The sequence below is a fragment of the Pleurodeles waltl genome, chromosome 12, assembly GCF_031143425.1.
Source record: "Pleurodeles waltl isolate 20211129_DDA chromosome 12, aPleWal1.hap1.20221129, whole genome shotgun sequence".
Taxonomy (NCBI): Eukaryota; Metazoa; Chordata; class Amphibia; order Caudata; family Salamandridae; genus Pleurodeles; species Pleurodeles waltl.
Genome location: NC_090451.1, coordinates 464,672,306 through 464,744,394, shown reverse-complemented (window position 1 = coordinate 464,744,394; position 72,089 = coordinate 464,672,306).

The following is a 72,089-nucleotide window of genomic DNA, read 5'->3' as shown; positions in this document are numbered from 1 at the left end:
AGAGACCTAGGGGAATCCAAGATGGGGTGACTTGTGGGGCTCTGACCAGGTTCTGTTACCCAGAATTCTTTGCAAACCTCAAAATTTGGCTAAAAAAACACATGTTCCTCACATTTCTGTGGCAGAAAGTTCTGGAATCTGAGAGGAGCCACAAATTTCCTTCCAAAAAGCGTTCCCCCAAGTCTCCCGAGAAAAATGATACCTCACTTGTGTGGGTAGGCCTAGCGCCCGCGACAGGAAATGCCCCAAAGCGCAACGTGGACACATCCAATTTTTTTAAAGAAAACAGCGGTGTTTTTTGCAAAGTGCCTACCTGTAGATTTTGGCCTCTAGCTCAGCCGGCACCTAGGTAAACCTACCAAACCTGTGCATTTGTGAAAACTAGAGACCTATTGGAATCCAAGATGGGGTGACTTGTGGGGCTCTGACCTGGTTCTGTTACACAGAATCCTTTGCAAACCTCAAAATTTGGCTAAAAAAACACATGTTCCTCACATTTCTGTGGCAGAAAGTTCTGGAATCTGAGCGGAGCCACAAATTTCCTTCCACCCAGCGTTCCCCCTTAGTCTCCCGATAAAAATGAAACCCCACTTGTGTGGGTAGGCATAGCGCCCGCGACAGGAAATGCCACAAAACTCAACGTGGACACATCCAATTTTTTGAAAGAAAACAGAGCTGTTTTTTGCAAAGTGCCTACCTGTAGATTTTGGCCTTTAGCTCAGCCGGCACCTAGGGAAACCTACCAAACTTGTGCATTTTTGAAAACTAGAGACCTAGGGGAATCCAAGATGGGGTGACTTGTGGGGCATTGACCAGGTTCTGTTACCCAGAATCCTTTGCAAACCTCAAAATTTGGCTAAATAAACACATGTTCCTCACATTTCTGTGGCAAAAAGTTCTGGAATCTGAGAGGAGACACAAATTTCCTTCCACCCAGCGTTCCCCCAAGTCTCCCGATAAAAGTGATACCTCACTTGCGTGGGTAGGCCTAGCGCCCGCGACCGGAAATACCACAAAGTGCAACGTGGACACATCCAATTTTTTGGAAGAAAACAGAGGTGTTTTTTGCAAAGTGCCTACCTGTAGATTTTGGCCTCTAGCTCAGCCGGCACCTAGGGAAACCTACCAAACCTGGGCATTTTTTAAAACTAGAGACCTAGGGGAATCCAAGATGGGGTGACTTGTGGGGCTCTGACCAGGTTCTGTTACCCAGAATCCTTTGCAAACCTCAAAATTTGGCTAAAAAAACACATGTTCCTCACATTTCTGTGGCAGAAAGTTCTGGAATCTGAGAGGAGCCACAAATTTCCTTCCACACAGCGTTCCCCCAAGTCTCCCGATAAAAATGAAACCTCACTTGTGTGGGTAGGCCTAGCGCCCGCAACAGGAAGTGCCCCAAAGTGCAACATGGACACATCCAATTTTTTTAAAGAAAACAGAGCTGTTTTTTGCAAAGTGCCTACCTGTAGATTTTGGCCTCTAGCTCAGCCGCCACCTAGGGAAACCTACCAAACTTGTGCATTTTTTAAACCTAGAGACCTAGGGAAATCCAAGATGGGGTGACTTGTGGGGCTCTGACCAGGTTCTGTTACCCAGAATCCTTTGCAAACCTCAAAATTTGGCTACAAAAAAACACATGTTCCTCACATTTCTGTGGCAGAAAGTTCTGGAATCTCAGAGGAGCCACTAATTTCCTTCCACACAGCGTTCCCCCAAGTCTCCCGATAAAAATGATACCTCACTTGTGTGGATAGGCCTAGCGCCCACGACAGGAAATGCCCCAAAGCGCAACGTGGACATATCCAATTTTTTGAAAGAAAACAGAGCTGTTTTTTGCAAAGTGCCTACCTCTAGATTTTGGCCTCTAGCTCAGCCGGCACCTAGGGAAAGCTACCAAACCTGTGCATTATTGAAAACTAGAGACCTAGGGGAATCCAAGATGGGGTGACTTGTGTGGCTCTGACCAGGTTCTGATACCCAGAATCCTTTGCAAACCTCAAAATTTGGCTAAAAAAACACATTTTCCTCACATTTCTGTTGGGCGAAAGTTCTGGAATCTGAGAGGAGCCACTAATTTCCTTCCACACAGCGTTCCCCCAAGTCTCCCGATAAAAATGATACCTCACTTGTGTGGGTAGGCCTAGCGCCCGCAACAGGAAATGCCCCAAAGCGCAACGTGGACACATCCAATTTTTTGAAAGAAAATAGAGCTGTTTTTTGCAAAGTGCCTACCTGTAGATTTTGGCCTCTAGCTCAGCCGACACGGAGGGAAACTTACCAAACTTGTGCATTTTGTAAATCTACAGACCTAGGGGAATCCAAGATGGGGTGACTTGTGGGGCTCTGACCAGGTTCTGTTACCCAGAATCCTTTGCAAACCTCAAAATTTGGCTAAAAAAACACATGTTCCTCACATTTCTGTGGCAGAAAGTTCTGGAATCTGAGAGGAGCCACAAATTACCTTCCACCCAGCGTTCCCCCAAGTCTCCAGATAAAAGTGATTCCTCACTTGTGTGGGTAGGCCTAGCGCCCGCGACAGGAAATACCACAAAGCGTAACGTGGACACATCCAATTTTTTGAAAGAAAACAGAGCTGTTTTTTGCAAAGTGCCTACCTGTAGATTTTGGCCTCTAGCTCAGCCAGCACCTAGGTAAACCTACCAAACCTGTGCATTTGTGAAAACTAGAGACCTATTGGAATCCAAGATGGGGTGACTTGTGGGGCTCTGACCTGGTTCTGTTACCCAGAATCCTTTGCAAACCTCAAAATTTGGCTAAAAAAACACATGTTCCTCACATTTCTGTGGCAGAAAGTTCTGGAATCTGAGAGGAGCCAAAAATTTCCTTTCACCCATCGTTCCCCCAAGTCTCCCGATAAAAATGAAACCTCACTTGTGTGGGTAGGCATAGCGCCCGCGACAGGAAATGCCACAAAGCTCAACGTGGACACATCCAATTTTTTGAAAGAAAACAGAGCTGTTTTTTGCAAAGTGCCTACCTGTAGATTTTGGCCTCTAGCTCAGCCGGCACCTAGGGAAAGCTACCAAACCTGTGCATTTTTTAAACCTAGAGACCTAGGGGAATCCAAGATGGGGTGACTTGTGGGGCTCTGACCAGGTTCTGTTACCCAGAATCCTTTGCAAACCTCAAAATTTGGCTAAAAAAACACATGTTCCTCACATTTCTGTGGCAGAAAGTTCTGGAATCTGAGAGAAGCCACAAATTTCCTTCCACACAGCGTTCCCGCAAGTCTCCCGATAAAAATGATACCTCACTTGTGTGGGTAGGCCTAGCGCCCGCGACAGGAAATACCACAAAGCGCAACGTGGACACATCCAATTTTTTGGAAGAAAACAGAGGTGTTTTTTGCAAAGTGCCTACCTGTAGATTTTGGCCTCTAGCTCAGCCGGCACCTAGGGAAAGCTACCAAACCTGTGCATTTTTTAAACGTAGAGACCTAGGGGAATCCAAGATGGGGTGACTTGTGGGGCTCTGACCAGGTTCTGTTACCCAGAATCCTTTGCAAACCTCAAAATTTGGCTAAAAAAACTCATTTTCCTCACATTTCTGTTGGGCGAAAGTTCTGGAATCTGAGAGGAGCCACTAATTTTCTTCCACACAGCGTTCCCCCAAGTCTCCCGATAAAAATGATACCTCACTTGTGTGGGTAGGCCTAGCGCCCGCGACAGGAAATGCCCCAAAGCGCAACGTGGACACATCCAATTTTTTGAAAGAAAATAGAGCTGTTTTTTGCAAAGTGCCTACCTGTAGATTTTGGCCTCTAGCTCAGCCGACACGGAGGGAAACTTACCAAACTTGTGCATTTTGTAAATCTACAGACCTAGGGGAATCCAAGATGGGGTGACTTGTGGGGCTCTGACCAGGTTCTGTTACCCAGAATCCTTTGCAAACCTCAAAATTTGGCTAAAAAAACACATGTTCCTCACATTTCTGTGGCAGAAAGTTCTGGAATCTGAGAGGAGCCACAAATTACCTTCCACCCAGCGTTCCCCCAAGTCTCCAGATAAAAGTGATACCTCACTTGTGTGGGTAGGCCTAGCGCCCGCGACAGGAAATACCACAAAGCGTAACGTGGACACATCCAATTTTTTTAAAGAAAACAGAGCTGTTTTTTGCAAAGTGCCTACCTGTAGATTTTGGCCTCTAGCTCAGCCGGCACCTAGGGAAAGCTACCAAACCTGTGCATTTTTTAAACCTAGAGACCTAGGGGAATCCAAGATGGGGTGACTTGTGGGGCTCTGACCAGGTTCTGTTACCCAGAATCCTTTGCAAACCTCAAAATTTGGCTAAAAAAACACATGTTCCTCACATTTCTGTGGCAGAAAGTTCTGGAATCTGAGAGAAGCCACAAATTTCCTTCCACACAGCGTTCCCGCAAGTCTCCCGATAAAAATGATACCTCACTTGTGTGGGTAGGCCTAGCGCCCGCGACAGGAAATACCACAAAGCGCAACGTGGACACATCCAATTTTTTGGAAGAAAACAGAGGTGTTTTTTGCAAAGTGCCTACCTGTAGATTTTGGCCTCTAGCTCAGCCGGCACCTAGGGAAACCTACCAAAGCTGTGCATTTTTGAAAACTAGAGACCTATTGGAATCCAAGATGGGGTGACTTGTGGGGCTCTGACCAGGTTCTGTTACCCAGAATCCTTTGCAAACCTCAAAATTTGGCTAAAAAAACACATGTTCCTCACATTTCTGTGGCAGAAAGTTCTAGAATCTGAGAGGAGCCACTAATTTTCTTCCACACAGCGTTCCCGCAAGTCTCCCGATAAAAATGATACCTCACTTGTGTGGGAGGCCTAGCGCCCGCGACAGGAAATACCACAAAGCGCAACGTGGACACATCCAATTTTTTGGAAGAAAACAGAGGTGTTTTTTGAAAAGTGCCTACCTGTAGGTTTTGGCCTCTAGCTCAGCCGGCACCTAGGGAAACCTACCAAACCTGTGCATTTTTGAAAACTAGAGACCTAGGGGAATCCAAGATGGGGTGACTTGTGGGGCTCTGACCAGGTTCTGTTACCCAGAATCCTTTGCAAACCTCAAAATTTGGCTAAAAAAACACATGTTCCTCACATTTCTGTGGCAGAAAGTTCTGGAATCTGAGAGGAGCCACTAATTTCCTTCCACACAGTGTTCCCCCAAGTCTCCCGATAAAAATGATACCTCACTTGTGTGGGTAGGCCTAGCGCCCGCGACAGGAAATACCACAAAGCGTAACGTGGACACATCCAATTTTTTGAAAGAAAACAGAGCTGTTTTTTGCAAAGTGCCTACCTGTAGATTTTGGCCTCTAGCTCAGCCAGCACCTAGGTAAACCTACCAAACCTGTGCATTTGTGAAAACTAGAGACCTATTGGAATCCAAGATGGGGTGACTTGTGGGGCTCTGACCTGGTTCTGTTACCCAGAATCCTTTGCAAACCTCAAAATTTGGCTAAAAAAACACATGTTCCTCACATTTCTGTGGCAGAAAGTTCTGGAATCTGAGAGGAGCCAAAAATTTCCTTTCACCCATCGTTCCCCCAAGTCTCCCGATAAAAATGAAACCTCACTTGTGTGGGTAGGCATAGCGCCCGCGACAGGAAATGCCACAAAGCTCAACGTGGACACATCCAATTTTTTGAAAGAAAACAGAGCTGTTTTTTGCAAAGTGCCTACCTGTAGATTTTGGCCTCTAGCTCAGCCGGCACCTAGGGAAAGCTACCAAACCTGTGCATTTTTTAAACCTAGAGACCTAGGGGAATCCAAGATGGGGTGACTTGTGGGGCTCTGACCAGGTTCTGTTACCCAGAATCCTTTGCAAACCTCAAAATTTGGCTAAAAAAACACATGCTCCTAACATTTCTGTGGCAGAAAGTTCTGGAATCTGAGAGAAGCCACAAATTTCCTTCCACACAGCGTTCCCGCAAGTCTCCCGATAAAAATGATACCTCACTTGTGTGGGTAGGCCTAGCGCCCGCGACAGGAAATACCACAAAGCGCAACGTGGACACATCCAATTTTTTGGAAGAAAACAGAGGTGTTTTTTGCAAAGTGCCTACCTGTAGATTTTGGCCTCTAGCTCAGCCGGCACCTAGGGAAACCTACCAAAGCTGTGCATTTTTGAAAACTAGAGACCTATTGGAATCCAAGATGGGGTGACTTGTGGGGCTCTGACCAGGTTCTGTTACCCAGAATCCTTTGCAAACCTCAAAATTTGGCTAAAAAAACACATGTTCCTCACATTTCTGTGGCAGAAAGTTCTAGAATCTGAGAGGAGCCACAAATTTCCTTCCAAACAGCGTTCCCCCAAGTCTCCCCATAAAAATGATACCTCACTTTTGTGGGTAGGCCTAGTGCCAGCGACAGGAAATGCCCCAAAGCGCAACGTGGACACATCCAATTTTTTGAAAGAAAACAGAGCTGTTTTTTGCAAAGTGCCTACCTGTAGATTTTGGCCTCTAGCTCAGCCGGCACCTAGGTAAACCTACCAAACCTGTGCATTTGTGAAAACTAGAGACCTATTGGAATCCAAGATGGGGTGACTTGTGGGGCTCTGACCTGGTTCTGTTACCCAGAATCCTTTGCAAACCTCAAAATTTGGCTAAAAAAACACATGTTCCTCACATTTCTGTGGCAGAAAGTTCTGGAATCTGAGAGGAGCCACAAATTTCCTTCCACACAGCGTTCCCGCAAGTCTCCCGATAAAAATGAAACCTCACTTGTGTGGGTAGGCATAGCGCCCGCGACAGGAAATGCCACAAAGCTCAACGTGGACACATCCAATTTTTTGAAAGAAAACAGAGGTGTTTTTTGCAAAGTGCCTACCTGTAGATTTTGGCCTCTTGCTCAGCCGGCACCTAGGTAAACCTACCAAACCTGGGCATTTTTGAAAACTAGAGACCTAGGGGAATCCAAGATGGGGTGACTTGTGGGGCTCTGACCAGGTTCTGTTACCCAGAATCCTTTGCAAACCTCAAAATTTGACTAAAAAAACACACGTTCCTCACATTTCTGTGGCAGAAAGTTCTGGAATCTCGGAGGAGCCACAAATTTCCTTCCACCCAGCGTTCCCCCAAGTCTCCCGATAAAAATGATATCTCACTTGTGTGGGTAGGCATAGCGCCCACGAGAGGAAATGCCCCAAAGCGCAACGTGGACACATCCAATTTTTTTAAAGAAAACAGAGCTGTTTTTTGCAAAGTGCCTACCTGTAGATTTTGGCCTCTAGCTCAGCCGGCACCTAGGGAAACCTACCAAACTTGTGCATTTTTGAAAACTAGAGACCTAGGGGAATCCAAGATGGGGTGACTTGTGGGGCTCTGACCAGGTTCTGTTACCCAGAATCCTTTGCAAACCTCAAAATTTGGCTAAATAAACACATGTTCCTCACATTTCTGTTGCAGAAAGTTTTGGAATCTGAGAGGAGCCACAAATTTCCTTCCACCCAGCGTTCCCCCAAGTCTCCCGATAAAAGTGATACCTCACTTGTGTGGGTAGGCCTAGCGCCCGCTTCAGGAAATACCACAAAGCGCAACGTGGACACATCCAATTTTCTGGAAGAAAACAGAGGTGTTTTTTGCAAAGTGCCTACCTGTAGATTTTGGCCTCTAGCTCAGCCAACACGTAGGGAAACTTACCAAACTTGTGCATTTTTGAAAACTACAGACCTAGGGGAATCCAAGATGGGATGACTTGTGGGGCTCTGACCAGATTCTGTTACCCAGAATCCTTTGCAAACCTCAACATTTGGCTAAAAAAACACATGTTCCTCACATTTCTGTGGCAGAAAGTTCTGGAATCAGAGGAGCCACACATTTCCTTCCACCCAGCGTTCCCCCAAGTCTCCCGATAAAAGTGATACCTCACTTGTGTGGGTAGGCCTAGCGCCCGCAACAGGAAATACCACAAAGCGTAACGTGGACACATCCAATTTTTTGAAAGAAAACAGAGCTGTTTTTTGCAAAGTGCCTACCTGTAGATTTTGGCCTCTAGCTCAGCCGGCACCTAGGGAAACCTACCAAACCTGTGCATTTTTGAAAACTAGAGACCTAGGGGAATCCAAGATGGGGTGACTTGTGGGGCTCTGACCAGGTTCTGTTACCCAGAATCCTTTGCAAACCTCAAAATTTGGCTAAAAAAACACATGTTCCTCACATTTCTGTGGCAGAATGTTCTGGAATCTGAGAGGAGCCACAAATTTCCTTCCACACAGCGTTCCCGCAAGTCTCCCGATAAAAATGATACCTCACTTGTGTGGGTAGGCCTAGCGCCCGCGACAGGAAATACCACAAAGCGCAACGTGGACACATCCAATTTTTTGGAAGAAAACAGAGGTGTTTTTTGCAAAGTGCCTACCTGTAGATTTTGGCCTCTAGCTCAGCCGGCACCTAGGGAAACCTACCAAACCTGTGCATTTTTGAAAACTAGAGACCTATTGGAATCCAAGATGGGGTGACTTGTGGGGCTCTGACCAGGTTCTGTTACCCAGAATCCTTTGCAAACCTCAAAATTTGGCTAAAAAAACACATGTTCCTCACATTTCTGTGGCAGAAAGTTCTAGAATCTGAGAGGAGCCACAAATTTCCTTCCAAACAGCGTTCCCCCAAGTCTCCCCATAAAAATGATACCTCACTTTTGTGGGTAGGCCTAGCGCCAGCGACAGGAAATGCCCCAAAGCGCAACGTGGACACATCCAATTTTTTGAAAGAAAACAGAGCTGTTTTTTGCAAAGTGCCTACCTGTAGATTTTGGCCTCTAGCTCAGCCGGCACCTAGGTAAACCTACCAAACCTGTGCATTTGTGAAAACTAGAGACCTATTGGAATCCAAGATGGGGTGACTTGTGGGGCTCTGACCTGGTTCTGTTACCCAGAATCCTTTGCAAACCTCAAAATTTGGCTAAAAAAACACATGTTCCTCACATTTCTGTGGCAGAAAGTTCTGGAATCTGAGAGGAGCCACAAATTTCCTTCCACACAGCGTTCCCGCAAGTCTCCCGATAAAAATGAAACCTCACTTGTGTGGGTAGGCATAGCGCCCGCGACAGGAAATGCCACAAAGCTCAACGTGGACACATCCAATTTTTTGAAAGAAAACAGAGGTGTTTTTTGCAAAGTGCCTACCTGTAGATTTTGGCCTCTTGCTCAGCCGGCACCTAGGGAAACCTACCAAACCTGGGCATTTTTGAAAACTAGAGACCTAGGGGAATCCAAGATGGGGTGACTTGTGGGGCTCTGACCAGGTTCTGTTACCCAGAATCCTTTGCAAACCTCAAAATTTGACTAAAAAAACACACGTTCCTCACATTTCTGTGGCAGAAAGTTCTGGAATCTCGGAGGAGCCACAAATTTCCTTCCACCCAGCGTTCCCCCAATTCTCCCGATAAAAATGATATCTCACTTGTGTGGGTAGGCATAGCGCCCACGAGAGGAAATGCCCCAAAGCGCAACGTGGACACATCCAATTTTTTTAAAGAAAACAGAGCTGTTTTTTGCAAAGTGCCTACCTGTAGATTTTGGCCTCTAGCTCAGCCGGCACCTAGGGAAACCTACCAAACTTGTGCATTTTTGAAAACTAGAGACCTAGGGGAATCCAAGATGGGGTGACTTGTGGGGCTCTGACCAGGTTCTGTTACCCAGAATCCTTTGCAAACCTCAAAATTTGGCTAAATAAACACATGTTCCTCACATTTCTGTTGCAGAAAGTTTTGGAATCTGAGAGGAGCCACAAATTTCCTTCCACCCAGCGTTCCCCCAAGTCTCCCGATAAAAGTGATACCTCACTTGTGTGGGTAGGCCTAGCGCCCGCTTCAGGAAATACCACAAAGCGCAACGTGGACACATCCAATTTTCTGGAAGAAAACAGAGGTGTTTTTTGCAAAGTGCCTACCTGTAGATTTTGGCCTCTAGCTCAGCCGACACGTAGGGAAACTTACCAAACTTGTGCATTTTTGAAAACTACAGACCTAGCGGAATCCAAGATGGGATGACTTGTGGGGCTCTGACCAGATTCTGTTACCCAGAATCCTTTGCAAACCTCAACATTTGGCTAAAAAAACACATGTTCCTCACATTTCTGTGGCAGAAAGTTCTGGAATCAGAGGAGCCACACATTTCCTTCCACCCAGCGTTCCCTCAAGTCTCCCGATAAAAGTGATACCTCACTTGTGTGGGTAGGCCTAGCGCCCGCAACAGGAAATACCACAAAGCGTAACGTGGACACATCCAATTTTTTGAAAGAAAACAGAGCTGTTTTTTGCAAAGTGCCTACCTGTAGATTTTGGCCTCTAGCTCAGCCGGCACCTAGGGAAACCTACCAAACCTGTGCATTTTTGAAAACTAGAGACCTAGGGGAATCCAAGATGGGGTGACTTGTGGGGCTCTGACCAGGTTCTGTTACCCAGAATCCTTTGCAAACCTCAAAATTTGGCTAAAAAAACACATGTTCCTCACATTTCTGTGGCAGAATGTTCTGGAATCTGAGAGGAGCCACAAATTTCCTTCCACACAGCGTTCCCGCAAGTCTCCCGATAAAAATGATACCTCACTTGTGTGGGTAGGCCTAGCGCCCGCGACAGGCAATACCACAAAGCGCAACGTGGACACATCCAATTTTTTGGAAGAAAACAGAGGTGTTTTTTGCAAAGTGCCTACCTGTAGATTTTGGCCTCTAGCTCAGCCGGCACCTAGGGAAACCTACCAAACCTGTGCATTTTTGAAAACTAGAGACCTATTGGAATCCAAGATGGGGTGACTTGTGGGGCTCTGACCAGGTTCTGTTACCCAGAATCCTTTGCAAACCTCAAAATTTGGCTAAAAAAACACATGTTCCTCACATTTCTGTGGCAGAAAGTTCTAGAATCTGAGAGGAGACACAAATTTCCTTCCAAACAGCGTTCCCCCAAGTCTCCCGATAAAAATGATACCTCACTTGTGTGGGTAGGCCTAGCGCCCGCGACAGGAAATGCCCCAAAGCGCAACGTGGACACATCCAATTTTTTGAAAGAAAACAGAGCTGTTTTTTGCAAAGTGCCTACCTGTAGATTTTGGCCTCTAGCTCAGCCGGCACCTAGGTAAACCTACCAAACCTGTGCATTTGTGAAAACTAGAGACCTATTGGAATCCAAGATGGGGTGACTTGTGGGGCTCTGACCTGGTTCTGTTACCCAGAATCCTTTGCAAACCTCATAATTTGGCTAAAAAAACACATGTTCCTCACATTTCTGTGGCAGAAAGTTCTGGAATCTGAGATGAGCCACAAATTTCCTTCCACCCAGCATTCCCCCAAGTCTCCCGATAAAAATGAAACCTCACTTGTGTGGGTAGGCATAGCGCCCGCGACAGGAAATACCACAAAGCGCAACGTGGACACATCCAATTTTTTGGAAGAAAACAGAGGTGTTTTTTGCAAAGTGCCTACCTGTAGATTTTGGCCTCTAGCTCAGCCGGCACCTATGGAAACCTACCAAACTTGTGCATTTTTGAAAACTAGAGACCTAGGGGAATCCAAGATGGGGTGACTTGTGGGGCTCTGAACAGATTCTGTTACCCAGAATCCTTTGCAAACCTCAAAATTTGGCTAAATAAACACATGTTCCTCACATTTCTGTGGCAGAAAGTTCTGGAATCTGAGAGGAGCCACAAATTTCCTTCCACCTAGCGTTCCCCCAAGTCTCCTGATAAAAGTGATACCTCACTTGTGTGGGTAGGCCTAGCGCCCGCGACAGGAAATACCACAAAGTGCAACCTGGACACATCCAATTTTTTGGAAGAAAACAGAGGTGTTTTTTGCAAAGTGCCTACCTGTAGATTTTGGCCTCTAGCTCAGCCGGCACCTAGGGAAACCTACCAAACCTGGGCATTTTTGAAAACTAGAGACCTAGGGGAATCCAAGATATGGTGACTTGTGGGGCTCTGACCAGGTTCTGTTACCCAGAATCCTTTGCAAACCTCAAAATTTGATTTAAAAAAACACATGTTCCTCACATTTCTGTGGCAGAATGTTCTGGAATCTGAGAGGAGCCACAAATTTCCTTCCACACAGCGTTCCCGCAAGTCTCCCGATAAAAATGATACCTCACTTGTGTGGGTAGGCCTAGCGCCCGCGACAGGAAATGCCCCAAAGCGCAACGTGGACACATCCAATTTTTTTAAAGAAAACAGCGGTGTTTTTTGCAAAGTGCCTACCTGTAGATTTTGGCCTCTAGCTCAGCCGGCACCTAGGTAAACCTACCAAACCTGTGCATTTGTGAAAACTAGAGACCTATTGGAATCCAAGATGGGGTGACTTGTGGGGCTCTGACCTGGTTCTGTTACACAGAATCCTTTGCAAACCTCAAAATTTGGCTAAAAAAACACATGTTCCACACATTTCTGTGGCAGAAAGTTCTGGAATCTGAGTGGAGCCACAAATTTCCTTCCACCCAGCGTTCCCCCTTAGTCTCCCGATAAAAATGAAACCCCACTTGTGTGGGTAGGCATAGCGCCCGCGACAGGAAATGCCACAAAACTCAACGTGGACACATCCAATTTTTTGAAAGAAAACAGAGCTGTTTTTTGCAAAGTGCCTACCTGTAGATTTTGGCCTTTAGCTCAGCCGGCACCTAGGGAAACCTACCAAACTTGTGCATTTTTGAAAACTAGAGACCTAGGGGAATCCACGATGGGGTGACTTGTGGGGCTCTGACCAGGTTCTGTTACCCAGAATCCTTTGCAAACCTCAAAATTTGGCTAAAAAAACACATATTCCTCACATTTCTGTGGCAGAAAGTTCTGGAATCTGAGAGGAGCCACAAATTTCCTTCCACACAGCGTTCCCCCAAGTCTCCCGATAAAAATGAAACCTCACTTGTGTGGGTAGGCCTAGCGTCCGCAACAGGAAGTGCCCCAAAGTGCAACGTGGACACATCCAATTTTTTTAAAGAAAACAGAGCTGTTTTTTGCAAAGTGCCTACCTGTAGATTTTGGCCTCTAGCTCAGCCGCCACCTAGGGAAACCTACCAAACTTGTGCATTTTTTAAACCTAGAGACCTAGGGGAATCCAAGATCGGGTGACTTGTGGGGCTCTGACCAGGTTCTGTTACCCAGAATCCTTTGCAAACCTCAAAATTTGGCTACAAAAAAACACATGTTCCTCACATTTCTGTGGCAGAAAGTTCTGGAATCTCAGAGGAGCCACTAATTTCCTTCCACACAGCGTTCCCCCAAGTCTCCCGATAAAAATGATACCTCACTTGTGTGGATAGGCCTAGCGCCCACGACAGGAAATGCCCCAAAGCGCAACGTGGACATATCCAATTTTTTGAAAGAAAACAGAGCTGTTTTTTGCAAAGTGCCTACCTCTAGATTTTGGCCTCTAGCTCAGCCGGCACCTAGGGAAAGCTACCAAACCTGTGCATTATTGAAAACTAGAGACCTAGGGGAATCCAAGATGGGGTGACTTGTGTGGCTCTGACCAGGTTCTGATACCCAGAATCCTTTGCAAACCTCAAAATTTGGCTAAAAAAACACATTTTCCTCACATTTCTGTTGGGCGAAAGTTCTGGAATCTGAGAGGAGCCACTAATTTCCTTCCACACAGCGTTCCCCCAAGTCTCCCGATAAAAATGATACCTCACTTGTGTGGGTAGGCCTAGCGCCCGCGACAGGAAATGCCCCAAAGCGCAACGTGGACACATCCAATTTTTTGAAAGAAAATAGAGCTGTTTTTTGCAAAGTGCCTACCTGTAGATTTTGGCCTCTATCTCAGCCGACACGGAGGGAAACTTACCAAACTTGTGCATTTTGTAAATCTACAGACCTAGGGGAATCCAAGATGGGGTGACTTGTGGGGCTCTGACCAGGTTCTGTTACCCAGAATCCTTTGCAAACCTCAAAATTTGGCTAAAAAAACACATGTTCCTCACATTTCTGTGGCAGAAAGTTCTGGAATCTGAGAGGAGCCACAAATTACCTTCCACCCAGCGTTCCCCCAAGTCTCCCGATAAAAGTGATACCTCACTTGTGTGGGTAGGCCTAGCGCCCGCGACAGGAAATACCACAAAGCGTAACGTGGACACATCGAATTTTTTGAAAGAAAACAGAGCTGTTTTTTGCAAAGTGCCTACCTGTAGATTTTGGCCTCTAGCTCAGCCGGCACCTAGGGAAAGCTACCAAACCTGTGCATTTTTTAAACCTAGAGACCTAGGGGAATCCAAGATGGGGTGACTTGTGGGGCTCTGACCAGGTTCTGTTACCCAGAATCCTTTGCAAACCTCAAAATTTGGCTAAAAAAACACATGTTCCTCAAATTTCTGTGGCAGAAAGTTCTGGAATCTGAGAGAAGCCACAAATTACCTTCCACACAGCGTTCCCGCAAGTCTCCCGATAAAAATGATACCTCACTTGTGTGGGTAGGCCTAGCGCCTGCGACAGGAAATACCACAAAGCGCAACGTGGACACATCCAATTTTTTGGAAGAAAACAGAGGTGTTTTTTGCAAAGTGCCTACCTGTAGATTTTGGCCTCTAGCTCAGCCGGCACCTAGGGAAACCTACCAAAGCTGTGCATTTTTTAAAACTAGAGACCTATTGGAATCCAAGATGGGGTGACTTGTGGGGCTCTGACCAGGTTCTGTTACCCAGAATCCTTTGCAAACCTCAAAATTTGGCTAAAAAAACACATGTTCCTCACATTTCTTGGGCAGAAAGTTCTAGAATCTGAGAGGAGCCACAAATTTCCTTCCAAACAGCGTTCCCCCAAGTCTCCCGATAAAAATGATACCTCACTTGTGTTGGTAGGCCTAGCGCCCGCGACAGGAAATGCCCCAAAGCGCAACGTGGACACATCCAATTTTTTGAAAGAAAACAGAGCTGTTTTTTGCAAAGTGCCTACCTGTAGATTTTGGCCTCTAGCTCAGCCGGCACCTATGAAACCTACCAAACCTGTGCATTTGTGAAAACTAGAGACCTAGGGGAATCCAAGATGGGGTGACTTGTGGGGCTCTGACCTGGTTCTGTTACCCAGAATCCTTTGCAAACCTCAAAATTTGGCTAAAAAAACACATGTTCCTCACATTTCTGTGGCAGAAAGTTCTGGAATCTGAGAGGAGCCACAAATTTCCTTCCACACAGCGTTCCCGCAAGTCTCCCGATAAAAATGAAACCTCACTTGTGTGGGTAGGCATAGCGCCCGCGACAGGAAATGCCACAAAGCTCAACGTGTACACATCCAATTTTTTGAAAGAAAACAGAGGTGTTTTTTGCAAAGTGCCTACCTGTAGATTTTGGCCTCTTGCTCAGCCGGCACCTAGGGAAACCTACCAAACCTGGGCATTTTTGAAAACTAGAGACCTAGGGGAATCCAAGATGGGGTGACTTGTGGGGCTCTGACCAGGTTCTGTTACCCAGAATCCTTTGCAAACCTCAAAATTTGACTAAAAAAACACACGTTCCTCACATTTCTGTGGCAGAAAGTTCTGGAATCTCGGAGGAGCCACAAATTTCCTTCCACCCAGCGTTCCCCCAAGTCTCCCGATAAAAATGATACCTCACTTGTGTGGGTAGGCATAGCGCCCACGAGAGGAAATGCCCCAAAGCGCAACATGGACACATCCAATTTTTTTTAAAGAAAACAGAGCTGTTTTTTGCAAAGTGCCTACCTGTAGATTTTGGCCTCTAGCTCAGCCGGCACCTAGGGAAACCTACCAAACTTGTGCATTTTTGAAAACTAGAGACCTAGGGGAATCCAAGATGGGGTGACTTGTGGGGCTCTGACCAGGTTCTGTTACCCAGAATCCTTTGCAAACCTCAAAATTTGGCTAAATAAACACATGTTCCTCACATTTCTGTTGCAGAAAGTTTTGGAATCTGAGAGGAGCCACAAATTTCCTTCCACCCAGCGTTCCCCCAAGTCTCCCGATAAAAGTGATACCTCACTTGTGTGGGTAGGCCTAGCGCCCGCTTCAGGAAATACCACAAAGCGCAATGTGGACACATCCAATTTTCTGGAAGAAAACAGAGGTGTTTTTTGCAAAGTGCCTACCTTTAGATTTTGGCCTCTAGCTCAGCCGACACGTAGGGAAACTTACCAAACTTGTGCATTTTTGAAAACTACAGACCTAGGGGAATCCAAGATGGGATGACTTGTGGGGCTCTGACCAGGTTCTGTTACCCAGAATCCTTTGCAAACCTCAAAATTTGGCTAAAAAAACACATGTTCCTCACATTTCTGTGGCAGAAAGTTCTGGAATCAGAGGAGCCACACATTTCCTTCCACCCAGCGTTCCCCCAAGTCTCCCGATAAAAGTGATACCTCACTTGTGTGGGTAGGCCTAGCGCCCGCGACAGGAAATACCACAAAGCGTAACGTGGACACATCCAATTTTTTGAAAGAAAACAGAGCTGTTTTTTGCAAAGTGCCTACCTGTAGATTTTGGCCTCTAGCTCAGCCGGCACCTAGGGAAACCTACCAAACCTGTGCATTTTTGAAAACTAGAGACCTAGGGGAATCCAAGATGGGGTGACTTGTGGGGCTCTGACCAGGTTCTGTTACCCAGAATCCTTTGCAAACCTCAAAATTTGGCTAAAAAAACACATGTTCCTCACATTTCTGTGGCAGAAAGTTCTGGAATCTGAGAGGAGCCACAAATTTCCTTCCACACAGCGTTCCCCCAAGTCTCCCGATAAAAATGATACCTCACTTGTGTGGGTAGGCCTAGCGCCCGCAACAGGAAGTGCCCCAAAGTGGAACGTGGACAGATCCAATTTTTTGAAAGAAAACAGAGCTGTTTTTTGCAAAGTGCCTACCTGTAGATTTTGGCCTCTAGCTCAGCCGGCACCTTGGGAAACCTACCAAACTTGTGCATTTTTGAAAACTAGAGACCTAGGGGAATCCAAGATGGGGTGACTTGTGGGGCTCTGACCAGGTTCTGTTACCCAGAATTCTTTGCAAACCTCAAAATTTGGCTAAAAAAACACATGTTCCTCACATTTCTGTGGCAGAAAGTTCTGGAATCTGAGAGGAGCCACAAATTTCCTTCCACACAGCGTTCCCCCAAGTCTCCCGATAAAAATGATACCTCACTTGTGTGGGTAGGCCTAGCGCCCGCAACAGGAAGTGCCCCAAAGTGGAACGTGGACAGATCCAATTTTTTGAAAGAAAACAGAGCTGTTTTTTGCAAAGTGCCTACCTGTAGATTTTGGCCTCTAGCTCAGCCGGCACCTTGGGAAACCTACCAAACTTGTGCATTTTTGAAAACTAGAGACCTAGGGGAATCCAAGATGGGGTGACTTGTGGGGCTCTGACCAGGTTCTGTTACCCAGAATTCTTTGCAAACCTCAAAATTTGGCTAAAAAAACACATGTTCCTCACATTTCTGTGGCAGAAAGTTCTGGAATCTGAGAGGAGCCACAAATTTCCTTCCAAACAGCGTTCCACCAAGTCTCCCGAGAAAAATGATACCTCACTTGTGTGGGTAGGCCTAGCGCCCGCGACAGGAAATGCCCCAAAGCGCAACGTGGACACATCCAATTTTTTTAAAGAAAACAGCGGTGTTTTTTGCAAAGTGCCTACCTGTAGATTTTGGCCTCTAGCTCAGCCGGCACCTAGGTAAACCTACCAAACCTGTGCATTTGTGAAAACTAGAGACCTATTGGAATCCAAGATGGGGTGACTTGTGGGGCTCTGACCTGGTTCTGTTACACAGAATCCTTTGCAAACCTCAAAATTTGGCTAAAAAAACACATGTTCCTCACATTTCTGTGGCAGAAAGTTCTGGAATCTGAGCGGAGCCACAAATTTCCTTCCACCCAGCGTTCCCCCTTAGTCTCCCGATAAAAATGAAACCCCACTTGTGTGGGTAGGCATAGCGCCCGCGACAGGAAATGCCACAAAACTCAACGTGGACACATCCAATTTTTTGAAAGAAAACAGAGCTGTTTTTTGCAAAGTGCCTACCTGTAGATTTTGGCCTTTAGCTCAGCCGGCACCTAGGGAAACCTACCAAACTTGTGCATTTTTGAAAACTAGAGACCTAGGGGAATCCAAGATGGGGTGACTTGTGGGGCTCTGACCAGGTTCTGTTACCCAGAATCCTTTGCAAACCTCAAAATTTGGCTAAAAAAACACATGTTCCTCACATTTCTGTGGCAGAAAGTTCTGGAATCTGAGAGGAGCCACAAATTTCCTTCCACACAGCGTTCCCCCACGTCTCCCGATAAAAATGAAACCTCACTTGTGTGGGTAGGCCTAGCGCCCGCAACAGGAAGAGCCCCAAAGTGCAACGTGGACACATCCAATTTTTTTAAAGAAAACAGAGCTGTTTTTTGCAAAGTGCCTACCTGTAGATTTTGGCCTCTAGCTCAGCCGCCACCTAGGGAAACCTACCAAACTTGTGCATTTTTTAAACCTAGAGACCTAGGGGAATCCAAGATGGGGTGACTTGTGGGGCTCTGACCAGGTTCTGTTACCCAGAATCCTTTGCAAACCTCAAAATTTGGCTTCAAAAAAACACATGTTCCTCACATTTCTGTGGCAGAAAGTTCTGGAATCTCAGAGGAGCCACTAATTTCCTTCCACACAGCGTTCCCCCAAGTCTCCCGATAAAAATGATACCTCACTTGTGTGGATAGGCCTAGCGCCCATGACAGGAAATGCCCCCAAAGCGCAACGTGGACATATCCAATTTTTTGAAAGAAAACAGAGCTGTTTTTTGCAAAGTGCCTACCTCTAGATTTTGGCCTCTAGCTCAGCCGGCACCTAGGGAAAGCTACCAAACCTATGCATTATTGAAAACTAGAGACCTAGGGGAATCCAAGATGGGGTGACTTGTGTGGCTCTGACCAGGTTCTGATACCCAGAATCCTTTGCAAACCTCAAAATTTGGCTAAAAAAACACATTTTCCTCACATTTCTGTTGGGCGAAAGTTCTGGAATCTGAGAGGAGCCACTAATTTCCTTCCACACAGCGTTCCCCCAAGTCTCCCGATAAAAATGATACCTCACTTGTGTGGGTAGGCCTAGCGCCCGCGACAGGAAATGCCCCAAAGCGCAACGTGGACACATCCAATTTTTTGAAAGAAAATAGAGCTGTTTTTTGCAAAGTGCCTACCTGTAGATTTTGGCCTCTAGCTCAGCCGACACGGAGGGAAACTTACCAAACTTGTGCATTTTGTAAATCTACAGACCTAGGGGAATCCAAGATGGGGTGACTTGTGGGGCTCTGACCAGGTTCTGTTACCCAGAATCCTTTGCAAACCTCAAAATTTGGCTAAAAAAACACATGTTCCTCACATTTCTGTGGCAGAAAGTTCTGGAATCTGAGAGGAGCCACAAATTACCTTCCACCCAGCGTTCCCCCAAGTCTCCAGATAAAAGTGATACCTCACTTGTGTGGGTAGGCCTAGTGCCCGCGACAGGAAATACCACAAAGCGTAACGTGGACACATCCAATTTTTTGAAAGAAAACAGAGCTGTTTTTTGCAAAGTGCCTACCTGTAGATTTTGGCCTCTAGCTCAGCCAGCACCTAGGTAAACCTACCAAACCTGTGCATTTGTGAAAACTAGAGACCTATTGGAATCCAAGATGGGGTGACTTGTGGGGCTCTGACCTGGTTCTGTTACCCAGAATCCTTTGCAAACCTCAAAATTTGGCTAAAAAAACACATGTTCCTCACATTTCTGTGGCAGAAAGTTCTGGAATCTGAGAGGAGCCAAAAATTTCCTTTCACCCATCGTTCCCCCAAGTCTCCCGATAAAAATGAAACCTCACTTGTGTGGGTAGGCATAGCGCCCGCGACAGGAAATGCCACAAAGCTCAACGTGGACACATCCAATTTTTTGAAAGAAAACAGAGCTGTTTTTTGCAAAGTGCCTACCTGTAGATTTTGGCCTCTAGCTCAGCCGGCACCTAGGGAAAGCTACCAAACCTGTGCATTTTTTAAACCTAGAGACCTAGGGGAATCCAAGATGGGGTGACTTGTGGGGCTCTGACCAGGTTCTGTTACCCAGAATCCTTTGCAAACCTCAAAATTTGGCTAAAAAAACACATGTTCCTCACATTTCTGTGGCAGAAAGTTCTGGAATCTGAGAGAAGCCACAAATTTCCTTCCACACAGCGTTCCCGCAAGTCTCCCGATAAAAATGATACCTCACTTGTGTGGGTAGGCCTAGCGCCCGCGACAGGAAATACCACAAAGCGCAACGTGGACACATCCAATTTTTTGGAAGAAAACAGAGGTGTTTTTTGCAAAGTGCCTACCTGTAGATTTTGGCCTCTAGCTCAGCCGGCACCTAGGGAAACCTACCAAAGCTGTGCATTTTTGAAAACTAGAGACCTATTGGAATCCAAGATGGGGTGACTTGTGGGGCTCTGACCAGGTTCTGTTACCCAGAATCCTTTGCAAACCTCAAAATTTGGCTAAAAAAACACATGTTCCTCACATTTCTGTGGCAGAAAGTTCTAGAATCTGAGAGGAGCCACAAATTTCCTTCCAAACAGCGTTCCCCCAAGTCTCCCGATAAAAATGATACCTCACTTGTGTGGGTAGGCCTAGCGCCCGCGACAGGAAATGCCCCAAAGCGCAACGTGGACACATCCAATTTTTTGAAAGAAAACAGAGCTGTTTTTTGCAAAGTGCCTACCTGTAGATTTTGGCCTCTAGCTCAGCCGGCACCTAGGGAAACCTACCAAACCTGTGCATTTTTGAAAACTAGAGACCTAGGGGAATCCAAGATGGGGTGACTTGTGGGGCTCTGACCAGGTTCTGTTACCCAGAATCCTTTGCAAACCTCAAAATTTGGCTAAAAAAACACATGTTCCTCACATTTCTGTGGCAGAATGTTCTGGAATCTGAGAGGAGCCACAAATTTCCTTCCACACAGCGTTCCCGCAAGTCTCCCGATAAAAATGATACCTCACTTGTGTGGGTAGGCCTAGCGCCCGCGACAGGCAATACCACAAAGCGCAACGTGGACACATCCAATTTTTTGGAAGAAAACAGAGGTGTTTTTTGCAAAGTGCCTACCTGTAGATTTTGGCCTCTAGCTCAGCCGGCACCTAGGGAAACCTACCAAACCTGTGCATTTTTGAAAACTAGAGACCTATTGGAATCCAAGATGGGGTGACTTGTGGGGCTCTGACCAGGTTCTGTTACCCAGAATCCTTTGCAAACCTCAAAATTTGGCTAAAAAAACACATGTTCCTCACATTTCTGTGGCAGAAAGTTCTAGAATCTGAGAGGAGCCACAAATTTCCTTCCAAACAGCGTTCCCCCAAGTCTCCCGATAAAAATGATACCTCACTTGTGTGGGTAGGCCTAGCGCCCGCGACAGGAAATGCCCCAAAGCGCAACGTGGACACATCCAATTTTTTGAAAGAAAACAGAGCTGTTTTTTGCAAAGTGCCTACCTGTAGATTTTGGCCTCTAGCTCAGCCGGCACCTAGGTAAACCTACCAAACCTGTGCATTTGTGAAAACTAGAGACCTATTGGAATCCAAGATGGGGTGACTTGTGGGGCTCTGACCTGGTTCTGTTACCCAGAATCCTTTGCAAACCTCATAATTTGGCTAAAAAAACACATGTTCCTCACATTTCTGTGGCAGAAAGTTCTGGAATCTGAGATGAGCCACAAATTTCCTTCCACCCAGCATTCCCCCAAGTCTCCCGATAAAAATGAAACCTCACTTGTGTGGGTAGGCATAGCGCCCGCGACAGGAAATACCACAAAGCGCAACGTGGACACATCCAATTTTTTGGAAGAAAACAGAGGTGTTTTTTGCAAAGTGCCTACCTGTAGATTTTGGCCTCTAGCTCAGCCGGCACCTATGGAAACCTACCAAACTTGTGCATTTTTGAAAACTAGAGACCTAGGGGAATCCAAGATGGGGTGACTTGTGGGGCTCTGAACAGATTCTGTTACCCAGAATCCTTTGCAAACCTCAAAATTTGGCTAAATAAACACATGTTCCTCACATTTCTGTGGCAGAAAGTTCTGGAATCTGAGAGGAGCCACAAATTTCCTTCCACCTAGCGTTCCCCCAAGTCTCCTGATAAAAGTGATACCTCACTTGTGTGGGTAGGCCTAGCGCCCGCGACAGGAAATACCACAAAGTGCAACCTGGACACATCCAATTTTTTGGAAGAAAACAGAGGTGTTTTTTGCAAAGTGCCTACCTGTAGATTTTGGCCTCTAGCTCAGCCGGCACCTAGGGAAACCTACCAAACCTGGGCATTTTTGAAAACTAGAGACCTAGGGGAATCCAAGATATGGTGACTTGTGGGGCTCTGACCAGGTTCTGTTACCCAGAATCCTTTGCAAACCTCAAAATTTGATTAAAAAAAACACATGTTCCTCACATTTCTGTGGCAGAAAGTTCTGGAATCTGAGAGGAGCCACAAATTTCCTTCCACACAGCGTTCCCCCAAGTCTCCCGATAAAAATGATACCTCACTTGTGTGGGTAGGCCTAGCGCCTGCAACAGGAAGTGCCCCAAAGTGGAACGTGGACAGATCCAATTTTTTGAAAGAAAACAGAGCTGTTTTTTGCAAAGTGCCTACCTGTAGATTTTGGCCTCTAGCTCAGCCGGCACCTTGGGAAACCTACCAAACTTGTGCATTTTTGAAAACTAGAGACCTAGGGGAATCCAAGATGGGGTGACTTGTGGGGCTCTGACCAGGTTCTGTTACCCAGAATTCTTTGCAAACCTCAAAATTTGGCTAAAAAAACACATGTTCCTCACATTTCTGTGGCAGAAAGTTCTGGAATCTGAGAGGAGCCACAAATTTCCTTCCAAACAGCGTTCCCCCAAGTCTCCCAAGAAAAATGATACCTCACTTGTGTGGGTAGGCCTAGCGCCCGCGACAGGAAATGCCCCAAAGCGCAACGTGGACACATCCAATTTTTTTAAAGAAAACAGCGGTGTTTTTTGCAAAGTGCCTACCTGTAGATTTTGGCCTCTAGCTCAGCCGGCACCTAGGTAAACCTACCAAACCTGTGCATTTGTGAAAACTAGAGACCTATTGGAATCCAAGATGGGGTGACTTGTGGGGCTCTGACCTGGTTCTGTTACACAGAATCCTTTGCAAACCTCAAAATTTGGCTAAAAAAACACATGTTCCACACATTTCTGTGGCAGAAAGTTCTGGAATCTGAGTGGAGCCACAAATTTCCTTCCACCCAGCGTTCCCCCTTAGTCTCCCGATAAAAATGAAACCCCACTTGTGTGGGTAGGCATAGCGCCCGCGACAGGAAATGCCACAAAACTCAACGTGGACACATCCAATTTTTTGAAAGAAAACAGAGCTGTTTTTTGCAAAGTGCCTACCTGTAGATTTTGGCCTTTAGCTCAGCCGGCACCTAGGGAAACCTACCAAACTTGTGCATTTTTGAAAACTAGAGACCTAGGGGAATCCACGATGGGGTGACTTGTGGGGCTCTGACCAGGTTCTGTTACCCAGAATCCTTTGCAAACCTCAAAATTTGGCTAAAAAAACACATATTCCTCACATTTCTGTGGCAGAAAGTTCTGGAATCTGAGAGGAGCCACAAATTTCCTTCCACACAGCGTTCCCCCAAGTCTCCCGATAAAAATGAAACCTCACTTGTGTGGGTAGGCCTAGCGTCCGCAACAGGAAGTGCCCCAAAGTGCAACGTGGACACATCCAATTTTTTTAAAGAAAACAGAGCTGTTTTTTGCAAAGTGCCTACCTGTAGATTTTGGCCTCTAGCTCAGCCGCCACCTAGGGAAACCTACCAAACTTGTGCATTTTTTAAACCTAGAGACCTAGGGGAATCCAAGATCGGGTGACTTGTGGGGCTCTGACCAGGTTCTGTTACCCAGAATCCTTTGCAAACCTCAAAATTTGGCTACAAAAAAACACATGTTCCTCACATTTCTGTGGCAGAAAGTTCTGGAATCTCAGAGGAGCCACTAATTTCCTTCCACACAGCGTTCCCCCAAGTCTCCCGATAAAAATGATACCTCACTTGTGTGGATAGGCCTAGCGCCCACGACAGGAAATGCCCCAAAGCGCAACGTGGACATATCCAATTTTTTGAAAGAAAACAGAGCTGTTTTTTGCAAAGTGCCTACCTCTAGATTTTGGCCTCTAGCTCAGCCGGCACCTAGGGAAAGCTACCAAACCTGTGCATTATTGAAAACTAGAGACCTAGGGGAATCCAAGATGGGGTGACTTGTGTGGCTCTGACCAGGTTCTGATACCCAGAATCCTTTGCAAACCTCAAAATTTGGCTAAAAAAACACATTTTCCTCACATTTCTGTTGGGCGAAAGTTCTGGAATCTGAGAGGAGCCACTAATTTCCTTCCACACAGCGTTCCCCCAAGTCTCCCGATAAAAATGATACCTCACTTGTGTGGGTAGGCCTAGCGCCCGCGACAGGAAATGCCCCAAAGCGCAACGTGGACACATCCAATTTTTTGAAAGAAAATAGAGCTGTTTTTTGCAAAGTGCCTACCTGTAGATTTTGGCCTCTATCTCAGCCGACACGGAGGGAAACTTACCAAACTTGTGCATTTTGTAAATCTACAGACCTAGGGGAATCCAAGATGGGGTGACTTGTGGGGCTCTGACCAGGTTCTGTTACCCAGAATCCTTTGCAAACCTCAAAATTTGGCTAAAAAAACACATGTTCCTCACATTTCTGTGGCAGAAAGTTCTGGAATCTGAGAGGAGCCACAAATTACCTTCCACCCAGCGTTCCCCCAAGTCTCCCGATAAAAGTGATACCTCACTTGTGTGGGTAGGCCTAGCGCCCGCGACAGGAAATACCACAAAGCGTAACGTGGACACATCGAATTTTTTGAAAGAAAACAGAGCTGTTTTTTGCAAAGTGCCTACCTGTAGATTTTGGCCTCTAGCTCAGCCGGCACCTAGGGAAAGCTACCAAACCTGTGCATTTTTTAAACCTAGAGACCTAGGGGAATCCAAGATGGGGTGACTTGTGGGGCTCTGACCAGGTTCTGTTACCCAGAATCCTTTGCAAACCTCAAAATTTGGCTAAAAAAACACATGTTCCTCAAATTTCTGTGGCAGAAAGTTCTGGAATCTGAGAGAAGCCACAAATTACCTTCCACACAGCGTTCCCGCAAGTCTCCCGATAAAAATGATACCTCACTTGTGTGGGTAGGCCTAGCGCCTGCGACAGGAAATACCACAAAGCGCAACGTGGACACATCCAATTTTTTGGAAGAAAACAGAGGTGTTTTTTGCAAAGTGCCTACCTGTAGATTTTGGCCTCTAGCTCAGCCGGCACCTAGGGAAACCTACCAAAGCTGTGCATTTTTTAAAACTAGAGACCTATTGGAATCCAAGATGGGGTGACTTGTGGGGCTCTGACCAGGTTCTGTTACCCAGAATCCTTTGCAAACCTCAAAATTTGGCTAAAAAAACACATGTTCCTCACATTTCTTGGGCAGAAAGTTCTAGAATCTGAGAGGAGCCACAAATTTCCTTCCAAACAGCGTTCCCCCAAGTCTCCCGATAAAAATGATACCTCACTTGTGTTGGTAGGCCTAGCGCCCGCGACAGGAAATGCCCCAAAGCGCAACGTGGACACATCCAATTTTTTGAAAGAAAACAGAGCTGTTTTTTGCAAAGTGCCTACCTGTAGATTTTGGCCTCTAGCTCAGCCGGCACCTATGAAACCTACCAAACCTGTGCATTTGTGAAAACTAGAGACCTAGGGGAATCCAAGATGGGGTGACTTGTGGGGCTCTGACCTGGTTCTGTTACCCAGAATCCTTTGCAAACCTCAAAATTTGGCTAAAAAAACACATGTTCCTCACATTTCTGTGGCAGAAAGTTCTGGAATCTGAGAGGAGCCACAAATTTCCTTCCACACAGCGTTCCCGCAAGTCTCCCGATAAAAATGAAACCTCACTTGTGTGGGTAGGCATAGCGCCCGCGACAGGAAATGCCACAAAGCTCAACGTGTACACATCCAATTTTTTGAAAGAAAACAGAGGTGTTTTTTGCAAAGTGCCTACCTGTAGATTTTGGCCTCTTGCTCAGCCGGCACCTAGGGAAACCTACCAAACCTGGGCATTTTTGAAAACTAGAGACCTAGGGGAATCCAAGATGGGGTGACTTGTGGGGCTCTGACCAGGTTCTGTTACCCAGAATCCTTTGCAAACCACAAAATTTGACTAAAAAAACACACGTTCCTCACATTTCTGTGGCAGAAAGTTCTGGAATCTCGGAGGAGCCACAAATTTCCTTCCACCCAGCGTTCCCCCAAGTCTCCCGATAAAAATGATACCTCACTTGTGTGGGTAGGCATAGCGCCCACGAGAGGAAATGCCCCAAAGCGCAACATGGACACATCCAATTTTTTTTAAAGAAAACAGAGCTGTTTTTTGCAAAGTGCCTACCTGTAGATTTTGGCCTCTAGCTCAGCCGGCACCTAGGGAAACCTACCAAACTTGTGCATTTTTGAAAACTAGAGACCTAGGGGAATCCAAGATGGGGTGACTTGTGGGGCTCTGACCAGGTTCTGTTACCCAGAATCCTTTGCAAACCTCAAAATTTGGCTAAATAAACACATGTTCCTCACATTTCTGTTGCAGAAAGTTTTGGAATCTGAGAGGAGCCACAAATTTCCTTCCACCCAGCGTTCCCCCAAGTCTCCCGATAAAAGTGATACCTCACTTGTGTGGGTAGGCCTAGCGCCCGCTTCAGGAAATACCACAAAGCGCAATGTGGACACATCCAATTTTCTGGAAGAAAACAGAGGTGTTTTTTGCAAAGTGCCTACCTTTAGATTTTGGCCTCTAGCTCAGCCGACACGTAGGGAAACTTACCAAACTTGTGCATTTTTGAAAACTACAGACCTAGGGGAATCCAAGATGGGATGACTTGTGGGGCTCTGACCAGGTTCTGTTACCCAGAATCCTTTGCAAACCTCAAAATTTGGCTAAAAAAACACATGTTCCTCACATTTCTGTGGCAGAAAGTTCTGGAATCAGAGGAGCCACACATTTCCTTCCACCCAGCGTTCCCCCAAGTCTCCCGATAAAAGTGATACCTCACTTGTGTGGGTAGGCCTAGCGCCCGCGACAGGAAATACCACAAAGCGTAACGTGGACACATCCAATTTTTTGAAAGAAAACAGAGCTGTTTTTTGCAAAGTGCCTACCTGTAGATTTTGGCCTCTAGCTCAGCCGGCACCTAGGGAAACCTACCAAACCTGTGCATTTTTGAAAACTAGAGACCTAGGGGAATCCAAGATGGGGTGACTTGTGGGGCTCTGACCAGGTTCTGTTACCCAGAATCCTTTGCAAACCTCAAAATTTGGCTAAAAAAACACATGTTCCTCACATTTCTGTGGCAGAAAGTTCTGGAATCTGAGAGGAGCCACAAATTTCCTTCCACACAGCGTTCCCCCAAGTCTCCCGATAAAAATGATACCTCACTTGTGTGGGTAGGCCTAGCGCCCGCAACAGGAAGTGCCCCAAAGTGGAACGTGGACAGATCCAATTTTTTGAAAGAAAACAGAGCTGTTTTTTGCAAAGTGCCTACCTGTAGATTTTGGCCTCTAGCTCAGCCGGCACCTTGGGAAACCTACCAAACTTGTGCATTTTTGAAAACTAGAGACCTAGGGGAATCCAAGATGGGGTGACTTGTGGGGCTCTGACCAGGTTCTGTTACCCAGAATTCTTTGCAAACCTCAAAATTTGGCTAAAAAAACACATGTTCCTCACATTTCTGTGGCAGAAAGTTCTGGAATCTGAGAGGAGCCACAAATTTCCTTCCACACAGCGTTCCCCCAAGTCTCCCGATAAAAATGATACCTCACTTGTGTGGGTAGGCCTAGCGCCCGCAACAGGAAGTGCCCCAAAGTGGAACGTGGACAGATCCAATTTTTTGAAAGAAAACAGAGCTGTTTTTTGCAAAGTGCCTACCTGTAGATTTTGGCCTCTAGCTCAGCCGGCACCTTGGGAAACCTACCAAACTTGTGCATTTTTGAAAACTAGAGACCTAGGGGAATCCAAGATGGGGTGACTTGTGGGGCTCTGACCAGGTTCTGTTACCCAGAATTCTTTGCAAACCTCAAAATTTGGCTAAAAAAACACATGTTCCTCACATTTCTGTGGCAGAAAGTTCTGGAATCTGAGAGGAGCCACAAATTTCCTTCCAAACAGCGTTCCACCAAGTCTCCCGAGAAAAATGATACCTCACTTGTGTGGGTAGGCCTAGCGCCCGCGACAGGAAATGCCCCAAAGCGCAACGTGGACACATCCAATTTTTTTAAAGAAAACAGCGGTGTTTTTTGCAAAGTGCCTACCTGTAGATTTTGGCCTCTAGCTCAGCCGGCACCTAGGTAAACCTACCAAACCTGTGCATTTGTGAAAACTAGAGACCTATTGGAATCCAAGATGGGGTGACTTGTGGGGCTCTGACCTGGTTCTGTTACACAGAATCCTTTGCAAACCTCAAAATTTGGCTAAAAAAACACATGTTCCTCACATTTCTGTGGCAGAAAGTTCTGGAATCTGAGCGGAGCCACAAATTTCCTTCCACCCAGCGTTCCCCCTTAGTCTCCCGATAAAAATGAAACCCCACTTGTGTGGGTAGGCATAGCGCCCGCGACAGGAAATGCCACAAAACTCAACGTGGACACATCCAATTTTTTGAAAGAAAACAGAGCTGTTTTTTGCAAAGTGCCTACCTGTAGATTTTGGCCTTTAGCTCAGCCGGCACCTAGGGAAACCTACCAAACTTGTGCATTTTTGAAAACTAGAGACCTAGGGGAATCCAAGATGGGGTGACTTGTGGGGCTCTGACCAGGTTCTGTTACCCAGAATCCTTTGCAAACCTCAAAATTTGGCTAAAAAAACACATGTTCCTCACATTTCTGTGGCAGAAAGTTCTGGAATCTGAGAGGAGCCACAAATTTCCTTCCACACAGCGTTCCCCCACGTCTCCCGATAAAAATGAAACCTCACTTGTGTGGGTAGGCCTAGCGCCCGCAACAGGAAGTGCCCCAAAGTGCAACGTGGACACATCCAATTTTTTTAAAGAAAACAGAGCTGTTTTTTGCAAAGTGCCTACCTGTAGATTTTGGCCTCTAGCTCAGCCGCCACCTAGGGAAACCTACCAAACTTGTGCATTTTTTAAACCTAGAGACCTAGGGGAATCCAAGATGGGGTGACTTGTGGGGCTCTGACCAGGTTCTGTTACCCAGAATCCTTTGCAAACCTCAAAATTTGGCTTCAAAAAAACACATGTTCCTCACATTTCTGTGGCAGAAAGTTCTGGAATCTCAGAGGAGCCACTAATTTCCTTCCACACAGCGTTCCCCCAAGTCTCCCGATAAAAATGATACCTCACTTGTGTGGATAGGCCTAGCGCCCATGACAGGAAATGCCCCCAAAGCGCAACGTGGACATATCCAATTTTTTGAAAGAAAACAGAGCTGTTTTTTGCAAAGTGCCTACCTCTAGATTTTGGCCTCTAGCTCAGCCGGCACCTAGGGAAAGCTACCAAACCTATGCATTATTGAAAACTAGAGACCTAGGGGAATCCAAGATGGGGTGACTTGTGTGGCTCTGACCAGGTTCTGATACCCAGAATCCTTTGCAAACCTCAAAATTTGGCTAAAAAAACACATTTTCCTCACATTTCTGTTGGGCGAAAGTTCTGGAATCTGAGAGGAGCCACTAATTTCCTTCCACACAGCGTTCCCCCAAGTCTCCCGATAAAAATGATACCTCACTTGTGTGGGTAGGCCTAGCGCCCGCGACAGGAAATGCCCCAAAGCGCAACGTGGACACATCCAATTTTTTGAAAGAAAATAGAGCTGTTTTTTGCAAAGTGCCTACCTGTAGATTTTGGCCTCTAGCTCAGCCGACACGGAGGGAAACTTACCAAACTTGTGCATTTTGTAAATCTACAGACCTAGGGGAATCCAAGATGGGGTGACTTGTGGGGCTCTGACCAGGTTCTGTTACCCAGAATCCTTTGCAAACCTCAAAATTTGGCTAAAAAAACACATGTTCCTCACATTTCTGTGGCAGAAAGTTCTGGAATCTGAGAGGAGCCACAAATTACCTTCCACCCAGCGTTCCCCCAAGTCTCCAGATAAAAGTGATACCTCACTTGTGTGGGTAGGCCTAGTGCCCGCGACAGGAAATACCACAAAGCGTAACGTGGACACATCCAATTTTTTGAAAGAAAACAGAGCTGTTTTTTGCAAAGTGCCTACCTGTAGATTTTGGCCTCTAGCTCAGCCAGCACCTAGGTAAACCTACCAAACCTGTGCATTTGTGAAAACTAGAGACCTATTGGAATCCAAGATGGGGTGACTTGTGGGGCTCTGACCTGGTTCTGTTACCCAGAATCCTTTGCAAACCTCAAAATTTGGCTAAAAAAACACATGTTCCTCACATTTCTGTGGCAGAAAGTTCTGGAATCTGAGAGGAGCCAAAAATTTCCTTTCACCCATCGTTCCCCCAAGTCTCCCGATAAAAATGAAACCTCACTTGTGTGGGTAGGCATAGCGCCCGCGACAGGAAATGCCACAAAGCTCAACGTGGACACATCCAATTTTTTGAAAGAAAACAGAGCTGTTTTTTGCAAAGTGCCTACCTGTAGATTTTGGCCTCTAGCTCAGCCGGCACCTAGGGAAAGCTACCAAACCTGTGCATTTTTTAAACCTAGAGACCTAGGGGAATCCAAGATGGGGTGACTTGTGGGGCTCTGACCAGGTTCTGTTACCCAGAATCCTTTGCAAACCTCAAAATTTGGCTAAAAAAACACATGTTCCTCACATTTCTGTGGCAGAAAGTTCTGGAATCTGAGAGAAGCCACAAATTTCCTTCCACACAGCGTTCCCGCAAGTCTCCCGATAAAAATGATACCTCACTTGTGTGGGTAGGCCTAGCGCCCGCGACAGGAAATACCACAAAGCGCAACGTGGACACATCCAATTTTTTGGAAGAAAACAGAGGTGTTTTTTGCAAAGTGCCTACCTGTAGATTTTGGCCTCTAGCTCAGCCGGCACCTAGGGAAACCTACCAAAGCTGTGCATTTTTGAAAACTAGAGACCTATTGGAATCCAAGATGGGGTGACTTGTGGGGCTCTGACCAGGTTCTGTTACCCAGAATCCTTTGCAAACCTCAAAATTTGGCTAAAAAAACACATGTTCCTCACATTTCTGTGGCAGAAAGTTCTAGAATCTGAGAGGAGCCACAAATTTCCTTCCAAACAGCGTTCCCCCAAGTCTCCCGATAAAAATGATACCTCACTTGTGTGGGTAGGCCTAGCGCCCGCGACAGGAAATGCCCCAAAGCGCAACGTGGACACATCCAATTTTTTGAAAGAAAACAGAGCTGTTTTTTGCAAAGTGCCTACCTGTAGATTTTGGCCTCTAGCTCAGCCGGCACCTATGTAAACCTACCAAACCTGTGCATTTGTGAAAACTAGAGACCTATTGGAATCCAAGATGGGGTGACTTGTGGGGCTCTGACCTGGTTCTGTTACCCAGAATCCTTTGCAAACCTCAAAATTTGGCTAAAAAAACACATGTTCCTCACATTTCTGTGGCAGAAAGTTCTGGAATCTGAGAGGAGCCACAAATTTCCTTCCACACAGCGTTCCCGCAAGTCTCCCGATAAAAATGAAACCTCACTTGTGTGGGTAGGCATAGCGCCCGCGACAGGAAATGCCACAAAGCTCAACGTGTACACATCCAATTTTTTGAAAGAAAACAGAGGTGTTTTTTGCAAAGTGCCTACCTGTAGATTTTGGCCTCTTGCTCAGCCGGCACCTAGGGAAACCTACCAAACCTGGGCATTTTTGAAAACTAGAGACCTAGGGGAATCCAAGATGGGGTGACTTGTGGGGCTCTGACCAGGTTCTGTTACCCAGAATCCTTTGCAAACCTCAAAATTTGACTAAAAAAACACACGTTCCTCACATTTCTGTGGCAGAAAGTTCTGGAATCTCGGAGGAGCCACAAATTTCCTTCCACCCAGCGTTCCCCCAAGTCTCCCGATAAAAATGATACCTCACTTGTGTGGGTAGGCATAGCGCCCACGAGAGGAAATGCCCCAAAGCGCAACGTGGACACATCCAATTTTTTTTAAAGAAAACAGAGCTGTTTTTTGCAAAGTGCCTACCTGTAGATTTTGGCCTCTAGCTCAGCCGGCACCTAGGGAAACCTCCCAAACTTGTGCATTTTTGAAAACTAGAGACCTAGGGGAATCCAAGATGGGGTGACTTGTGGGGCTCTGACCAGGTTCTGTTACCCAGAATCCTTTGCAAACCTCAAAATTTGGCTAAATAAACACATGTTCCTCACATTTCTGTTGCAGAAAGTTTTGGAATCTGAGAGGAGCCACAAATTTCCTTCCACCCAGCGTTCCCCCAAGTCTCCCGATAAAAGTGATACCTAACTTGTGTGGGTAGGCCTAGCGCCCGCTTCAGGAAATACCACAAAGCGCAACGTGGACACATCCAATTTTCTGGAAGAAAACAGAGGTGTTTTTTGCAAAGTGCCTACCTTTAGATTTTGGCCTCTAGCTCAGCCGACAAGTAGGGAAACTTACCAAACTTGTGCATTTTTGAAAACTACAGACCTAGGGGAATCCAAGATGGGATGACTTGTGGGGCTCTGACCAGGTTCTGTTACCCAGAATCCTTTGCAAACCTCAAAATTTGGCTAAAAAAACACATGTTCCTCACATTTCTGTGGCAGAAAGTTCTGGAATCAGAGGAGCCACACATTTCCTTCCACCCAGCGTTCCCCCAAGTCTCCCGATAAAAGTGATACCTCACTTGTGTGGGTAGGCCTAGCGCCCGCGACAGGAAATACCACAAAGCGTAACGTGGACACATCCAATTTTTTGAAAGAAAACAGAGCTGTTTTTTGCAAAGTGCCTACCTGTAGATTTTGGCCTCTAGCTCAGCCGGCACCTAGGGAAACCTACCAAACCTGTGCATTTTTGAAAACTAGAGACCTAGGGGAATCCAAGATGGGGTGACTTGTGGGGCTCTGACCAGGTTCTGTTACCCAGAATCCTTTGCAAACCTCAAAATTTGGCTAAAAAAACACATGTTCCTCACATTTCTGTGGCAGAAAGTTCTGGAATCTGAGAGGAGCCACAAATTTCCTTCCACACAGCGTTCCCGCAAGTCTCCCGATAAAAATGATACCTCACTTGTGTGGGAGGCCTAGCGCCCGCGACAGGAAATACCACAAAGCGCAACGTGGACACATCCAATTTTTTGGAAGAAAACAGAGGTGTTTTTTGCAAAGTGCCTACCTGTAGATTTTGGCCTCTAGCTCAGCCAGCACCTAGGTAAACCTACCAAACCTGTGCATTTGTGAAAACTAGAGACCTATTGGAATCCAAGATGGGGTGACTTGTGGGGCTCTGACCTGGTTCTGTTACCCAGAATCCTTTGCAAACCTCAAAATTTGGCTAAAAAAACACATGTTCCTCACATTTCTGTGGCAGAAAGTTCTGGAATCTGAGAGGAGCCAAAAATTTCCTTTCACCCATCGTTCCCCCAAGTCTCCCGATAAAAATGAAACCTCACTTGTGTGGGTAGGCATAGCGCCCGCGACAGGAAATGCCACAAAGCTCAACGTGGACACATCCAATTTTTTGAAAGAAAACAGAGCTGTTTTTTGCAAAGTGCCTACCTGTAGATTTTGGCCTCTAGCTCAGCCGGCACCTAGGGAAAGCTACCAAACCTGTGCATTTTTTAAACCTAGAGACCTAGGGGAATCCAAGATGGGGTGACTTGTGGGGCTCTGACCAGGTTCTGTTACCCAGAATTCTTTGCAAACCTCAAAATTTGGCTAAAAAAACACATGTTCCTCACATTTCTGTGGCAGAAAGTTCTGGAATCTGAGAGGAGCCACAAATTTCCTTCCACACAGCGTTCCCCCAAGTCTCCCGATAAAAATGATACCTCACTTGTGTGGGTAGGCCTAGCGCCCGCAACAGGAAGTGCCCCAAAGTGGAACGTGGACAGATCCAATTTTTTTAAAGAAAACAGAGCTGTTTTTTGCAAAGTGCCTACCTGTAGATTTTGGCCTCTAGCTCAGCCGGCACCTTGGGAAACCTACCAAACTTGTGCATTTTTGAAAACTAGAGACCTAGGGGAATCCAAGATGGGGTGACTTGTGGGGCTCTGACCAGGTTCTGTTACCCAGAATTCTTTGCAAACCTCAAAATTTGGCTAAAAAAACACATGTTCCTCACATTTCTGTGGCAGAAAGTTCTGGAATCTGAGAGGAGCCACAAATTTTCTTCCAAACAGCGTTCCACCAAGTCTCCCGAGAAAAATGATACCTCACTTGTGTGGGTAGGCCTAGCGCCCGCGACAGGAAATGCCCCAAAGCGCAACGTGGACACATCCAATTTTTTTAAAGAAAACAGCGGTGTTTTTTGCAAAGTGCCTACCTGTAGATTTTGGCCTCTAGCTCAGCCGGCACCTAGGTAAACCTACCAAACCTGTGCATTTGTGAAAACTAGAGACCTATTGGAATCCAAGATGGGGTGACTTGTGGGGCTATGACCTGGTTCTGTTACACAGAATCCTTTGCAAACCTCAAAATTTGGCTAAAAAAACACATGTTCCTCACATTTCTGTGGCAGAAAGTTCTGGAATCTGAGCGGAGCCACAAATTTCCTTCCACCCAGCGTTCCCCCTTAGTCTCCCGATAAAAATGAAACCCCACTTGTGTGGGTAGGCATAGCGCCCGCGACAGGAAATGCCACAAAACTCAACGTGGACACATTCAATTTTTTGAAAGAAAACATAGCTGTTTTTTGCAAAGTGCCTACCTGTAGATTTTGGCCTTTAGCTCAGCCAGCACCTAGGGAAACTTACCAAACTTGTGCATTTTTGAAAACTAGAGACCTAGGGGAATCCAAGATGGGGTGACTTGTGGGGCTCTGACCAGGTTCTGTTACCCAGAATCCTTTGCAAACCTCAAAATTTGGCTAAAAAAACACATGTTCCTCACATTTCTGTGGCAGAAAGTTCTGGAATCTGAGAGGAGCCACAAATTTCCTTCCACACAGCGTTCTCCCAAGTCTCCCGATAAAAATGAAACCTCACTTGTGTGGGTAGGCCTTGCGCCCGCAACAGGAAGTGCCCCAAAGTGCAACGTGGACACATCCAATTTTTTTAAAGAAAACAGAGCTGTTTTTTGCAAAGTGCCTACCTGTAGATTTTGGCCTCTAGCTCAGCCGCCACCTAGGGAAACCTACCAAACTTGTGCATTTTTTAAACCTAGAGACCTAGGGGAATCCAAGATGGGGTGACTTGTGGGGCTCTGACCAGGTTCTGTTACCCAGAATCCTTTGCAAACCTCAAAATTTGGCTACAAAAAAACACATGTTCCTCACATTTCTGTGGCAGAAAGTTCTGGAATCTCAGAGGAGCCACTAATTTCCTTCCACACAGCGTTCCCCCAAGTCTCCCGATAAAAATGATACCTCACTTGTGTGGATAGGCCTAGCGCCCACGACAGGAAATGCCCCCAAAGCGCAACGTGGACATATCCAATTTTTTGAAAGAAAACAGAGCTGTTTTTTGCAAAGTGCCTACCTCTAGATTTTGGCCTCTAGCTCAGCTGGCACCTAGGGAAAGCTACCAAACCTGTGCATTATTGAAAACTAGAGACCTAGGGGAATCCAAGATGGGGTGACTTGTGTGGCTCTGACCAGGTTCTGATACCCAGAATCCTTTGCAAACCTCAAAATTTGGCTAAAAAAACACATTTTCCTCACATTTCTGTTGGGCGAAAGTTCTGGAATCTGAGAGGAGCCACTAATTTCCTTCCACACAGCGTTCCCCCAAGTCTCCCGATAAAAGTGATACCTCACTTGTGTGGGTAGGCCTAGCGCCCGCGACAGGAAATACCACAAAGCGTAACGTGGACACATCCAATTTTTTGAAAGAAAACAGAGCTGTTTTTTGCAAAGTGCCTACCTGTAGATTTTGGCCTCTAGCTCAGCCGGCACCTAGGGAAACCTACCAAACCTGTGCATTTTTGAAAACTAGAGACCTAGGGGAATCCAAGATGGGGTGACTTGTGGGGCTCTGACCAGGTTCTGTTACCCAGAATCCTTTGCAAACCTCAAAATTTGGCTAAAAAAACACATGTTCCTCACATTTCTGTGGCAGAAAGTTCTGGAATCTGAGAGGAGCCACAAATTTCCTTCCACACAGCGTTCCCGCAAGTCTCCCGATAAAAATGATACCTCACTTGTGTGGGAGGCCTAGCGCCCGCGACAGGAAATACCACAAAGCGCAACGTGGACACATCCAATTTTTTGGAAGAAAACAGAGGTGTTTTTTGCAAAGTGCCTACCTGTAGATTTTGGCCTCTAGCTCAGCCAGCACCTAGGTAAACCTACCAAACCTGTGCATTTGTGAAAACTAGAGACCTATTGGAATCCAAGATGGGGTGACTTGTGGGGCTCTGACCTGGTTCTGTTACCCAGAATCCTTTGCAAACCTCAAAATTTGGCTAAAAAAACACATGTTCCTCACATTTCTGTGGCAGAAAGTTCTGGAATCTGAGAGGAGCCAAAAATTTCCTTTCACCCATCGTTCCCCCAAGTCTCCCGATAAAAATGAAACCTCACTTGTGTGGGTAGGCATAGCGCCCGCGACAGGAAATGCCACAAAGCTCAACGTGGACACATCCAATTTTTTGAAAGAAAACAGAGCTGTTTTTTGCAAAGTGCCTACCTGTAGATTTTGGCCTCTAGCTCAGCCGGCACCTAGGGAAAGCTACCAAACCTGTGCATTTTTTAAACCTAGAGACCTAGGGGAATCCAAGATGGGGTGACTTGTGGGGCTCTGACCAGGTTCTGTTACCCAGAATTCTTTGCAAACCTCAAAATTTGGCTAAAAAAACACATGTTCCTCACATTTCTGTGGCAGAAAGTTCTGGAATCTGAGAGGAGCCACAAATTTCCTTCCACACAGCGTTCCCCCAAGTCTCCCGATAAAAATGATACCTCACTTGTGTGGGTAGGCCTAGCGCCCGCAACAGGAAGTGCCCCAAAGTGGAACGTGGACAGATCCAATTTTTTGAAAGAAAACAGAGCTGTTTTTTGCAAAGTGCCTACCTGTAGATTTTGGCCTCTAGCTCAGCCGCCACCTAGGGAAACCTACCAAACTTGTGCATTTTTGAAAACTAGAGACCTAGGGGAATCCAAGATGGGGTGACTTGTGGGGCTCTGACCAGGTTCTGTTACCCAGAATTCTTTGCAAACCTCAAAATTTGGCTAAAAAAACACATGTTCCTCACATTTCTGTGGCAGAAAGTTCTGGAATCTGAGAGGAGCCACAAATTTTCTTCCAAACAGCGTTCCACCAAGTCTCCCGAGAAAAATGATACCTCACTTGTGTGGGTAGGCCTAGCGCCCGCGACAGGAAATGCCCCAAAGCGCAACGTGGACACATCCAATTTTTTTAAAGAAAACAGCGGTGTTTTTTGCAAAGTGCCTACCTGTAGATTTTGGCCTCTAGCTCAGCCGGCACCTAGGTAAACCTACCAAACCTGTGCATTTGTGAAAACTAGAGACCTATTGGAATCCAAGATGGGGTGACTTGTGGGGCTATGACCTGGTTCTGTTACACAGAATCCTTTGCAAACCTCAAAATTTGGCTAAAAAAACACATGTTCCTCACATTTCTGTGGCAGAAAGTTCTGGAATCTGAGCGGAGCCACTAATTTCCTTCCACACAGCGTTCCCGCAAGTCTCCCGATAAAAATGATACCTCACTTGTGTGGGTAGGCCTAGCGCCCGCGACAGGAAATACCACAAAGCGCAACGTGGACACATCCAATTTTCTGGAAGAAAACAGAGGTGTTTTTTGCAAAGTGCCTACCTGTAGATTTTGGCCTCTAGCTCAGCCGACACGGAGGGAATCTTACCAAACTTGTGCATTTTTGAAAACTACAGACCTAGGGGAATCCAAGATGGGGTGACTTGTGGGGCTCTGACCAGGTTCTGTTACCCAGAATCCTTTGCAAACCTCAAAATTTGGCTAAAAAAACACATGTTCCTCACATTTCTGTGGCAGAAAGTTCTGGAATCTGAGAGGAGCCACAAATTTCCTTCCACACAGCGTTCCCGCAAGTCTCCCGATAAAAATGATACCTCACTTGTGTGGGTAGGCCTAGCGCCCGCGACAGGAAATACCACAAAGCGCAACGTGGACACATCCAATTTTTTGGAAGAAAACAGAGCTGTTTTTTGCAAAGTGCCTACCTGTAGATTTTGGCCTCTAGCTCAGCCGGCACCTAGGGAAACCTACCAAACCTGTGCATTTTTTAAAACTAGAGACCTAGGGGAATCCAAGATGAGGTGACTTGTTGGGCTCTGACCAGGGTCTGTTACCCAGAATCCTTTGCAAACCTCAAAATTTGGCTAAAAAAACATATGTTCCTCACATTTCTGTGGCACAAAGTTCTGGAATCTGAGAGGAGCCACAAATTTCCTTCCACACAGCGTTCCCCCAAGTCTCCCGATAAAAATGATACCTCACTTGTGTGGGTAGGCCTAGCGCCCGCAACAGGAAGTGCCCCAAAGTGCAACGTGGGCACATCCAATATTTTGAAAGAAAACAGAGCTGTTTTTTGCAAAGTGCCTACCTGTAGATTTTGGCCTCTAGCTCAGCCGGCACCTAGGGAAACCTACCAAACTTGTGCATTTTTGAAAACTAGAGACCTAGGGGAATCCAAGATGGGGTGACTTGTGGGGCTCTGACCAGGTTCTGTTACCCAGAATCCTTTGCAAACCTCAAAATTTGGCTAAAAAAACACATGTTCCTCACATTTCTGTGGCAGAAAGTTCTGGAATCTGAGAGGAGCCACAAATTTCCTTCCACCCAGCGTTCCCCCAAGTCTCCCGATAAAAATGAAACCTCACTTGTGTGGGTAGGCATAGCGCCCGCGACAGGAAATGCCACAAAGCTCAACGTGGACACATCCAATTTTTTGAAAGAAAACAGAGCTGTTTTTTGCAAAGTGCCTACCTGTAGATTTTGGCCTCTAGGTCAGCCGGCACCTAGGTAAAACTACCAAACCTGCGCATTTGTGAAAACTACAGACCTATTGGAATCCAAGATGGGGTGACTTGTGGGGCTCTGACCTGGTTCTGTTACCCAGAATCCTTTGCAAACCTCAAAATTTGGCTAAAAAAACACATGTTCCTCAAATTTCTGTGGCAGAAAGTTCTGGAATCTGAGAGGAGCCACAAATTTCCTTCCACCCAGCGTTCCCCCAAGTCTCCCGATAAAAATGAAACCTCACTTGTGTGGGTAGGCATAGCGCCCGCGACAGGAAATGCCACAAAGCTCAACGTGGACACATCCAATTTTTTGAAAGAAAACAGAGCTGTTTTTTGCAAAGTGCCTACCTGTAGATTTTGGCCTCTAGCTCAGCCGGCACCTAGGGAAACCTACCAAACCTGTGCATTTTTTAAACCTAGAGACATAGGGGAATCCAAGATGGGGTGACTTGTGGGGCTCTGACCAGGTTCTGTTACCCAGAATCCTTTGCAAACCTCAAAATTTGGCTACAAAAAAACACATGTTCCTCACATTTCTGTGGCAGAAAGTTCTGGAATCTGAGAGGAGCCACTAATTTCCTTCCACACAGCGTTCCCCCAAGTCTCCAGATAAAAGTGATACCTCACTTGTGTGGATAGGCCTAGCGCCCGCGACAGGAAATGCCCCAAAGCGCAACGTGGACATATCCAATATTTTGAAAGAAAACAGAGCTGTTTTTTGCAAAGTGCCTACCTGTAGATTTTGGCCTCTAGCTCAGCCGGCACCTAGGGAAAGCTACCAAACCTGTGCATTATTGAAAAGTAGAGACCTAGGGGAATCCAAGATGGGGTGACTTGTGTGGCTCTGACCAGGTTCTGGTACCCAGAATCCTTTGCAAACCTCAAAATTTGGCTAAAAAAAACACATGTTCCTCACATTTCTGTGGAGAAAGTTCTGGAATCTGAGAGGAGCCACTAATTTCCTTCCAAACAGCGTTCCCCCAAGTCTCCCGATAAAAATGATACCTCACTTGTGTGGGTAGGCCTAGCGCCCGCAACAGGAAATGCCCCAAAGCGCAACGTGGACACATCCAATTTTTTGAAAGAAAATAGAGCTGTTTTTTTCAAAGTGCCTACCTGTAGATTTTGGCCTCTAGCTCAGCCGACACGGAGGGAAACTTACCAAACTTGTGCATTTTGGAAAACTACAGACCTAGGGGAATCCAAGATGGGGTGACTTGTGGGGCTCTGACCAGGTTCTGTTACCCAGAATCCTTTGCAAACCTCAAAATTTGGCTACAAAAAAACACATGTTCCTCACATTTCTGTGGCAGAAAGTTCTGGAATCTGAGAGGAGCCACAAATTTCCTTCCACCCAGCGTTCCCCCAAGTCTCCCGATAAAAATGAAACCTCAGTTGTGTGGGTAGGCCTAGCGCCCGCGACAGGAAATGCCACAAAGCTCAACGTGGACACATCCAATTTTTTGAAAGAAAACAGAGCTGTTTTTTGCAAAGTGCCTACCTGTAGATTTTGGCCTCTAGCTCAGCCGGCACCTAGGGAAACCTACCAAACCTGTGCATTTTTTTAAACTAGAGACCTAGGGGAATCCAAGATGAGGTGACTTGTGGGGCTCTGACCAGGTTCTGTTACCCAGAATCCTTTGCAAACCTCAAAATTTGGCTAAAAAAACACATGTTCCTCACATTTCTGTGGCAGAAAGTTCTGGAATCTGAGAGTAGCCACAAATTTCCTTCCACACAGCGTTCCCCCAAGTCTCCCGATAAAAATGATACCTCACTTGTGTGGGTAGGCCTAGCGCCCGCAACAGGAAGTGCCCCAAAGTGCAACGTGGGCACATCCAATTTTTTGAAAGAAAACAGAGCTGTTTTTTGCAAAGTGCCTACCTGTAGATTTTGGCCTCTAGCTCAGCCGGCACCTAGGGAAACCTACCAAACTTGTGCATTTTTGAAAACTAGAGACCTAGGGGAATCCAAGATGGGGTGACTTGTGGGGCTCTGACCAGGTTCTGTTACCCAGAATCCTTTGCAAACCTCAAAATTTGGCTAAAAAAACACATGTTCCTCACATTTCTGTGGCAGAAAGTTCTAGAATCTGAGAGGAGCCACAAATTTCCTTCCAAACAGCGTTCCCCCAAGTCTCCAGATAAAAATGATACCTCACTTGTGTGGGTAGGCCTAGCGCCCGCAACAGGAAGTGCCCCAAAGCGCAACGTGGACACATCCAATTTTTTGAAATAAAACAGAGCTGTTTTTTGCAAAGTGCCTACCTGTAGATTTTGGCCTCTAGCTCAGCCGGCACCTAGGTAAAACTACCAAACCTGTGCATTTGTGAAAACTACAGACCTATTGGAATCCAAGATGGGGTGACTTGTGGGGCTCTGACCTGGTTTTGTTACCCAGAATCCTTTGCAAACCTCAAAATTTGGCTAAAAAAACACATGTTCCTCACATTTCTGTGGCAGAAAGTTCTGGAATCTGAGAGGAGCCACAAATTTCCTTCCACCCAGCGTTCCCCCAAGTCTCCCGATAAAAATGAAACCTCACTTGTGTGGGTAGGCATAGCGCACGCGACAGGAAATGCCACAAAGCTCAACGTGGACACATCCAATTTTTTGAAAGAAAACAGAGCTGTTTTTTGCAAAGTGCCTACCTGTAGATTTTGGCCTCTAGCTCAGCCGGCACCTAGGGAAACCTACCAAACCTGTGCATTTTTTAAACCTAGAGACCTAGGGGAATCCAAGATGGGGTGACTTGTGGGGCTCTGACTAGGTTCTGTTACCCAGAATCCTTTGCAAACCTCAAAATTTGGCTACAAAAAAACACATGTTCCTCACATTTCTGTGGCAGAAAGTTCTGGAATCTGAGAGGAACCACTAATTTCCTTCCTCACAGCGCTCCCCCAAGTCTCCCGATAAAAATGATACCTCACTTGTGTGGATAGGCCTAGCGCCCGCGACAGGAAATGCCCCAAAGCGCAACGTGGACATATCCAATTTTTTGAAATAAACAGAGCTGTTTTTTGCAAAGTGCCTACCTGTAGATTTTGGCCTCTAGCTCAGCCGGCACCTAGGGAAAGCTACCAAACCTGTGCATTTTTGAAAACTAGAGACCTAGGGGAATCCAAGATGGGGTGACTTGTGGGGCTCTGACCAGGTTCTGTTACCCAGAATCCTTTGCAAACCTCAAAATTTGGCTAAAAAAACACATGTTCCTCACATTTCTGTGACAGAAAGTTCTAGAATCTGAGAGGAGCCACAAATTTCCTTCCAAACAGCGTTCCCTCAAGTCTCCCGATAAAAATGATACCTCACTTGTGTGGGTAGGCCTAGCGCCTGAAACAGGAAGTGCCCCAAAGCGCAACGTGGACACATCCAATTTTTTGAAAGAAAACAGAGCTGTTTTTTGCAAAGTGCCTACCTGTAGATTTTGGCCTCTAGCTCAGCCGGCACCTAGGTAAAACTCCCAACCTGTGCATTTGTGAAAACTACAGACCTATTGGAATCCAAGATGGGGTGACTTGTGGGGCTCTGACCTGGTTCTGTTACCCAGAATCCTTTGCAAACCTCAAAATTTGGCTAAAAAAACACATGTTCCTCACATTTCTGTGGCAGAAAGTTCTGGAATCTGAGAGGAGCCACAAATTTCCTTCCACCCAGCGTTCCCCCAAGTCTCCCGATAAAAATGAAACCTCACTTGTGTGGGTAGGCATAGAGCCCGCGACAGGAAATGCCACAAAGCTCAACGTGGACACATCCAATTTTTTGAAAGAAAACAGAGCTGTTTTTTGCAAAGTGCCTCCCTGTAGATTTTGGCCTCTAGCTCAGCCGGCACCTAGGGAAACCTACCAAACCTGTGCATTTTTGAAAACTAGAGACCTATTGGAATCCAAGATGGGGTGACTTGTGGGGCTCTGACCTGGTTCTGTTACCAAGAATCCTTTGCAAACCTCAAAATTTGGCTAAAAAAACACATGTTCCTCACATTTCTGTGGCAGAAAGTTCTGGAATCTGAGAGGAGCCACAAATTTCCTTCCACCCAGCGTTCCCCCAAGTCTCCCGATAAAAATGAAACCTCAGTTGTGTGGGTAGGCCTAGCGCCCGCGACAGGAAATGCCACAAAGCTCAACGTGGACACATCCAATTTTTCGAAAGAAAACAGAGCTGTTTTTTGCAAAGTGCCTACCTGTAGATTTTGGCCTCTAGCTCAGCCGGCACCTAGGAAAAGCTCCAAAACCTGTGCATTTTTGAAAACTAGAGACCTAGGGGAATCCAAGATGGGGTGACTTGTGGGGCTCTGACTAGGTTCTGTTACCCAGAATCCTTTGCAAACCTCAAAATTTGGCTCCAAAATAACACATGTTCCTCACATTTCTGTGGCAGAAAGTTCTGGAATCTGGGAGGAGCCACTAATTTCCTTCCTCACAGCGCTCCCCCAAGTCTCCCGATAAAAATGATACCTCACTTGTGTGGATAGGCCTAGCGCCCGCGACAGGAAATGCCCCAAAGCGCAACGTGGACATATCCAATTTTTTGAAATAAACAGAGCTGTTTTTTGCAAAGTGCCTACCTGTAGATTTTGGCCTCTAGCTCAGCCGGCACCTAGGGAAAGCTACCAAACCTGTGCATTTTTGAAAACTAGAGACCTAGGGGAATCCAAGATGGGGTGACTTGTGGGGCTCTGACCAGGTTCTGTTACCCAGAATCCTTTGCAAGCCTCAAAATTTGGCTAAAAAAACACATGTTCCTCACATTTCTGTGGCAGAAAGTTCTGGAATCTGAGAAGAGCCACAAATTTCCTTCCACCCAGCGTTCCCCCAAGTCTCCCGATAAAAGTGATACCTCACTTGTGTGGGTAGGCCTAGCGCCCGCGTCAGGACATACCACAAAGCGCAACGTGGACACATCCAATTTTCTGGAAGAAAACAGAGGTGTTTTTTGCAAAGTGCCTACCTGTAGATTTTGGCCTCTAGCTCAGCCGACACGGAGGGAATCTTACCAAACTTGTGCATTTTTGAAAACTACAGACCTAGGGGAATCCAAGATGGGGTGACTTGTGGGGCTCTGACCAGGTTCTGTTACCCAGAATCCTTTGCAAACCTCAAAATTTGGCTAAAAAAACACATGTTCCTCACATTTCTGTGGCAGAAAGTTCTGGAATCTGAGAGGAGCCACAAATTTCCTTCCACACAGCGTTCCCGCAAGTCTCCCGATAAAAATGATACCTCACTTGTGTGGGTAGGCCTAGCGCCCGCGACAGGAAATACCACAAAGCGCAACGTGGACACATCCAATTTTTTGGAAGAAAACAGAGCTGTTTTTTGCAAAGTGCCTACCTGTAGATTTTGGCCTCTAGCTCAGCCGGCACCTAGGGAAACCTACCAAACCTGTGCATTTTTTAAAACTAGAGACCTAGGGGAATCCAAGATGAGGTGACTTGTTGGGCTCTGACCAGGGTCTGTTACCCAGAATCCTTTGCAAACCTCAAAATTTGGCTAAAAAAACATATGTTCCTCACATTTCTGTGGCACAAAGTTCTGGAATCTGAGAGGAGCCACAAATTTCCTTCCACACAGCGTTCCCCCAAGTCTCCCGATAAAAATGATACCTCACTTGTGTGGGTAGGCCTAGCGCCCGCAACAGGAAGTGCCCCAAAGTGCAACGTGGGCACATCCAATATTTTGAAAGAAAACAGAGCTGTTTTTTGCAAAGTGCCTACCTGTAGATTTTGGCCTCTAGCTCAGCCGGCACCTAGGGAAACCTACCAAACTTGTGCATTTTTGAAAACTAGAGACCTAGGGGAATCCAAGATGGGGTGACTTGTGGGGCTCTGACCAGGTTCTGTTACCCAGAATCCTTTGCAAACCTCAAAATTTGGCTAAAAAAACACATGTTCCTCACATTTCTGTGGCAGAAAGTTCTGGAATCTGAGAGGAGCCACAAATTTCCTTCCACCCAGCGTTCCCCCAAGTCTCCCGATAAAAATGAAACCTCACTTGTGTGGGTAGGCATAGCGCCCGCGACAGGAAATGCCACAAAGCTCAACGTGGACACATCCAATTTTTTGAAAGAAAACAGAGCTGTTTTTTGCAAAGTGCCTACCTGTAGATTTTGGCCTCTAGGTCAGCCGGCACCTAGGTAAAACTACCAAACCTGCGCATTTGTGAAAACTACAGACCTATTGGAATCCAAGATGGGGTGACTTGTGGGGCTCTGACCTGGTTCTGTTACCCAGAATCCTTTGCAAACCTCAAAATTTGGCTAAAAAAACACATGTTCCTCAAATTTCTGTGGCAGAAAGTTCTGGAATCTGAGAGGAGCCACAAATTTCCTTCCACCCAGCGTTCCCCCAAGTCTCCCGATAAAAATGAAACCTCACTTGTGTGGGTAGGCATAGCGCCCGCGACAGGAAATGCCACAAAGCTCAACGTGGACACATCCAATTTTTTGAAAGAAAACAGAGCTGTTTTTTGCAAAGTGCCTACCTGTAGATTTTGGCCTCTAGCTCAGCCGGCACCTAGGGAAACCTACCAAACCTGTGCATTTTTTAAACCTAGAGACATAGGGGAATCCAAGATGGGGTGACTTGTGGGGCTCTGACCAGGTTCTGTTACCCAGAATCCTTTGCAAACCTCAAAATTTGGCTACAAAAAAACACATGTTCCTCACATTTCTGTGGCAGAAAGTTCTGGAATCTGAGAGGAGCCACTAATTTCCTTCCACACAGCGTTCCCCCAAGTCTCCAGATAAAAGTGATACCTCACTTGTGTGGATAGGCCTAGCGCCCGCGACAGGAAATGCCCCAAAGCGCAACGTGGACATATCCAATATTTTGAAAGAAAACAGAGCTGTTTTTTGCAAAGTGCCTACCTGTAGATTTTGGCCTCTAGCTCAGCCGGCACCTAGGGAAAGCTACCAAACCTGTGCATTATTGAAAAGTAGAGACCTAGGGGAATCCAAGATGGGGTGACTTGTGTGGCTCTGACCAGGTTCTGGTACCCAGAATCCTTTGCAAACCTCAAAATTTGGCTAAAAAAAACACATGTTCCTCACATTTCTGTGGAGAAAGTTCTGGAATCTGAGAGGAGCCACTAATTTCCTTCCAAACAGCGTTCCCCCAAGTCTCCCGATAAAAATGATACCTCACTTGTGTGGGTAGGCCTAGCGCCCGCAACAGGAAATGCCCCAAAGCGCAACGTGGACACATCCAATTTTTTGAAAGAAAATAGAGCTGTTTTTTTCAAAGTGCCTACCTGTAGATTTTGGCCTCTAGCTCAGCCGACACGGAGGGAAACTTACCAAACTTGTGCATTTTGGAAAACTACAGACCTAGGGGAATCCAAGATGGGGTGACTTGTGGGGCTCTGACCAGGTTCTGTTACCCAGAATCCTTTGCAAACCTCAAAATTTGGCTACAAAAAAACACATGTTCCTCACATTTCTGTGGCAGAAAGTTCTGGAATCTGAGAGGAGCCACAAATTTCCTTCCACCCAGCGTTCCCCCAAGTCTCCCGATAAAAATGAAACCTCAGTTGTGTGGGTAGGCCTAGCGCCCGCGACAGGAAATGCCACAAAGCTCAACGTGGACACATCCAATTTTTTGAAAGAAAACAGAGCTGTTTTTTGCAAAGTGCCTACCTGTAGATTTTGGCCTCTAGCTCAGCCGGCACCTAGGGAAACCTACCAAACCTGTGCATTTTTTTAAACTAGAGACCTAGGGGAATCCAAGATGAGGTGACTTGTGGGGCTCTGACCAGGTTCTGTTACCCAGAATCCTTTGCAAACCTCAAAATTTGGCTAAAAAAACACATGTTCCTCACATTTCTGTGGCAGAAAGTTCTGGAATCTGAGAGTAGCCACAAATTTCCTTCCACACAGCGTTCCCCCAAGTCTCCCGATAAAAATGATACCTCACTTGTGTGGGTAGGCCTAGCGCCCGCAACAGGAAGTGCCCCAAAGTGCAACGTGGGCACATCCAATTTTTTGAAAGAAAACAGAGCTGTTTTTTGCAAAGTGCCTACCTGTAGATTTTGGCCTCTAGCTCAGCCGGCACCTAGGGAAACCTACCAAACTTGTGCATTTTTGAAAACTAGAGACCTAGGGGAATCCAAGATGGGGTGACTTGTGGGGCTCTGACCAGGTTCTGTTACCCAGAATCCTTTGCAAACCTCAAAATTTGGCTAAAAAAACACATGTTCCTCACATTTCTGTGGCAGAAAGTTCTAGAATCTGAGAGGAGCCACAAATTTCCTTCCAAACAGCGTTCCCCCAAGTCTCCAGATAAAAATGATACCTCACTTGTGTGGGTAGGCCTAGCGCCCGCAACAGGAAGTGCCCCAAAGCGCAACGTGGACACATCCAATTTTTTGAAATAAAACAGAGCTGTTTTTTGCAAAGTGCCTACCTGTAGATTTTGGCCTCTAGCTCAGCCGGCACCTAGGTAAAACTACCAAACCTGTGCATTTGTGAAAACTACAGACCTATTGGAATCCAAGATGGGGTGACTTGTGGGGCTCTGACCTGGTTTTGTTACCCAGAATCCTTTGCAAACCTCAAAATTTGGCTAAAAAAACACATGTTCCTCACATTTCTGTGGCAGAAAGTTCTGGAATCTGAGAGGAGCCACAAATTTCCTTCCACCCAGCGTTCCCCCAAGTCTCCCGATAAAAATGAAACCTCACTTGTGTGGGTAGGCATAGCGCACGCGACAGGAAATGCCACAAAGCTCAACGTGGACACATCCAATTTTTTGAAAGAAAACAGAGCTGTTTTTTGCAAAGTGCCTACCTGTAGATTTTGGCCTCTAGCTCAGCCGGCACCTAGGGAAACCTACCAAACCTGTGCATTTTTTAAACCTAGAGACCTAGGGGAATCCAAGATGGGGTGACTTGTGGGGCTCTGACTAGGTTCTGTTACCCAGAATCCTTTGCAAACCTCAAAATTTGGCTACAAAAAAACACATGTTCCTCACATTTCTGTGGCAGAAAGTTCTGGAATCTGAGAGGAACCACTAATTTCCTTCCTCACAGCGCTCCCCCCAAGTCTCCCGATAAAAATGATACCTCACTTGTGTGGATAGGCCTAGCGCCCGCGACAGGAAATGCCCCAAAGCGCAACGTGGACATATCCAATTTTTTGAAATAAACAGAGCTGTTTTTTGCAAAGTGCCTACCTGTAGATTTTGGCCTCTAGCTCAGCCGGTACCTAGGGAAAGCTACCAAACCTGTGCATTTTTGAAAACTAGAGACCTAGGGGAATCCAAGATGGGGTGACTTGTGGGGCTCTGACCAGGTTCTGTTACCCAGAATCCTTTGCAAACCTCAAAATTTGGCTAAAAAAACACATGTTCCTCACATTTCTGTGACAGAAAGTTCTAGAATCTGAGAGGAGCCACAAATTTCCTTCCAAACAGCGTTCCCTCAAGTCTCCCGATAAAAATGATACCTCACTTGTGTGGGTAGGCCTAGCGCCTGAAACAGGAAGTGCCCCAAAGCGCAACGTGGACACATCCAATTTTTTGAAAGAAAACAGAGCTGTTTTTTGCAAAGTGCCTACCTGTAGATTTTGGCCTCTAGCTCAGCCGGCACCTAGGTAAAACTCCCAACCTGTGCATTTGTGAAAACTACAGACCTATTGGAATCCAAGATGGGGTGACTTGTGGGGCTCTGACCTGGTTCTGTTACCCAGAATCCTTTGCAAACCTCAAAATTTGGCTAAAAAAACACATGTTCCTCACATTTCTGTGGCAGAAAGTTCTGGAATCTGAGAGGAGCCACAAATTTCCTTCCACCCAGCGTTCCCCCAAGTCTCCCGATAAAAATGAAACCTCACTTGTGTGGGTAGGCATAGAGCCCGCGACAGGAAATGCCACAAAGCTCAACGTGGACACATCCAATTTTTTGAAAGAAAACAGAGCTGTTTTTTGCAAAGTGCCTCCCTGTAGATTTTGGCCTCTAGCTCAGCCGGCACCTAGGGAAACCTACCAAACCTGTGCATTTTTGAAAACTAGAGACCTATTGGAATCCAAGATGGGGTGACTTGTGGGGCTCTGACCTGGTTCTGTTACCAAGAATCCTTTGCAAACCTCAAAATTTGGCTAAAAAAACACATGTTCCTCACATTTCTGTGGCAGAAAGTTCTGGAATCTGAGAGGAGCCACAAATTTCCTTCCACCCAGCGTTCCCCCAAGTCTCCCGATAAAAATGAAACCTCAGTTGTGTGGGTAGGCCTAGCGCCCGCGACAGGAAATGCCACAAAGCTCAACGTGGACACATCCAATTTTTCGAAAGAAAACAGAGCTGTTTTTTGCAAAGTGCCTACCTGTAGATTTTGGCCTCTAGCTCAGCCGGCACCTAGGAAAAGCTCCAAAACCTGTGCATTTTTGAAAACTAGAGACCTAGGGGAATCCAAGATGGGGTGACTTGTGGGGCTCTGACTAGGTTCTGTTACCCAGAATCCTTTGCAAACCTCAAAATTTGGCTCCAAAATAACACATGTTCCTCACATTTCTGTGGCAGAAAGTTCTGGAATCTGGGAGGAGCCACTAATTTCCTTCCTCACAGCGCTCCCCCAAGTCTCCCGATAAAAATGATACCTCACTTGTGTGGATAGGCCTAGCGCCCGCGACAGGAAATGCCCCAAAGCGCAACGTGGACATATCCAATTTTTTGAAATAAACAGAGCTGTTTTTTGCAAAGTGCCTACCTGTAGATTTTGGCCTCTAGCTCAGCCGGCACCTAGGGAAAGCTACCAAACCTGTGCATTTTTGAAAACTAGAGACCTAGGGGAATCCAAGATGGGGTGACTTGTGGGGCTCTGACCAGGTTCTGTTACCCAGAATCCTTTGCAAGCCTCAAAATTTGGCTAAAAAAACACATGTTCCTCACATTTCTGTGGCAGAAAGTTCTGGAATCTGAGAAGAGCCACAAATTTCCTTCCACCCAGCGTTCCCCCAAGTCTCCCGATAAAAGTGATACCTCACTTGTGTGGGTAGGCCTAGCGCCCGCGTCAGGACATACCACAAAGCGCAACGTGGACACATCCAATTTTCTGGAAGAAAACAGAGGTGTTTTTTGCAAAGTGCCTACCTGTAGATTTTGGCCTCTAGCTCAGCCGGCACCTAGGGAAGCCTACCAAACCTGGGCATTTTTTTAAACTAGAGACCTAGGGGAATCCAAGATGGGGTGACTTGTGGGGCTCTGACCAGGTTCTGTTACCCAGAATCCTTTGCAAACCTCAAAATTTTGCTAAAAAAACACATGTTCCTCACATTTCTGTGGCAGAAAGTTCTGGAATCTGAGAGGAGCCACAAATTTCCTTCCAAACAGCGTTCCCCCAAGTCTCCCGATAAAAATGATACCTCACTTGTGTGGGTAGGCCTAGCGCCCGCAACAGGAAATGCCCCAAAGCGCAACGTGGACACATCCATTTTTTTGAAAGAAAACAGAGGTGTTTTTTGCAAAGTGCCTACCTGTAGATTTTGGCCTCTAGCTCAGCCGGCACCTAGGTAAACCTACCAAACCTGTGCATTTGTGAAAACTAGAGACCTATTGGAATCCAAGATGGGGTGACTTGTGGGGCTCTGACCTGGTTCTGTTACCCAGAATCCTTTGCAAACCTCAAAATTTGGCTAAAAAAACACATGTTCCTCACATTTCTGTGGCAGAAAGTTCTGGAATCTGAGAGGAGCCGCAAATTTCCTTCCACACAGCGTTCCCCCAAGTCTCCCGATAAAAATGATACCTCACTTGTGTGGGTAGGCCTAGCGCCCGCAACAGGAAATACCACAAAGCGCAACGTGGACACATCCAATTTTTTGAAAGACAACAGAGGTGTTTTTTGCAAAGTGCCTACCTGTAGATTTTGGCCTCTAGCTCAGCCGGCACCTAGGGAAACCTACCAAACCTGTGCATTTTTTAAAACTAGAGACCTAGGGGAATCCAAGATGAGGTGACTTGTGGGGCTCTGACCAGGTTCTGTTACCCAGAATCCTTTACAAACCTCAAAATTTGGCTAAAAAAACACATGTTCCTCACATTTCTGTGGCAGAAAGTTCTGGAATCTGAGAGGAGCCACAAATTTCCTTCCACACAGCGTTCCCCCAAGTCTCCCGATAAAAATGATACCTCACTTGTGTGGGTAGGCCTAGCGCCCGCTTCAGGAAATGCCCCAAAGCGCAACGTGGACATATCCAATTTTTTTAAATAAACAGAGCTGTTTTTTGCAAAGTGCCTACCTGTAGATTTTGGCCTCTAGCTCAGCCGGCACCTAGGGAAAGCTACCAAACCTGTGCATTTTTTTAAACTAGAGACCTAGGGGAATCCAAGATGGGGTGACTTGTGGGGCTCTGACCAGGTTCTGTTACCCAGAATCCTTTGCAAGCCTCAAAATTTGGCTAAAAAAACACATGTTCCTCACATTTCTGTGGCAGAAAGTTCTGGAATCTGAGAGGAGCCACAAATTTCCTTCCACCCAGCGTTCCCCTAAGTCTCCCGATAAAAGTGATACCTCACTTGTGTGGGTAGGCCTAGCGCCCGCGTCAGGAAATACCACAAAGCGCAACGTGGACACATCCAATTTTCTGGAAGAAAACAGAGGTGTTTTTTGCAAAGTGCCTACCTGTAGATTTTGGCCTCTAGCTCAGCCGGCACCTAGGGAAACCTACCAAACCTGGGCATTTTTTTAAACTAGAGACCTAGGGGAATCCAAGATGGGGTGACTAGTGGGGCTCTGACCAGGTTCTGTTACCCAGAATCCTTTGCAAACCTCAAAATTTGGCTAAAAAAACACATGTTCCTCACATTTCTGTGGCAGAAAGTTCTGGAATCTGAGAGGAGCCACAAATTTCCTTCCACACAGCGTTCCCCCAAGTCTCCCGATAAAAATGATACCTCACTTGTGTGGGTAGGCCTAGCGCCCGCAACAGGAAGTGCCCCAAAGTGCAACGTGGACACATCCAATTTTTTGAAAGAAAACAGAGGTGTTTTTTGCAAAGTGCCTACCTGTAGATTTTGGCCTCTAGCTCAGCCGGCACCTAGGGAAACCTACCAAACTTGTGCATTTTTGAAAACTAGAGACCTAGGGGAATCCAAGATGGGGTGACTTGTGGGGCTCTGACCAGGTTCTGTTACCCAGAATCCTTTGCAAACCTCAAAATTTGGCTAAAAAAACACATGTTCCTCACATTTCTGTGGCAGAAAGTTCTAGAATCTGAGAGGAGCCACAAATTTCCTTCCAAACAGCGTTCCCCCAAGTCTCCCGATAAAAATGATACCTCACTTGTGTGGGTAGGCCTAGCGCCCGCAACAGGAATTGCCCCAAAGCGCAACGTGGACACATCCAATTTTTTGAAAGAAAACAGAGCTGTTTTTTGCAAAGCGCCTACCTGTAGATTTTGGCCTCTAGCTCAGCCGGCACCTAGGTAAAACTACCAAACCTGTGCATTTGTGAAAACTACAGACCTATTGGAATCCAAGATGGGGTGACTTGTGGGGCTCTGACCTGGTTCTGTTACCCAGAATCCTTTGCAAACCTCCAAATTTGGCTAAAAAAACACATGTTCCTCACATTTCTGTGGCAGAAAGTTCTGGAATCTGAGAGGAGCCACAAATTTCCTTCCACCCAGCGTTCCCCCAAGTCTCCCGATAAAAATGAAACCTCACTTGTGTGGGTAGGCATAGCGCCCGCGACAGGAAAAGCCACAAAGCTCAACGTGGACACATCCAATTTTTTGAAGGAAAACAGAGCTGTTTTTTGCAAAGTGCCTACCTGTAGATTTTGGCCTCTAGCTCAGCCGGCACCTAGGGAAACCTACCAAACCTGTGCATTTTTGAAAACTAGAGACCTATTGGAATCCAAGATGGGGTGACTTGTGGGGCTCTGACCTGGTTCAGTTACCCAGAATCCTTTGCAAACCTCAAAATTTGGCTAAAAAAACACATGTTCCTCACATTTCTGTGGCAGAAAGTTCTGGAATCTGAGAGGAGCCACAAATTTCCTTCCACCCAGCGTTCCCCCAAGTCTCCCGATAAAAATGAAACCTCAGTTGTGTGGGTAGGCATAGCGCCCGCGACAGGAAATGCCACAAAGCTCAACGTGGACACATCCAATTTTTTGAAAGAAAACAGAGCTGTATTTTGCAAAGCGCCTACCTGTAGATTTTGGCCTCTAGCTCAGCCGGCACCTAGGTAAAACTACCAAACCTGTGCATTTGTGAAAACTACAGACCTATTGGAATCCAAGATGGGGTGACTTGTGGGGTTCTGACCTGGTTCTGTTACCCAGAATCCTTTGCAAACCTCAAAATTTGGCTACAAAAACACATGTTCCTCACATTTCTGTGGCAGAAAGTTCTGGAATCTGAGAGGAGCCACAAATTTCCTTCCACCCAGCGTTCCCCCAAGTCTCCCGATAAAAATGAAACCTCACTTGTGTGGGTAGGCATAGCGCCCGCGACAGGAAATGCCACAAAGCTCAACGTGGACACATCCAATTTTTTGAAGGAAAACAGAGCTGTTTTTTGCAAAGTGCCTACCTGTAGATTTTGGCCTCTAGCTCAGCCGGCACCTAGGGAAACCTACCAAACCTGTGCATTTTTGAAAACTAGAGACCTATTGGAATCCAAGATGGGGTGACTTGTGGGGCTCTGACCTGGTTCAGTTACCCAGAATCCTTTGCAAACCTCAAACTTTGGCTAAAAAAACACATGTTCCTCACATTTCTGTGGCAGAAAGTTCTGGAATCTGAGAGGAGCCACAAATTTCCTTCCACCCAGCGTTCCCCCAAGTCTCCCGATAAAAATGAAACCTCAGTTGTGTGGGTAGGCATAGCGCCCGCGACAGGAAATGCCACAAAGCTCAACGTGGACACATCCAATTTTTTGAAAGAAAACAGAGCTGTTTTTTGCAAAGTGCCTACCTGTAGATTTTGGCCTCTAGCTCAGCCGGCACCTAGGGAAACCTACCAAACCTGTTCATTTTTTAAACCTAGAGACCTAGGGGAATCCAAGATGGGGTGACTTGTGGGGCTCTGACTAGGTTCTGTTACCCAGAATCCTTTGCAAACCTCAAAATTTGGCTACAAAAAAACACATGTTCCTCACATTTCTGTGGCAGAAAGTTCTGGAATCTGAGAGGAGCCACTAATTTCCTTCCTCACAGCGCTCCCCCAAGTCTCCCGATAAAAATGATACCTCACTTGTGTGGATAGGCCTAGCGCCCGCGACAGGAAATGCCCCAAAGCGCAACGTGGACATATCCAATTTTTTGAAATAAACAGAGCTGTTTTTTGCAAAGTGCCTACCTGTAGATTTTGGCCTCTAGCTCAGCCGGCACCTAGGGAAAGCTACCAAACCTGTGCATTTTTGAAAACTAGAGACCTAGGGGAATCCAAGATGTGGTGACTTGTGGGGCTCTGACCAGGTTCTGTTACCCAGAATCCTTTGCAAGCCTCAAAATTTGGCTAAAAAAACACATGTTCCTCACATTTCTGTGGCAGAAAGTTCTGGAATCTGAGAAGAGCCACAAATTTCCTTCCACCCAGCGTTCCCCCAAGTGTCCCGATAAAAGTGATACCTCACTTGTGTGGGTAGGCCTAGCGCCCGCGTCAGGAAATACCACAAAGCGCAACGTGGACACATCCAATTTTCTGAAAGAAAACAGAGGTGTTTTTTGCAAAGTGCCTACCTGTAGATTTTGGCCTCTAGCTCAGCCGGCACCTAGGGAAACCTACCAAACCTGGGCATTTTTTTAAACTAGAGACCTAGGGGAATCCAAGATGGGGTGACTTGTGGGGCTCTGACCAGGTTCTGTTACCCAGAATCCTTTGCAAACCTCAAAATTTGGCTAAAAAAACACATGTTCCTCACATTTCTGTGGCAGAAAGTTCTGGAATCTGAGAGGAGCCACAAATGTCCTTCCAAACAGCGTTCCCCCAAGTCTCCCGATAAAAATGATACCTCACTTGTGTGGGTAGGCCTAGCGCCCGCAACAGGAAATGCCCCAAAGCGCAACGTGGACACATCCATTTTTTTGAAAGAAAACAGAGGTGTTTTTTGCAAAGTGCCTACCTGTAGATTTTGGCCTCTAGCTCAGCCGGCACCTAGGGAAACCTACCAAACCTGTGCATTTTTTTAAACCTAGAGACCTAGGGGAATCCAAGATGGGGTGACTTGTGGGGCTCTGACCAGGTTCTGTTACCCAGAATCCTTTGCAAACCTCAAAATTTGGCTACAAAAAAACACATGTTCCTCACATTTCTGTGGCAGAAAGTTCTGGAATCTGAGAGGAGCCACAAATTTCCTTCCACCCAGCGTTCCCCCAAGTCTCCCGATAAAAATGAAACCTCACTTGTGTGGGTAGGCATAGCGCCCGCGACAGGAAATGCCACAAAGCTCAACGTGGACACATCCAATTTTTTGAAAGAAAACAGAGCTGTTTTTTGCAAAGTGCCTACCTGTAGATTTTGGCCTCTAGCTCAGCCGGCACCTAGGGAAACCTGCCAAACCTGTGCATTTTTTAAACCTAGAGACCTAGGGGAATCCAAGATGGGGTGACTTGTGGGGCTCTGACCAGGTTCTGTTACCCAGAATCCTTTGCAAACCTCAAAATTTGGCTACAAAAAAACACATGTTCCTCACATTTCTGTGGCAGAAAGTTCTGGAATCTGAGAGGAGCCACAAATTTCCTTCCAAACAGCGTTCCCCCAAGTCTCCCGATAAAAGTGATACCTCACTTGTGTGGGTAGGCCTAGCGCCCGCAACAGGAAATGCCCCAAAGCGCAACGTGGACACATCCATTTTTTTGAAAGAAAACAGAGGTGTTTTTTGCAAAGTGCCTACCTGTAGATTTTGGCCTCTAGCTCAGCCGGCACCTAGGTAAACCTACCAAACCTGGGCATTTTTTTAAACTAGAGACCTATTGGAATCCAAGATGGGGTGACTTGTGGGGCTCTGACCTGGTTCTGTTACCCAGAATCCTTTGCAAACCTCAAAATTTGGCTAAAAAAAAACATGTTCCTCACATTTCTGTGGCAGAAAGTTCTGGAATCTGAGAGGAGCCGCAAATTTCCTTCCACACAGCGTTCCCCCAAGTCTCCCGATAAAAATGATACCTCACTTGTGTGGGTAGGCCTAGCGCCCGCAACAGGAAATGCCCCAAAGCGCAACGTGGACACATCCATTTTTTTGAAAGAAAACAGAGGTGTTTTTTGCAAAGTGCCTACCTGTAGATTTTGGCCTCTAGCTCAGTCGGCACCTAGGGAAACCTACCAAACCTGTGCATTTTTTAAAACTAGAGACCTAGGGGAATCCAAGATGAGGTGACTTGTGGGGCTCTGACCAGGTTCTGTTACCCAGAATCCTTTGCAAACCTCAAAATTTGGCTAAAAAAACACATGTTCCTCACATTTCTGTGGCAGAAAGTTCTGGAATCTGAGAGGAGCCACAAATTTCCTTCCACACAGCGTTCCCCCAAGTCTCCCGATAAAAATGATACCTCACTTGTGTGGGTAGGCCTAGCGCCCGCATCAGGAAATGCCCCAAAGCGCAACGTGGACATATCCAATTTGTTTTAAATAAACAGAGCTGTTTTTTGCAAAGTGCCTACCTGTAGATTTTGGCCTCTAGCTCAGCCGGCACCTAGGGAAAGCTACCAAACCTGTGCATTTTTTAAAACTAGAGACCTAGGGGAATCCAAGATGGGGTGACTTGTGGGGCTCTGACCAGGTTCTGTTACCCAGAATCCTTTGCAAGCCTCAAAATTTGGCTAAAAAAACACATGTTCCTCACATTTCTGTGGCAGAAAGTTCTGGAATCTGAGAGGAGCCACAAATTTCCTTCCACCCAGCGTTCCCCCAAGTCTCCCGATAAAAGTGGTACCTCACTTGTGTGGGTAGGCCTAGCGCCCGCGTCAGGAAATACCACAAAGCGCAACGTGGACACATCCAATTTTCTGGAAGAAAACAGAGGTGTTTTTTGCAAAGTGCCTACCTGTAGATTTTGGCCTCTAGCTCAGCCGGCACCTAGGGAAACCTACCAAACCTGGGCATTTTTTTAAACTAGAGACCTAGGGGAATCCAAGATGGGGTGACTAGTGGGGCTCTGACCAGGTTCTGTTACCCAGAATCCTTTGCAAACCTCAAAATTTGGCTAAAAAAATACATGTTCCTCACATTTCTGTGGCAGAAAGTTCTGGAATCTGAGAGGAGCCACAAATTTCCTTCCACACAGCGTCCCCCCAAGTCTCCCGATAAAAATGATACCTCACTTGTGTGGGTAGGCCTAGCGCCCACAACAGGAAGTGCCCCAAAGTGCAACGTGGACACATCCAATTTTTTGAAAGAAAACAGAGGTGTTTTTTGCAAAGTGCCTACCTGTAGATTTTGGCCTCTAGCTCAGCCGGCACCTAGGGAAACCTACCAAACTTGTGCATTTTTGAAAACTAGAGACCTAGGGGAATCCAAGATGGGGTGACTTGTGGGGCTCTGACCAGGTTCTGTTACCCAGAATCCTTTGCAAACCTCAAAATTTGGCTAAAAAAACACATGTTCCTCACATTTCTGTGGCAGAAAGTTCTGGAATCTGAGAGGAGCCACAAATTTCCTTCCACACAGCGTTCCCCCAAGTCTCCCGATAAAAATGATACCTCACTTGTGTGGGTAGGCCTAGCGCCTGCAACAGGAAATACCACAAAGCGCAACGTGGACACATCCAATTTTTTGAAAGAAAACAGAGGTGTTTTTTGCAAAGTGCCTACCTGTAGATTTTGGCCTCTAGCTCAGCCGGCACCTAGGGAAACCTACCAAACGTGTGCATTTTTTAAAACTAGAGACCTAGGGGAATCCAAGATGAGGTGACTTGTGGGGCTCTGACCAGGTTCTGTTACCCAGAATCCTTTGCAAACCTCAAAATTTGGCTAAAAAAACACATGTTCCTCACATTTCTGTGGCAGAAAGTTCTGGAATCTGAGAGGAGCCACATATTTCCTTCCACACAGCGTTCCCCCAAGTCTCCCGATAAAAATGATACCTCACTTGTGTGGGTAGGCTTAGCGCCCGCAACAGGAAGTGCCCCAAAGTGCAACGTGGGCACATCCAAATTTTTGAAAGAAAACAGAGCTGTTTTTTGCAAAGTGCCTACCTGTAGATTTTGGCCTCTTGCTCAGCCGGCACCTAGGGAAACCTACCAAACTTGTGCATTTTTGAAAACTAGAGACCTAGGGGAATCCAAGATGGGGTGACTTGTGGGGCTCTGACCAGGTTCTGTTACCCAGAATCCTTTGCAAACCTCAAAATTTGGCTAAAAAAACACATGTTCCTCACATTTCTGTGGCAGAAAGTTCTAGAATCTGAGAGGAGCCACAAATTTCCTTCCAAACAGCGTTCCCCCAAGTCTCCAGATAAAAATGATACCTCACTTGTGTGGGTAGGCCTAGCGCCACCAACAGGAAGTGCCCCAAAGCGCAACGTGGACACATCCATTTTTTTTAAAGAAAACAGAGCTGTTTTTTGCAAAGTGCCTACCTGTAGATTTTGGCCTCTAGCTCAGCCGGTACCTAGGTAAAACTACCAAACCTGTGCATTTGTGAAAACTACAGACCTATTGGAATCCAAGATGGGGTGACTTGTGGGGCTCTGACCTGGTTCTGTTACCCAGAATCCTTTGCAAACCTCAAAATTTGGCTAAAAAAACACATGTTCCTCACATTTCTGTGGCAGAAAGTTCTGGAATCTGAGAGGAGCCACAAATTTCCTTCCACCCAGCGTTCCCCCAAGTCTCCCGATAAAAATGAAACCTCACTTGTGTGGGTAGGCATAGCGCCCGCGACAGGAAATGCCACAAAGCTCAACGTGGACACATCCAATTTTTTGAAGGAAAACAGAGCTGTTTTTTGCAAAGTGCCTACCTGTAGATTTTGGCCTCTAGCTCAGCCGGCACCTAGGGAAACCTACCAAACCTGTGCATTTTTGAAAACTAGAGACCTATTGGAATCCAAGATGGGGTGACTTGTGGGGCTCTGACCTGGTTCTGTTACCCAGAATCCTTTGCAAACCTCAAAATTTGGCTAAAAAAACACATGTTCCTCACATTTCTGTGGCAGAAAGTTCTGGAATCTGAGAGGAGCCACAAATTTCCTTCCACCCAGCGTTCCCCCAAGTCTCCCGATAAAAATGAAACCTCACTTGTGTGGGTAGGCATAGCGCCCGCGACAGGAAATGCAAAAAAGCTCAACGTGGACACATCCAATTTTTTGAAAGAAAACAGAGCTGTTTTTTGCAAAGTGCCTACCTGTAGATTTTGGCCTCTAGCTCAGCCGGCACCTAGGGAAACCTGCCAAACCTGTGCATTTTTTAAACCTAGAGACCTAGGGGAATCCAAGATGGGGTGACTTGTGGGGCTCTGACCAGGTTCTGTTACCCAGAATCCTTTGCAAACCTCAAAATTTGGCTACAAAAAAACACATGTTCCTCACATTTCTGTGGCAGAAAGTTCTGGAATCTGAGAGGAGCCACTAATTTCCTTCCTCACAGCGCTCCCCCAAGTCTCCAGATAAAAATGATACCTCCCTTGTGTGGATAGGCCTAGCGCCCGCGCCAGGAAATGCCCCAAAGCGCAACGTGGACATATCCAATTTTTTGAAATAAACAGAGCTGTTTTTTGCAAAGTGCCTACCTGTAGATTTTGGCCTCTAGCTCAGCCGGCACCTAGGGAAAGCTACCAAACCTGTGCATTTTTGAAAACTAGAGACCTAGGGGAATCCAAGATGGGGTGACTTGTGGGGCTCTGACCAGGTTCTGTTACCCAGAATCCTTTGCAAGCCTCAAAATTTGGCTAAAAAAACACATGTTCCTCACATTTCTGTGGCAGAAAGTTCTGGAATCTGAGAGGAGCCACAAATTTCCTTCCACCCAGCGTTCCCCCAAGTCTCCCGATAAAAGTGATACCTCACTTGTGTGGGTAGGCCTAGCGCCCGCGTCAGGAAATACCACAAAGCGCAACGTGGACACATCCAATTTTCTGGAAGAAAACAGAGGTGTTTTTTGCAAAGTGCCTACCTGTAGATTTTGGCCTCTTGCTCAGCCGGCACCTAGCGAAACCTACCAAACCTGGGCATTTTTTTAAACTAGAGACCTAGGGGAATCCAAGATGGGGTGACTTGTGGGGCTCTGACCAGGTTCTGTTACCCAGAATCCTTTGCAAACCTCAAAATTTGGCTAAAAAAACACATGTTCCTCACATTTCTGTGGCAGAAAGTTCTGGAATCTGAGAGGAGCCACAAATTTCTTTCCACACAGCGTTCCCCCAAGTCTCCCGATAAAAATGATACCTCACTTGTGTGGGTAGGCCTAGCGCCCACAACAGGAAGTGCCCCAAAGTGCAAAGTGGACACATCCAATTTTTTGAAAGAAAACAGAGGTGTTTTTTGCAAAGTGCCTACCTGTAGATTTTGGCCTCTAGCTCAGCCGGCACCTAGGGAAACCTACCAAACTTGTGCATTTTTGAAAACTACAGAACTAGGGGAATCCAAGATGGGGTGACTTGTGGGGCTCTGACCAGGTTCTGTTACCCAGAATCCTTTGCAAACCTCAAAATTTGGCTAAAAAAACACATGTTCCTCACATTTCTGTGGCAGAAAGTTCTGGAATCTGAGAGGAGCCACAAATTTCCTTCCACCCAGCGTTCCCCCAAGTGTCCCGATAAAAATTAAACCTTACTTGTGTGGGTAGGCATAGCGCCCGCGACAGGAAATGCCACAAAGCTCAACGTGGACACATCCAATTTTTTGAAAGAAAACAGAGCTGTTTTTTGCAAAGTGCCTACCTGTAGATTTTGGCCTCTAGCTCAGCCGGCACCTAGGGAAACCTACCAAACCTGTGCATTTTTTTAAACCTAGAGACCTAGGGGAATCCAAGATGGGGTGACTTGTGGGGCTCTGACCAGGTTCTGTTACCCAGAATCCTTTGCAAACCTCAAAATTCGTAACAATAAACACATGTTCCTCACATTTCTGTGGCAGAATGTTCTGGAATCTGAGAGGAGCCACAAATTTCCTTCCACCCAGCGTTCCCCCAAGTCTCCCGATAAAAATGATACCTCACTTGTGTGGGTAGGCCTAGCGCCCGCGTCAGGAAATACCACAAAGTGCAACGTGGACACATCCAATTTTCTGGAAGAAAACAGAGGTGTTTTTTGCAAAGTGCCTACCTATAGATTTTGGCCTCTAGCTCAGCCGGCACCTAGGGAAACCTACCAAACTTGTGCATTTTTGAAAACTAGAGAACTAGGGGAATCCAAGATGGGGTGACTTGTGGGGCTCTGACCAGGTTCTGTTACCCAGAATCCTTTGCAAACCTCAAAATTTGGCTAAAAAAACACATGTTCCTCACATTTCTGTGGCAGAAAGTTCTGGAATCTGAGAGGAGCCACAAATTTCCTTCCACCCAGCGTTCCCCCAAGTGTCCCGATAAAAATTAAACCTTACTTGTGTGGGTAGGCATAGCGCCCGCGACAGGAAATGCCACAAAGCTCAACGTGGACACATCCAATTTTTTGAAAGAAAACAGAGCTGTTTTTTGCAAAGTGCCTACCTGTAGATTTTGGCCTCTAGCTCAGCCGGCACCTAGGGAAACCTACCAAACCTGTGCATTTTTTTAAACCTAGAGACCTAGGGGAATCCAAGATGGGGTGACTTGTGGGGCTCTGACCAGGTTCTGTTACCCAGAATCCTTTGCAAACCTCAAAATTTGGCTACAAAAAAACACATGTTCCTCACATTTCTGTGGCAGAAAGTTTTGGAATCTGAGAGGAGCCACAAATTTCCTTCCACCCAGCGTTCCCCCAAGTCTCCCGATAAAAATGAAACCTCACTTGTGTGGGTAGGCATAGCGCCCGCGACAGGAAATGCCACAAAGCTCAACGTGGACACATCCAATTTTTTGAAAGAAAACAGAGCTGTTTTTTGCAAAGTGCCTACCTGTAGATTTTGGCCTCTAGCTCAGCCGGCACCTAGGGAAACCTGCCAAACCTGTGCATTTTTTAAACCTAGAGACCTAGGGGAATCCAAGATGGGGTGACTTGTGGGGCTCTGACCAGGTTCTGTTACCCAGAATCCTTTGCAAACCTCAAAATTTGGCTACAAAAAAACACATGTTCCTCACATTTCTGTGGCAGAAAGTTCTGGAATCTGAGAGGAGCCACAAATTTCCTTCCAAACAGCGTTCCCCCAAGTCTCCCGATAAAAGTGATACCTCACTTGTGTGGGTAGGCCTAGCGCCCGCAACAGGAAATGCCCCAAAGCGCAACGTGGACACATCCATTTTTTTGAAAGAAAACAGAGGTGTTTTTTGCAAAGTGCCTACCTGTAGATTTTGGCCTCTAGCTCAGCCGGCACCTAGGTAAACCTACCAAACCTGGGCATTTTTTTAAACTAGAGACCTATTGGAATCCAAGATGGGGTGACTTGTGGGGCTCTGACCTGGTTCTGTTACCCAGAATCCTTTGCAAACCTCAAAATTTGGCTAAAAAAAAACATGTTCCTCACATTTCTGTGGCAGAAAGTTCTGGAATCTGAGAGGAGCCGCAAATTTCCTTCCACACAGCGTTCCCCCAAGTCTCCCGATAAAAATGATACCTCACTTGTGTGGGTAGGCCTAGCGCCCGCAACAGGAAATGCCCCAAAGCGCAACGTGGACACATCCATTTTTTTGAAAGAAAACAGAGGTGTTTTTTGCAAAGTGCCTACCTGTAGATTTTGGCCTCTAGCTCAGTCGGCACCTAGGGAAACCTACCAAACCTGTGCATTTTTTAAAACTAGAGACCTAGGGGAATCCAAGATGAGGTGACTTGTGGGGCTCTGACCAGGTTCTGTTACCCAGAATCCTTTGCAAACCTCAAAATTTGGCTAAAAAAACACATGTTCCTCACATTTCTGTGGCAGAAAGTTCTGGAATCTGAGAGGAGCCACAAATTTCCTTCCACACAGCGTTCCCCCAAGTCTCCCGATAAAAATGATACCTCACTTGTGTGGGTAGGCCTAGCGCCCGCATCAGGAAATGCCCCAAAGCGCAACGTGGACATATCCAATTTGTTTTAAATAAACAGAGCTGTTTTTTGCAAAGTGCCTACCTGTAGATTTTGGCCTCTAGCTCAGCCGGCACCTAGGGAAAGCTACCAAACCTGTGCATTTTTTAAAACTAGAGACCTAGGGGAATCCAAGATGGGGTGACTTGTGGGGCTCTGACCAGGTTCTGTTACCCAGAATCCTTTGCAAGCCTCAAAATTTGGCTAAAAAAACACATGTTCCTCACATTTCTGTGGCAGAAAGTTCTGGAATCTGAGAGGAGCCACAAATTTCCTTCCACCCAGCGTTCCCCCAAGTCTCCCGATAAAAGTGGTACCTCACTTGTGTGGGTAGGCCTAGCGCCCGCGTCAGGAAATACCACAAAGCGCAACGTGGACACATCCAATTTTCTGGAAGAAAACAGAGGTGTTTTTTGCAAAGTGCCTACCTGTAGATTTTGGCCTCTAGCTCAGCCGGCACCTAGGGAAACCTACCAAACCTGGGCATTTTTTTAAACTAGAGACCTAGGGGAATCCAAGATGGGGTGACTAGTGGGGCTCTGACCAGGTTCTGTTACCCAGAATCCTTTGCAAACCTCAAAATTTGGCTAAAAAAATACATGTTCCTCACATTTCTGTGGCAGAAAGTTCTGGAATCTGAGAGGAGCCACAAATTACCTTCCACACAGCGTCCCCCCAAGTCTCCCGATAAAAATGATACCTCACTTGTGTGGGTAGGCCTAGCGCCCGCAACAGGAAGTGCCCCAAAGTGCAACGTGGACACATCCAATTTTTTGAAAGAAAACCGAGGTGTTTTTTGCAAAGTGCCTACCTGTAGATTTTGGCCTCTAGCTCAGCCGGCACCTAGGGAAACCTACCAAACTTGTGCATTTTTGAAAACTAGAGACCTAGGGGAATCCAAGATGGGGTGACTTGTGGGGCTCTGACCAGGTTCTGTTACCCAGAATCCTTTGCAAACCTCAAAATTTGGCTAAAAAAACACATGTTCCTCACATTTCTGTGGCAGAAAGTTCTGGAATCTGAGAGGAGCCACAAATTTCCTTCCACACAGCGTTCCCCCAAGTCTCCCGATAAAAATGATACCTCACTTGTGTGGGTAGGCCTAGCGCCTGCAACAGGAAATACCACAAAGCGCAACGTGGACACATCCAATTTTTTGAAAGAAAACAGAGGTGTTTTTTGCAAAGTGCCTACCTGTAGATTTTGGCCTCTAGCTCAGCCGGCACCTAGGGAAACCTACCAAACCTGTGCATTTTTTAAAACTAGAGACCTAGGGGAATCCAAGATGAGGTGACTTGTGGGGCTCTGACCAGGTTCTGTTACCCAGAATCCTTTGCAAACCTCAAAATTTGGCTAAAAAAACACATGTTCCTCACATTTCTGTGGCAGAAAGTTCTGGAATCTGAGAGGAGCCACATATTTCCTTCCACACAGCGTTCCCCCAAGTCTCCCGATAAAAATGATACCTCACTTGTGTGGGTAGGCCTAGCGCCCGCAACAGGAAGTGCCCCAAAGTGCAACGTGGGCACATCCAAATTTTTGAAAGAAAACAGAGCTGTTTTTTGCAAAGTGCCTACCTGTAGATTTTGGCCTCTTGCTCAGCCGGCACCTAGGGAAACCTACCAAACTTGTGCATTTTTGAAAACTAGAGACCTAGGGGAATCCAAGATGGGGTGACTTGTGGGGCTCTGACCAGGTTCTGTTACCCAGAATCCTTTGCAAACCTCAAAATTTGGCTAAAAAAACACATGTTCCTCACATTTCTGTGGCAGAAAGTTCTAGAATCTGAGAGGAGCCACAAATTTCCTTCCAAACAGCGTTCCCCCAAGTCTCCCGATAAAAATGATACCTCACTTGTGTGGGTAGGCCTAGCGCCACCAACAGGAAGTGCCCCAAAGCGCAACGTGGACACATCCAATTTTTTGAAAGAAAACAGAGCTGGTTTTTGCAAAGTGCCTACCTGTAGATTTTGGCCTCTAGCTCAGCCGGCACCTAGGTAAAACTACCAAACCTGTGCATTTGTGAAAACTACAGACCTATTGGAATCCAAGATGGGGTGACTTGTGCGGCTCTGACCTGGTTCTGTTACCCAGAATCCTTTGCAAACCTCAAAATTTGGCTAAAAAAACACATGTTCCTCACATTTCTGTGGCAGAAAGTTCTGGAATCTGAGAGGAGCCACAAATTTCCTTCCACCCAGCGTTCCCCCAAGTCTCCCGATAAAAATGAAACCTCACTTGTGTGGGTAGGCATAGCGCCCGCGACAGGAAATGCCACAAAGCTCAACGTGGACACATCCAATTTTTTGAAGGAAAACAGAGCTGTTTTTTGCAAAGTGCCTACCTGTAGATTTTGGCCTCTAGCTCAGCCGGCACCTAGGGAAACCTACCAAACCTGTGCATTTTTGAAAACTAGAGACCTATTGGAATCCAAGATGGGGTGACTTGTGGGGCTCTGACCTGGTTCTGTTACCCAGAATCCTTTGCAAACCTCAAAATTTGGCTAAAAAAACACATGTTCCTCACATTTCTGTGGCAGAAAGTTCTGGAATCTGAGAGGAGCCACAAATTTCCTTCCACCCAGCGTTCCCCCAAGTCTCCCGATAAAAATGAAACCTCACTTGTGTGGGTAGGCATAGCGCCCGCGACAGGAAATGCAAAAAAGCTCAACGTGGACACATCCAATTTTTTGAAAGAAAACAGAGCTGTTTTTTGCAAAGTGCCTACCTGTAGATTTTGGCCTCTAGCTCAGCCGGCACCTAGGGAAACCTGCCAAACCTGTGCATTTTTTAAACCTAGAGACCTAGGGGAATCCAAGATGGGGTGACTTGTGGGGCTCTGACCAGGTTCTGTTACCCAGAATCCTTTGCAAACCTCAAAATTTGGCTACAAAAAAACACATGTTCCTCACATTTCTGTGGCAGAAAGTTCTGGAATCTGAGAGGAGCCACTAATTTCCTTCCTCACATCGCTCCCCCAAGTCTCCAGATAAAAATGATACCTCCCTTGTGTGGATAGGCCTAGCGCCCGCGCCAGGAAATGCCCCAAAGCGCAACGTGGACATATCCAATTTTTTTAAATAAACAGAGCTGTTTTTTGCAAAGTGCCTACCTGTAGATTTTGGCCTCTAGCTCAGCCGGCACCTAGGGAAAGCTACCAAACCTGTGCATTTTTGAAAACTAGAGACCTAGGGGAATCCAAGATGGGGTGACTTGTGGGGCTCTGACCAGGTTCTGTTACCCAGAATCCTTTGCAAGCCTCAAAATTTGGCTAAAAAAACACATGTTCCTCACATTTCTGTGGCAGAAAGTTCTGGAATCTGAGAGGAGCCACAAATTTCCTTCCACCCAGCGTTCCCCCAAGTCTCCCGATAAAAGTGATACCTCACTTGTGTGGGTAGGCCTAGCGCCCGCGTCAGGGAATACCACAAAGCGCAACGTGGACACATCCAATTTTCTGGAAGAAAACAGAGGTGTTTTTTGCAAAGTGCCTACCTGTAGATTTTGGCCTCTAGCTCAGCCGGCACCTAGGGAAACCTACCAAACCTGGGCATTTTTTTAAACTAGAGACCTAGGGGAATCCAAGATGGGGTGACTTGTGAAGCTCTGACCAGGTTCTGTTACCCAGAATCCTTTGCAAACCTCAAAATTTGGCTAAAAAAACACATGTTCCTCACATTTCTGTGGCAGAAAGTTCTGGAATCTGAGAGGAGCCACAAATTTCTTTCCACACAGCGTTCCCCCAAGTCTCCCGATAAAAATGATACCTCACTTGTGTGGGTAGGCCTAGCGCCCACAACAGGAAGTGCCCCAAAGTGCAAAGTGGACACATCCAATTTTTTGAAAGAAAACAGAGGTGTTTTTTGCAAAGTGCCTACCTGTAGATTTTGGCCTCTAGCTCAGCCGGCACCTAGGGAAACCTACCAAACTTGTGCATTTTTGAAAACTACAGAACTAGGGGAATCCAAGATGGGGTGACTTGTGGGGCTCTGACCAGGTTCTGTTACCCAGAATCCTTTGCAAACCTCAAAATTTGGCTAAAAAAACACATGTTCCTCACATTTCTGTGGCAGAAAGTTCTGGAATCTGAGAGGAGCCACAAATTTCCTTCCACCCAGCGTTCCCCCAAGTGTCCGATAAAAATTAAACCTTACTTGTGTGGGTAGGCATAGCGCCCGCAACAGGAAATGCCACAAAGCTCAACGTGGACACATCCAATTTTTTGAAAGAAAACAGAGCTGTTTTTTGCAAAGTGCCTACCTGTAGATTTTGGCCTCTAGCTCAGCCGGCACCTAGGGAAACCTACCAAACCTGTGCATTTTTTTGAACCTAGAGACCTAGGGGAATCCAAGATGGGGTGACTTGTGGGGCTCTGACCAGGTTCTGTTACCCAGAATCCTTTGCAAACCTCAAAATTTGGCTACAAAAAAACACATGTTCCTCACATTTCTTTGGCAGAAAGTTCTGGAATCTGAGAGGAGCCACAAATTTCCTTCCACCCAGCGTTCCCCCAAGTGTCCCGATAAAAATTAAACCTTACTTGTGTGGGTAGGCATAGCGCCCGCGACAGGAAATGCCCCAAAGCGCAATGTGGACATATCCAATTTTTTGAAAGAAAAGAGAGCTGTTTTTTGCAAAGTGCCTACCTGTAGATTTTGGCCTCTAGCTCAGCCGGCACCTAGGGAAAGCTACCAAACCTGTGCATTATTGAAAACTAGAGACCTAGGGGAATCCAAGATGGGGTGACTTGTGTGGCTCTGACCAGGTTCTGGTACCCAGAATCCTTTGCAAACCTCAAAATTTGGCTAAAAAAACACATGTTCCTCACATTTCTGTGGAGAAAGTTCTGGAATCTGAGAGCAGCCACAAATTGTCTTCCACACAGCGTTCTCCCAAGTCTTCCGATAAAAATTACACCTCACTTGTGTGGGTAGGCCTAGTGCCCGCGACAGGAAATGCCCCAAAGCGCAACGTGGACACATCCTATTTTCTGAAAGAAAACAGAGGTGTTTTTTGCAAAGTGCCTACCTGTAGGTTTTGGCCTCTAGCTCAGCCGGCACCTAGGGAAACCTACCAAACCTGTGCATTTTTGAAAACTAGAGACCTAGGGGAATCCAAGATGGGGTGACTTGTGGGGCTCTGACCAGGTTCTGTTACCCAGAATCCTTTGCAAACCTCAAAATTTGGCTAAAAAAACACATGTTCCTCACATTTCTGTGGCAGAAAGATCTGGAATCTGAGAGGAGCCACTAATTTCCTTCCACACAGCGCTCCCCCAAGTCTCCCGATAAAAATGATACCTCACTTGTGTGGGTAGGCCTAGCGCCCGCGACAGGAAATGCCCCAAAGCGCAACGTGGACACATCCAATTTTTTGAAAGAAAACAGAGGTGTTTTTTGCAAAGTGCCTACCTGTAGATTTTGGCCTCTAGCTCAGCCGGCACCTAGGTAAACCTACCAAACCTGTGCATTTTTGAAAACTAGAGACCTAGGGGAATCCAAGATGGGGTGACTTGTGGGGCTCTGACCAGGTTCTGTTACCCAGAATCCTTTGCAAACCTCAAAATTTGGCTAAAAAAACCCATGTTCCTCACATTTCTGTGGCAGAAAGTTCTGGAATCTGAGAGGAGCCACAAATTTCTTTCCACACAGCGTTCCCCCAAGTCTCCCTATAAAAATGATACCTCACTTGTGTGGGTAGGTCTAGCGCCCGCGACAGGAAATGCCCCAAAGCGCAACGTGGACACATCCAATTTTTTGAAAGAAAACAGAGCTGTTTTTTGCAAAGTGCCTACCTGTAGATTTTGGCCTCTAGCTCAGCCGGCACCTAGGGAAACCTAACAAACTTGTGCATTTTTGAAAACTAGAGGCCTAGGGGTATCCAAGATGGGGTGACTTGTGTGGCTCTGACCAGGTTCTGTTACCCAGAATCCTTTGCAAACCTCAAAATTTGGCTAAAAAAACACATGTTCCTCACATTTCTGTGGCAGAAAGTTCTGGAATCTGAGAGGAGCCACAAATTTCCTTCCAAACAGCGTTCCCACAAGTCTCCAGATAAAAATGATACCTCACTTGTGTGGGTAGGCCTAGCGCCCGTGACAGGAAATGCCCCAAAGCGCAACGTGGACACATCCAATTTTTTGAAAGAAAACAGAGCTGTTTTTTGCAAAGTGCCTACCTGTAGATTTTGGCTTCTAGCTCAGCCGGCACCTAGGGAAACCTACCAAACCTGTGCATTTTTTTGAACCTAGAGACCTAGGGGAATACAAGATGGGGTGACTTGTGGGGCTCTGACCAGGTTCTGTTACCCAGAATCCTTTGCAAACCTCAAAATTTGGCTACAAAAAAACACATGTTCCTCACATTTCTGTGGCAGAAAGTTCTGGAATCTGAGAGGAGCCACAAATTTCCTTCCACCCAGCGTTCCCCCAAGTGTCCCGATAAAAATTAAACCTTACTTGTGTGGGTAGGCATAGCGCCCGCGACAGGAAATGCCCCAAAGCGCAATGTGGACATATCCAATTTTTTGAAAGAAAAGAGAGCTGTTTTTTGCAAAGTGCCTACCTGTAGATTTTGGCCTCTAGCTCAGCCGGCACCTAGGGAAAGCTACCAAACCTGTGCATTATTGAAAACTAGAGACCTAGGGGAATCCAAGATGGGGTGACTTGTGTGGCTCTGACCAGGTTCTGGTACCCAGAATCCTTTGCAAACCTCAAAATTTGGCTAAAAAAACACATGTTCCTCACATTTCTGTGGAGAAAGTTCTGGAATCTGAGAGCAGCCACAAATTGTCTTCCACACAGCGTTCTCCCAAGTCTTCCGATAAAAATTACACCTCACTTGTGTGGGTAGGCCTAGTGCCCGCGACAGGAAATGCCCCAAAGCGCAACGTGGACACATCCTATTTTCTGAAAGAAAACAGAGGTGTTTTTTGCAAAGTGCCTACCTGTAGGTTTTGGCCTCTAGCTCAGCCGGCACCTAGGGAAACCTACCAAACCTGTGCATTTTTGAAAACTAGAGACCTAGGGGAATCCAAGATGGGGTGACTTGTGGGGCTCTGACCAGGTTCTGTTACCCAGAATCCTTTGCAAACCTCAAAATTTGGCTAAAAAAACACATGTTCCTCACATTTCTGTGGCAGAAAGATCTGGAATCTGAGAGGAGCCACTAATTTCCTTCCACACAGCGCTCCCCCAAGTCTCCCGATAAAAATGATACCTCACTTGTGTGGGTAGGCCTAGCGCCCGCGACAGGAAATGCCCCAAAGCGCAACGTGGACACATCCAATTTTTTGAAAGAAAACAGAGGTGTTTTTTGCAAAGTGCCTACCTGTAGATTTTGGCCTCTAGCTCAGCCGGAACCTAGGTAAACCTCCCAAACCTGTGCATTTTTGAAAACTAGAGACCTAGGGGAATCCAAGATGGGGTGACTTGTGGGGCTCTGACCAGGTTCTGTTACCCAGAATCCTTTGCAAACCTCAAAATTTGGCTAAAAAAACCCATGTTCCTCACATTTCTGTGGCAGAAAGTTCTGGAATCTGAGAGGAGCCACAAATTTCTTTCCACACAGCGTTCCCCCAAGTCTCCCTATAAAAATGATACCTCACTTGTGTGGGTAGGTCTAGCGCCCGCGACAGGAAATGCCCCAAAGCGCAACGTGGACACATCCAATTTTTTGAAAGAAAACAGAGCTGTTTTTTGCAAAGTGCCTACCTGTAGATTTTGGCCTCTAGCTCAGCCGGCACCTAGGGAAACCTAACAAACTTGTGCATTTTTGAAAACTAGAGGCCTAGGGGTATCCAAGATGGGGTGACTTGTGTGGCTCTGACCAGGTTCTGTTACCCAGAATCCTTTGCAAACCTCAAAATTTGGCTAAAAAAACACATGTTCCTCACATTTCTATGGCAGAAAGTTCTGGAATCTGAGAGGAGCCACAAATTTCCTTCCAAACAGCGTTCCCACAAGTCTCCAGATAAAAATGATACCTCACTTGTGTGGGTAGGCCTAGCGCCCGTGACAGGAAATGCCCCAAAGCGCAACGTGGACACATCCAATTTTTTGAAAGAAAACAGAGGTGTTTTTTGCAAAGTGCCTACCTGTAGATTTTGGCCTCTAGCTCAGCCGGCACCTAGGGAAACCTAACAAACTTGTGCATTTTTGAAAACTAGAGGCCTAGGGGTATCCAAGATGGGGTGACTTGTGTGGCTCTGACCAGGTTCTGTTACACAGAATCCTTTGCAAACCTCAAAATTTGGCTAAAAAAACACATGTTCCTCACATTTCTGTGGCAGAAAGTTCTGGAATCTGAGAGGAGCCACAAATTTCCTTCCAAACAGCGTTCCCCCAAGTCTCCCGATAAAAATGATATCTCACTTGTGTGGGTAGGCCTAGCGCCCGCGACAGGAAATGCCCCAAAGCGCAACGTGGACATATCCAATTTTTTGAAAGAAAACAGAGCTGTTTTTTGCAAAGTGCCTACCTGTAGATTTTGGCCTCTAGCTCAGCCGGCACCTAGGGAAAGCTACCAAACCTGTGCATTATTGAAAACTAGAGACCTAGGGGAATCCAAGATGGGGTGACTTGTGTGGCTCTGACCAGGTTCTGGTACCCAGAATCCTTTGCAAACCTCAAAATCTGGCTAAAAAAACACATGTTCCTCACATTTCTGTGGAGAAAGTTCTGGAATCTGAGAGCAGCCACACATTGTCTTCCACACAGCGTTCTCCCAAGTCTTCCGATAAAAATTACACCTCACTTGTGTGGGTAGGCCTAGTGCCCGCGACAGGAAATGCCCCAAAGCGCAACGTGGACACATCCTATTTTCTGAAAGAAAACAGAGGTGTTTTTTGCAAAGTGCCTACCTGTAGGTTTTGGCCTCTAGCTCAGCCGGCACCTAGGGAAACCTACCAAACCTGTGCATTTTTGAAAACTAGAGACCTAGGGGAATCCAAGATGGGGTGACTTGTGGGGCT